The sequence below is a fragment of the Dermacentor variabilis genome, chromosome 10 (genome assembly GCF_050947875.1).
Source record: "Dermacentor variabilis isolate Ectoservices chromosome 10, ASM5094787v1, whole genome shotgun sequence".
NCBI classification, from domain to species: domain Eukaryota; kingdom Metazoa; phylum Arthropoda; class Arachnida; order Ixodida; family Ixodidae; genus Dermacentor; species Dermacentor variabilis.
In genome coordinates this window covers 68,065,911-68,137,999 of record NC_134577.1, presented here as the reverse complement: position 1 = coordinate 68,137,999, position 72,089 = coordinate 68,065,911, and the positions used below count along the sequence as shown (strand labels likewise).

Sequence of the window (72,089 nt, the reverse complement as noted above, 5' to 3'; positions counted from 1 at the left end):
CAGCCTAGGGTTTCACACAGTAATTACCAGATGGAATGCCGGCGCTAATGTCTACGGGAACGGCAAGCAGGGCGGTTCCGCCAAGGAAGTTAAAAAAAAAAAGCTGAAGTGGCAGTCCCCGTAGTTTCTTACCAGCACAGGTGGAGCCAGTGTTCGCCTGTACTCCTACTCTGAAATGGGGCCGCGACAGCTGAAACTTCTGACAGCTCACGTGTCCTTTGGTCAGTTATTTCAAACGCCAGAGGCATGTGAAAATAAAAGCTCGAAGTTATTTCCTAAAGATCTTATCTTTGGCTGTGTAAAAATGTCACGACATGCCAGAAAATTAAAGAAAAATCTTTTAGCTTCCTTCCGAAACCAGTGACATAAAGAGAGACGTCCTACGATATTTGTCCGGCTAAATTGAGCACCTAAGTAGCATGGAATCGGAAGTAAGCTTTTGGTAAAATCTCCGCTATTTGCTAATGTTACTTTTTGCCTATGGTACGATGGCGGCGGTTCGGCTTCCCTTTTGAGACGGCATATACCCTCCATCAAAGAAGTCGTAGGTGCCGGAGGATTGCAGTATCTGCAACGTCACGGCAGCAACAAGTTCTTGGCAGCTGTCCGCTCGGCGGCTCAGGCAGCCTAGATGGCGGCAAAAGGCTCCCTGCTGCTCGCCACTGCGCTCTACTGACGAAGAGAGCAACGAGACGCCACCGGCCACAATGGCGTCGTCTGCCACGGAAGACGACGAGGAGCCTACGTTAGACGCCCAGTCCACGCTATCACAGCGGGAACGGCTCCTTGCATGTGCTACAACACCGAACGCTAGCGAGGACGCGGATGGACGCCATCGCGGCCTCCCCGAAGTCTCGGCCGGTCCGTCGAGGCATAGAGTTTCTCACTATAATACCTAGAGGGAAATCTGGCGCCACCGTCTATGGGAGTTTCTTAAGGGGGCACCGTGCCGTCATGGGAATGACGGTATATGTGTCTGCGAGGCTCGTGTTGGCTGGTGTTGTAAGAGGCTTCGTCTAAAACGTGGATATGGCTACATAAATAACGCGTTCTCAAAGTAAAATCTTAATGAAATGTTTCCATTCACGCATATTACATCTTTACTCACCCGCACTGCATCACCAAGCGAAGAAAAGCAAGAACAGACGACGAACTGTTTCAGAGCGAGCGCGAACCTTGTCGTCTGTCCTCCAACTTTAGCGGCCCGCTGATATTTTTTTACGTAACGTATAGTCGTACACGCAATAACAAGTTTTCATAGTTAAACAAAACATGTTTTCGCGTAATAATAAAGCTAAAACAGCTTTTTACGCGCTGTTTTAGTAGGAAATGAATCATTGTGACAGACTGAACGGTACTTGCCAGGCGCGTCTTCAAGGTGTCCTGTCTCTCCGAGAACGATGTCAATCCGAAGTCACAATATACCGGCATTCCCATGCATACCACAGCGCAGCAGCGCCAGATTTCCCTCTAGGTAATAGTGAGAAACTCTATGCGTCGAGGATCACGCCGGTTGCCAAGACGACCGCGCTTGCGAGTGGTATTAGTACAGCGGTGAATGAAAGACGCACGCGCTCGCAAACAGCGTCTGAAGAAGCCAAGAGACTGCTCTCTTCAGAGAGCTCTACCTCATCAGAACGAATCGCGACAACCTCCAAGAAATACAAGAAAATGCCACGAGACACCACTACCATGGACGTTGTCTCCGATTCGGAGACGTACTAACAATGGCGCCTTACACTGCTTCTTCTGCCCGTAAGGGCTGCTTTTCCTCTACTCCCTGCTACGAAGCTCAGGCAGCGTTGGCGGAACGGTGTTTGGCGCAGACATCGGTATTTTAGTAATCAGCTTGCTTCCGGCTAACTTGTGTGAAGAACATGAGCAGTGCCCGTTTCGCGTTCGCTGCTGTGATACTCCTATGTCATTGCTGACATTGCCGTGTTCTGGCTGTTGCACTGACGTAGGACGCCGATTCAGTTCGCAACTAGTTTGTGGTAAGCCATTTGCTTTGGTCTATTTCTGCACGCAACTAACTCACTATGTATTTGCACATAATGACACTTAACGCACAAGGATTTCGTAGCAGAGATAAGCAGAGAGAAGTAATTCCTTTCGCCCGCGAGAAAGAAGTCGACCTCCTCTTTCTTAAGGAGTGTAACTTGAGAAACAAGCAGGAAGTTAAAAGATTTTGTGATAAATTTTCTGTTAAAGCTTATTTTACATATAGCCCCGGGAGATGTCGTGGTGTAGGAGTGGTGGTTTTTCGTAGGGTGCTTCTACATGGAAGTCACCGCCTTTTTGACTTGGAAGGTCGTGTAATAGCTTTTGATTTTTTCTGGGGTGAGAGGAAAGTTCGGGCATTGAATGTCTATGGACCCGCCGTATGGTCAGACCGCAATGACTTCTTTGCGAGACTTTCCCCTTTTTTTGTTAGACAACCAACAATTCTTTATTGTTGGCGATTTTAACTGTGTGCTCGACCCCATGCGCGACTCGCGAGGGCCAAGACAAAACGCTTTCAATACGCACGCAACTGAATGATCTCGTATAGTGAAAGAATACAATTTATCGGATGCCTGGGTCCGTATGCATGGCGGAAGTTTTGGCGCCACATGGCAGCAAAGGCAATCGCAATGCCGTCTAGATCGAATGTATTTCCCCCATGAATTAACAACGCAAATTGTGCAGTGCAGCATCCTCGATCTCCCCGCGGACGCCGGGTACATTTCAGATCATCGCCCTTTCGCTGTCATACTGAACCTCGAAGGAAGGCCAGGTGAACACACTGATATGTGGAGACTGGACATTGCTTCTTTGCGTGACCAGGCGACTCTAACCGAACTAAAAGCGTCAGTAGCTACAACAGTTTGCGATTATGAATGCAATATCGAAGAGTGGGATACATTAAAGGAAAGGTGGAGGTCAGTATGCATTGCAGCTAGCAGGAAACGAAAAAGAAAAGAGACCGAACAGCTTTGTGAGTGCCTGAGAAGGATAAGAATAGTACGAGACGGTGACTCACAAACACAGTTAATGCGCGAATACCTAGATGATCAGCGTGAACGCTACCCTAGACTGATGAGCTGGTATTCTCGCACCTCTGCCAAGGCGTGGATGACGAACAGGCCAATTTCTGACCCTGAGGTACTGCGGCTGGCTCGTGCGTCCAGCAGGAGTCAAAATGGCAGCTCTTTCATTGAAAAGGTTATAATAGAAGATGGCACAGAGAGTGGTGCGAGGCGAGATATCGAAAGAATTTTTTGGGACTGGTTCTCAGACGCATATTCATCGGAAAAGATTTACAATGCAGAGCTATTGAGTGAAGAAATTTCGGACTTTTGCGCTAACCTACCTCAAGTGGAACATACAGAAGGCCAGAATTTATTGTCTCCAACAAATCTGCAAGAAGCTTTTGATGTTATACGATCTATGAACAGCGGATCAACACCCGGTCCAGATGGCTTACCAGTCGAATTTTACCGGTCTTGCTGGGAGGAAGTAGGCACTACCTTAGTAACGTTCCTTAACGGCATTCTTGCACGGGAAGGTATTCCTAAATCGTTTAATCCGGGCTTCGTAATGCTCTTGCCAAAGCCAGACTCCAACCTTGCAGAACCCTGATCCTGGAGGCCTATAACGCTGCTCAACACAGACTATAAAATATTGACAACCCTTCTTGTAAATCGCATGAAGCTATTATTGCCGAAAATAGTCAGTGTACATCAATCATGTTCCGTGCAGGGTCGGAGTATATTTTCGTCTCTCAACTTAACACGTGATATCATACAATACACAACAGCGCGTGAAGCTTCAGGAGTATTAGTAACCGTGGACCAAGCCAAAGCGTTAGACCGCTTAGAACACCAGCACTTATTTGAGGTTTTACGATGCTATAGCTTCCCTGAAGAGTTTGTAGACATCCTGCGGATGTTGTGTTCGCGAACAACAGCTGAGCTACTGCTTAACAGCATTTTAACTGCTACATTTGATGTGACAAGGGGAGTGCGGCAGGGTTGTCCTTTGTCACCGATATTGTTTGTGCTTGCAATTGACCCGTTGTTAAGGCGGTTTAGCGAGAGCCCGCTCGTAAGAGGTCTTCCTATGCCGGGAACCGGGTGCATAAAAGTATCAGCGTATGCGGATGACATCACTGTTTTTACGAGATGGGGACAGTCTTGTAGAGGTATTTTGTATTTATAATCAATATGCTTCAATGTCAGCGGGCAAAATAAATATGAGAAAATGTGAAGCATTAAATTTAAGTTGAGCCTAAATAACGCTACCAGGGGACATTAAACAGACCGAGCATATGCAAATGCTAGGTATCAAATTTTGTACAAGTGGTGTTTCACCTCACACGTGGCGAGACATTGTCAGCTCCATTAAAGAACAGTCGGAAGCAGTGACTACGTCGCCACTGCCGCTGGCAGAAAGGGCTTTCTTCATTAAGAACGTATTGTGCAGTAAACTGTGGTTTGCTGCTCGGGTAGCTCTCCCGCCGTCACCAACAGTACGAGTAGTAAACTCACTTATTTTCTCATGGTTCTGGCTAAATAAGTCTCAATACGTAGCGCAGCAATTTTTGCGTCTGCCGAAATCAAGCGGAGGATGGAGCTTGCCGTGCATAGTTACATTCGGTAGGCTTTTGTGCACTAAGAGTGCATGTGATCTACTTGATGATGATGAGTACCTCGTAGGCCACTGCTCCTTTATTGGCTGGGCCATTACCGCCGAACGCTTATGGCGCAGAGTACAGGCAACTTGCTTCCAACGGTGGTAACGCCAGCACCGCAGTATGCGGCGGCTGCGCGCTTGCAAAGCCAGCTTGTACAACTAAGAATTACAAAGTGGCGCGCGACACCAGTTTCCAGGCTTTGTGAAACGTTCTGAGAGACAGCTGTACCTCCACGGGCAGCTACTACAGAAACATGGACAGCCGTGCTTTTACCTGATTTGCCCTCTCAAGTGAAGGATTTTCACTGGTAATATCAGTGGGGCATTCTACCTACAAGAGACAGGCTTGAACGCTGGCATATGGTAGCCAATGATAAGTGCATATATTGCGCACAAACAGAGACCAGCGCGCATGTAGTAAAGGACTGCGTTGTAGCACGCACCTTCTGGAAGCTAGTTGCAAGAATGTTTGGAATATCCATCGTGCGGCCACCACAGTACCGAGATCGGTTTGCGAGTCTCGTCTACTACAGCGCTAGCTATGTTTTGTGGTGCTTCCGCAACATCGCAGAACGATCTCGGCAGTCAAATAAAGCAATGTACCCCAGAATGCGAAAACTACGGGTGATAGTATGGGGTCATCTTGAAGAACAGTTGTTCTTTTCGCCGAGTTTCTTCGCCGCTGGTCTACGCGGTACATAACCGTCTCCCGAGGCAAAGTCTTTCTACAGCCAGAATAATGCTCAAATGTGTTGCCTGAGTTGACACTGTATCTGTATGTGCCCCGGGTACCTTTCATAAATTCGAGGCTGAAAATAATGATTTAGCGTGGACGCTGTAATGAGTTTCGTTTTTGTTGTTGTTGTTGTTATTGTGTGTGGCAAAGCCAGTGTCAAGCAGACACCATTTATTATTTCATTTGCTAATCTGTTTTGTTTACATCAACTATGACGTATTACATGCGATGTACCTTATGTTGTACTTTTCGTTCATACCACAGTTGTAAGCGCGCCTACGGGTGAATAAATTTCCTTGTCAGCTATTTGCTAATGTTACTTTCTTTGCCTATGGTAAGATGGCGGCGGTTCGGCTTCCCTTTTGAGACGGCATATACCATCCCGCACATTTTCTGTTAAAGTTCCTTGGGTTTAGCCAACACGGAAATGACGGGAAAGTATATGGACTTGCCTAATACTTCGTCCTTCTTGCTTTAAACGGCATCGTGACTTTGTAAACTCGTCATTCTCAACAATTATTAAAAGTGTACGATGGCAGGATTCGAACACAGGACCTACTACAGGCACAGATGCCTAACATTGAAACCATTTCACCGTGGACGCGTGCGTCGACTAGGCGGCATAGACCGCCCTTATGAATTTCTCGGCGAGGCACGCCAGCGCACTGAGACGCTTGGCGCGTTTCGATTGGACCTCCTGGAACCGCTGCAATTACCAGCGATTGTGTGCGTTCGCCGAGTATTCTGCACTTTGAAAAAGAATTAGATTGCTCCGAAATTTAGGACAGCGAAGGCAGACAAGGTACGTTATAAACAAAGCCGCAAGAACCTCTCAATCCACAAGCATGAAGATCAGACAAATCCATAGACTATACCCATCATTCTTTTGGTGGCTGAACGATTGCAGCGCCAGGGTTCCCTCTTGTAGTCATTATATCAGTAAACTATGGTTTGCAATGCCTGTCCTTTTGCCCTCCATTGTTGGTGTGCGCATAGAGTTTTTCCCTGTAACATTTAGAGGGAAATCTGGCGCCACCGTCTATGGTATTTTCTAAGGGGCGCTGTGCTTTCATGGGAATGACGGTGTGTGTGTCTGCGAGGCTTGTGTTGGCTGGTATTGTAAGAGGCTCCGTCTAAACCCGCCTAGATGGCGGCTCAAGGGCTTCTGGCCGCCTAGATTTGCGGCCAGAAGCCCTTGCGCTCTAGCGACATCCTCGGCCTGCTGGACAGCCAAAAGTTGGTCTTCAGGGGCCGAGCTGAGCAACACGGTCTCCCACTGCTTCCGATCCTGAATTTTTTGGCCCTGTCGGGGCACCCGAGGGCAGGCCCAGATAATGTGATCCAGGTCCGCCCTTTCTTGACAAAATTTATAATTGGCCGAATATTGGTCTGGGTAATAATGATTATAAGTCACCGGATTTGGATATGCATTTATTTGAAGGAGGCGCCATACCACCGCCTGCTGCTTATTAAGTGATGGGTGTGCGGGAGGGAAACGCACCCTCCCCAATCTGTAATGATTAGTTATCTCCCTGTAGCCAACCATCCGGTCCCCTGTCCGCCCCAGCCGCGGCGCCCCGGTGGCTCGGCTTGTGAGTCCTCGAGCCACGCTGTCGGCCGCCTCATTGCCGGGGAGGGAGGAGTGCGCAGGCGCCCAGATGATATGGACAACCCGCTCACCGCGGAAGTTTGCCAGGATACGTTGTGATTCCGGCGAAATTCGCCCCTTTGCGTAATTTAAAATGGCGGCTTTAGAATCACTGACTATTACCGTGGCGAATGTGGAAGCCATTGCGAGAGCAATGGCCGATTCCTCAGCCACCTCGGCTCTGTTGGCTTTAATAGATCCGCTGACCTTACGCTCACCTTCCGAGTTCACTGCAACGATACACATATTCTGATTAGTCGTGTACTCTGCCGCGTCGACGTACACCACGTCCTGAGAGCGTTGGAATCTCCTCTGTATAGGCCTTGCCCTTTCCTCCCGCCTTTCCCTGTGGTGTTCGGGATGCATGTTTTTGGGTAGCGGTGGGATATTAAGCTGCTTCCTTATGTCGTGGGGAATGTCTACTTTAGTGTCATACTGTGATGCGCATGTTACTCTAAGCTTGTTAAGCATGTGTCTGCCGATAGGTGTTTGTGAAAGTCTTTCATATTGGGCTATCGTATCGGCTTCTATGAGTTCTTCGAGCGTGTTGTGGACACCTAAGGCTAGGAGCCTCTCATTCGATGTGTTTATCGGTAAACCTATGGCTTGTTTGAATGATCGTCTAATGATGCCTTCGATTTTTGTCTTTTCTGCTACTTGGAGATTTAGGTAAGGGGTTACATATACTATGCGGCTGATGACAAAAGCCTGCACTAGTCGTACCAGATTGTTCTCTTTCATCCCATAATGACGATTAGCTATTCTCTTAATTAGTCTCATTGTTTGTTGTGCGCTGTTTTCTAGTATTCTGATTGTTTCCCCGTTGTGACCGTTCACTGATACGTGGAGTCCGAGGACTCTAATGCTGTCGACAATAGGTATTTGGTTGCCATTTACAAAAAGCGTGATGTTTGGTTTATCCGTAGAACTCTTACGGCCCCTGCGTGTCGGTCGGTAAAGAAGTAATTCTGATTTTTGCGGCGAGCATCTCAATCCTTTATGCACGACATATTTTTCAACCGTATGTATGGCTGTTTGGAGGATTTCTTCAATCTGCCCATCACTTCCACCTGTTACCCAAAGGGGGATATCATCGGCGTACAGGCTATGCTGTAATCCTTCTATATTTCCTAATTCTGCTGGCAGGACAATCATAGCTGCATTGAAAAGAAAGGGAGATAAGACTGATCCTTGTGGTGTGCCCCGGCTTCAGAGTTTTATCTCTTTGGATTTCACTTCGCCGATTGTGATTTGCGCAATACGGTCAGAGAGAAAGTCTTTAACATACGCGTGGGTTCGTTGCCCCACTCGTAGGCCTTGTAAGTTTTCTAAAATAGCCCTGTGGGTGATATTATCAAAGGCCTTCGTAAGATCAAGACCAAGGATAGCTTTTGTATCTAATGTTTGAGGTCCCGCGTCTATTATTTGGTGTTTGATTTGCAACATAATGTCTTGTGTAGACAGTTTTGGTCTAAACCCAATCATGGTGTGCGGGAAAAGGCCATTATCTTCCATGTAATTAATTAGACGTGTGAGGATGACGTGCTCCATGAGCTTGCCAGCACACGAAGTTAACGATATAGGCCTGAGATTCTCAAGTTTAAGTTTCTTTGCCGGCTTTGGAATCATTATAACTTGGGCGGTTTTCCATTGACGTGGAATATTACCCTGTTGCCAGCAGTTGTTAATATACTTGGTGTGGGCCGAGATAGATTCATCATCGAGATTTCTCAGGATCTTGTTGGTGATTCCATCCGGGCCTGGCGTGGACCTCGTGTTGAGCCTGATGAGTTCCGCTCGAACTTCAGCCTCGGTTATGGGGCTGTCAAGATACGGGTTTTCCTTACCAGTATACGGATGTTGTTGTTCTTTGGTTGTATTTCCTACGTAAAGCCTTTGTAGTGCCTGTAAAAGTTCTTCTTCCGTGCCTTTGTATCTGTGAATTATTTTGTGCAGGCAGTGTCGCTGTGTGGACTTGCTGTTTTCCGGGTCTAAAAGATAGCGCAGAAGATTCCAGGTTTTAGGTAGTCCTATCTGTCTTTCCATGGCGTTGCACGTGGCCTCCCAATTTTGACGGCTTAATCTATTCGCATAGTCCTCTATTTCCTTATTGAGCATAGCGATTTTCCTTCTCAGCTTTCTATTAAATTTTTGCTGTTTCCAGCGTTTCTGCATGCTGCTTTTTGCCTCCCACATATGTAGGAGTTTGCTGTCCGCCTCCTCTATCTCCACTTTTTCCGGAATAGTGTTAGTGGCTCGTATCACACTTTGATGAAGTTTTTTAGTCCAAATCTCGATGTCATGTATGACTTCATCAGCTTCCTCCTCCCGGATTTTGCGGAAGGATTCGCATTCCACAATCGTTATCTTCCTGCCTTTCTTTCTTGATGGGCCTGCGTGTACAGTTGTTGCTACAATGAAGTGATCACTACAAAGATTTTCTTGTGTGTTTATCCATTTTGCATCAGGTGTATTCTTTGTAAAAGTTAGGTCTGGTGTGGTGTCATTGCTCACACTGTTACCCATTCTAGTGGGCGCCTGTGGATCCGTTACGAGAGTGAGACCCTCCTGCTGAGCGTCTAACCATAGATTACGGCCCTTGACGTTCTCCAAACGGTATCCCCAAGCCGCGTGGGGTGCATTTAAGTCCCCTACAATTACCATTGCATGTCTTTCTGCTAAATTTAAGGATTTACGAAAAAGCGGGCCGAATCTCATCTTGTGTCGAGGGCTACTGTATACATTTAAGATGAAAAGGCTTCCTGCTCCCTTGCGCGTGGGAATGATTTCAATCAGGACGTGGTCTACACCGGTCATGCCAGTGTTGTGTTCTATGGCCGTAAGGTTTCTATGTACGAGAGTTGTAACGGACGCCTTCTCGTCGGAAGCACCGTATGCTTTGTAACCGGATAATTTAGCCAGTCTCCCTGTTTCTTGCAGGGCAATGACATCTGGGGCCTCCTTGCTACTTATGAACTGCTGTAGGTGTCCCCGTTTCCGGCGATACCCGCGGCAGTTCCATTGCCATATTATGTATTTATTACGCGGAGCCATGTTTAACTGTTTGATTGTCCCCGGTGACATTACTGGTTTCTGTCACTACGGGTCGATGATATGGTTTGGTGGTCGCTTTTACCGGTCTCACTCCCGCAGGCCTCAAGTCTTTTTGCGCGTTTTCAACAACTGTTATTCGGGTTTCAATGCCTTCTATTCTTTGTATAATTTCCACGAACTGTACTTGTAACCCGGCGAATTGTTGTTGTAGCGTCTTAGTTAACTCCACAAACATTCCCTCTACTTGCTTTTCTAACTGCGTTGAGACGCTGCTTTGCGCGTCTGGCGCGTCTTCAGCTTTTTTTGTGGGGCGGCGTCCCTGTCATTTGCGCGAAAGCGGGCGTTGACTCGCGGCTAGGCGTCTGTGCCGTACTGGCGGTAGGCGTGTGACTTGGCTCGTGTGTCCTATTCTGCTGAAGCCTAGCGTTTTCTTGCTTTAATTGTTGAATTTCCTCCCTCTGCTTAGCATTTTCACGAGTAATTTGCGCTAGTAATTTTGTAATTTGGATCAATTCCTGCTCCAGGGCGGACCCTTCTTTTTTAGGTGTTGTATTAGACGGAGAAGCAGCGCCGGAGACCGTGTCTGCCCAGATCACCTGCGTTTTGTTGCCGTCGTCCCCGCCAGAGCCCTCCGGGGTTCCGTGTAGTGGGGATCCTCTCGATCTCGATTCAGACCTGGGCCGGGACCTGGACCGGGACCGGCCGCCACCGTCTCCACCGGGGAGTCTTGGGAAGGAGCTAGAGCGGCTCCTGTCGCGGCGTCTGCTGCCGTGGCTGTTGGTCCATGTCGATCCCTTGTGCGATTCGGTGCTGCCCGACCGCTCCCTGGACCGACTTGGGCGATTGTCCGCCATAGCTTTCTGCGGTTGATGTTCATTTTGTTGTTGTTGTTGTTGTTGTTTCCACTGCCTCTTTCTGAGACGATATGAGGTCTTGAATCGCTCACGGCACTTTTTGTCTCCTGTGAGGTGTCCCTGCCCACACATGAAGCATCTTGGCTCGCACTGATGATCTTCGGGTGGATTGAGAGTTACGCACCCGCGACATTTCTTGCTGTTCGGTGTCGGGCAGACATCCGCTCGGTGGCCGAGGCGGCCACAGGTGGTACTTGTTTCGTACTGCTTACGATATAGTAGGCATCGGTATTCAGCTCCGCGGTAGTACACGTAGTGTGGTACGTATGTACCTTCAAACACTATCACCACCGAATCGGTGCGTCCCATGCGTCTTACGTGTAGTATAGTCGGGTTTTTGCAGTTCACCAGGCTTTCTTCAACGTCTTCAGGCGTGTCGTAATCTGGTATACCGTGTATGACTCCCTTGGAGGTGTTCTCCGGCGCAGTAATGTAAGCGGCCGTACTGTAGGTGTTCGATCCAAGTTGGATTTCTCGTATCTGGCTGTAGCGTTTCGCATTCTCCAGTTTCGGCGTGCTCATGATCATGGTGCTTTGTCTTGGATTGATTCGTAGCGTATCTTCTCCGGCATTTTTTGGTGTCAATGCGGCTGCCGGCAGAACGCCATCCTTTATGTACGCAACGCGTTGTTGCACCATGTCGAGCCCACCTCTCGGGCGAATCACGACCTTGTAGTCATCCTCCGGTAGCTGCGGTTGCCTCGGGGCCATTGGCCGTTGTAGAATTCGTGCGTTCGTGGTTTTCCACGCCGTTGAAACCGGCGAGTCTCCGATGTTCTTGGATCGTTCATCGAGGTCTGGGCGTCTGTTGGCGTTATTACGGCGTTCGTGAGCCGCAATCCAGCCCTGGTCGTCATATTCTTCCGGGGAAATTGTCTCCCCTTCCACCTCTACGACGTCAATCCTCGCGTCTCGTGGCGAAGCGGGGGCCCGACCGCACCCGAGTCAGGCGTCGTTCCTGCCGCAGTGGTGGGAACAGGGGCGTCGTAGACCCAGCTAGTTAGGGTTAGCCAGGCCGCCGGCGTGGCAGTGTATTAAAACTGCCTTTGTGGCTCAAAAAATCGCCCACCTGGTATAATCCCGATGTCTTCGCAGTCCGTCGACCTTCCGGTGTCAGGTGTGGTAGTTCTAGACTCGAGAACTGCCTGTTTCCGCCACAATCATGGAAAGTTTTCGGAGCCCATGTGTATCCCGTCTGGTCGGCTCGGCCCCCTAGAGTCTTTTTGTTTTCTCTTCTTTGGAAGAGTTCGTTTGCGTGACCGCTTCGAGCTTTGTACGAGTGACGCTACGAACATATTCACTGCCCTTATATGCCTTAACATGCCTTTATATGCAAATGTGCTGCGGTATTCTCACTGTTGCCGTTTTGCGTTTTGTTTGTCGTCGCAGTGCCTCCATGACAGCGACTGCTGCGACGACTTGCCATGCATCAACAACCGATGTTCCCTTTGGAGACATGGATGAAAAATCCGGGGTTAACCGCCGAGGGCAGCTCAGGAAGTGGGGCTCCCGCTGGGCGAAAAACAATTTGGGCTACCTTCCCAACGCACAGGAAAATGTCTTACACCATATGCCACTTGTTCTTTCTTCATGCCCGATGGTTATATGCTACAGTGGGTACGCCCGGAATAAAATATCTTAACGTGTCGCCAATATCGTAGCTTCGTATTGCCACGGTGCGTTTCGTAGTTGCGCAGTCTATATCGAGTTCAGCGACGAAGATGATTGCACGGCACGCTCTCTGAGTGGGTGTGGCGACAGAAAGTCTCAAAGCTAGCTTAGCAGCGCGACCGTGTATACTCTTGATGCTGATTCATTAACATCACCTTCGAAACCTGGCAGTGGCGAATAGTCGCCTGGCATGCCTGTACCAACGAAGTAATGTATAGATACTTATCAGCCTAGTATTTAATGTCTCGTCAACCCTTTTCTATCTTCCTTAAAATATATATATCTAGTGTATATAACTATGTCTGTAACTTATGCCTGACAGGATGGACGGCCGGATGGATCCTAGGAGCGCCTCCTTTGAAATGGGGTGGTGGGTGGCGCCACCAAGCTTCTTCTTACTTCGCCGAATGTCTTGCCTATCTTATATTTTACAGAAAAAATTCAGTGCCCTTCCACTTTGTGAAGAAGGAGGACCAGTGAAGCTGTGTATCTGGGCCCCTAACGGCGAACTGCACCTCCGCCGGCTTCGGCTCGGCATTGCACTATATTCGTGATTTTTTTTTGTACGCGCGGACATGATAGTGGGGAAAGAAGCCCTTAACACATTCTCTGTAAAAAAAAAAGAATACCCAACGATCTTTCTTGGCTATTATTGGGAACTTCGTTTTTGTACGCCCCCGTTATTCTTAGTCTCCCTAATTTCTGCCATCAGACCGCCATCCGCCGTTTACTATTCTTTATTGCGGACATGTTTATGTTGAACCCAAGGGCTTCAAGGAGATCAGCGGAGCCTAAACAGACAGCTGTGTAGATATCGTCACGTTATAATGCAACATGTTCCATGTATTCGCTTGCTTTACTGCAGCAAACACATGCTCCTTCCTTCGTGTATACCTCGCTCTAAAGTACACGTTCTAAGGCATATACTGATATTGCTTCAAATAGCAGATAACTTGTCCTTGAGTTGTCATGAATTGCTTATTTCCTGATTTCGTTTCTACTTCATAGGCAGTTACTCGCTGCCGTTTTTTTTCCATTGCCGCCACACACGGTAGTTTCTGAGCCTTTCTGACTTTGTGCCTAGCGTTCTTGGTGGCCATGTTGCTTACTATACCGGCCACAAGCTAGCTGGTAGGCTACTCAATTACTTTCCTTCACTGTGAGTCATTATTGTTCCTGTGCGTATACTTGACCACTGTTGAAACCACCTTACTTTCTTTCATATTTCAATGTAGTTCTTTAATATCCATTTCCTACTGAGTTTCCCTCAATTCAAACGTTGTCTAGCCCCATAACGCTGTACAGCTTCATTTCTAGTTTTGCCGTTAACGCCGGTGAGATGACGACGACGGTGATGATTACTCGATTCCCGGTGAAACCGGGTGTCCACAAATAGTACCTTAATGAGGTTTTCCTACAGCTATCGCTGTCTAGCCTTTTGCCTATCTGATCTCAGTCGTAACTCTCGTATTTAAAACATCTGTCTATATACTATGCCATCACTTATATTTGCAATGACTCCGGTTCGATCAATCTCTTCCATGCTTTTCTTCCACCAATGCTCTGATCGTCTCTAACCTATCTCGAGTGCTGACCTGTTAATCCTTCCGTCTTCTTTGAATGCCAACGCTTGCGGAAGGTGTACACTCCATACTGGCATCGCTGGTTCAGTATCTTGGCATTCCATTACGATGTGCCGAGGCGTATGGTATGGTATGAAGAATTTTATTTAGGTCCTGAGGGATCAGTCTGGTACGGATGCGGGCGGCTCCCACGTCGGGACACAGAGATCGAGCCCCTCTGCCGTCACACGGGCGCTCTGGACAGCCCTGAGTTGGTCCGCCATCACTTCACTGTGCAGCCTCCAGCTTTTTTTTTGTTTTGCAGCACACATATGCCGCATCCTGTAAAGAATATTTGCTCCGGCCGAGATTCTTTTTGTCCTCAGAGAACCCGCTTGGGCCTCAAACAGTAAGGCACTCCCTATTGCGTGATTATACAGATTTTGCTTCTCGATTTCTTTGTTGTCGTTTTTTAAGTACCCACGGTATTTTTTTGTTTGTTTCCATTCTTTGCATCCAATTCACTGCCTCTGCTTCTCTTGCTTTCTTTCTGATGCATCCTCCGTTGTCTAACTACACTTTCAACTACCCCGTTCTTGGTTTCCAACTTTCTTCCCCTCTTCTTCCATTCCATGTGCACGCTTTCCAATCCACGCATTCCGTTCTCGTCACTTCGCGACTCACCGTCGTTGTGGTCACTTCCTGGGAGAAGCAATCGTAAGTTGTCGTGTGCTTTCCTAAAGGAGCCCATGGCACACGAATAACATTGCCTACACTGAGCGGCTTGTCGTATCTAATTGGCTGACAAGAGTCGAGGAGAACGCTCAAGTGGAGAGGGATTCGATAGGGGCGAGCGACTGCACTTAAAGTCGATAAATGGATAAAGAGGGTTGTGCCGGCGTCTGCGATTGGTCCGCTTTCCCTTACTTAGCTTGCAGTGGCTGTTCGAAAATCGCGGCCGCATGCTACGGAAGCTTAAGAATGACGCTAAAACGGATCCTCAGCAAAGAAGAGTTGGAAGAATGAGGTCGTAAACGTGCCGAATGTGCTCGAAATTGTTACATGGCTATGAAAGCAGTTTTATTATACTCAAATAAACTCATGCGCTCCGGCAGGGGCAAGTAGCCAGTGCCGAAGCGATCGGCGTCAGCCATCTTTTATTCCTTTCGGAACGGGGCAGCCTGCGGCTATTCAGAAGAAAATTCAGTTTTGTTCGGCATATGAATGCCTCTTTAATGCGTACACGTCAGTTTGGCGCGGTGAGTTTTTCCAGATTTGGGACGTCGTGTGAGGAAGGTGAAGTGGGTGCAGTCTGAAAACTTTTGACCAATAGCCGGGGACTAATGGCGAAAAGGCGTCGAATCAGAAATAACTATTTTTCTTCTTTCGGTGAAATTATGCATAACGAGTGTATACACGTCATATCAGATGGGGTGCTATCGCGGCTTTTGTGACGTCGCGTGACAGACAGGCGGATGGGGGGAGGTCCAAAAAGTGTTTGACCAATCGCGGAGGGCTGATTACAGAATTGGAATAGAAAAGTTTGCAACAGTTTTACGTCATCGCGCCCATGGTTAGACACTTTTTAAGAACAATGACAGCGATCTCGATTACACCTCGCTTGAGTGGGACTTCGTCGTAGCTATGCCTTGAGAAATTTACTAATTTGATCTTCATCACATAATCCGCCTTGCAGTGCGTTTTGCTTCCATTGGACGCCATTCTAGCATCCCTTTCGACGTGGGCATTCAAGTTCTGGGCAAAATACGCTCGTCTCTCGATTTGAGAGAAATACTGTTTTGTATGCGACTGCATTTCGATGCCAACCCTGGCGAAGAAATTCTCAGAAAATAGTGCTGCTTCTGGAATTTGTACTAAGGCTAATTGCTAATGCAATTTATCGCTTTTTATCTAAATAAAAAAAGATTACGTGTTTAAAGCCCTGACTTAATTCAGCTCTGCAATTGTAAAGTGTGCCATCACATAATCTGAAAGAAGCAAATTAAATAGATTCAGGTAAGTAAACTGATTATACTGCTCACCGTTGCACACTGTCTGACGTCCATCACTGCTGTGTAGATCTCGGCCAGTGAAAATAACAGTACTTCCTCGAAAATAAAATTTTTTGATGGCTGGAGATATAAGCGCAGCCAACACATCCTTGATGTTAAATTATGGGATTAAATTACGGGTTAGTGGAGGAGTCCGGAAATTTCGACCACCTGGGGTTCTTTAACGTGCACCTAAATCTAAGTACACGGGTGTTTTCGCATTTCGCCCCCACCGAAATGCGGCCGCCGTGGACGGGATTCGATCCCGCGACCTCGTGCTCAACAGCCCAACACCATAGCCACTGACAACCACGGTGGGTATCCTTGATGTCTATTGTGTCGCAACAGGCATGCACGCGGCGCTCCTACCCCAGCCAGACTGTGCGTCAGCGAGAGTAACTGACAAACAGCACGGCATACGTCTTTCTGCTTTCTTTCGATAACTTATGTTCGGCTAATGAGCAGTCATTTTGTATGCGGCGACAGAGTTTTGACAGCAGTCCATCTCACTACACGTCCTTTTTTGAGGAATGCACTTGAACTCAAGGTCCTTTTTCCTGACGTCGGCGCCTAAACAGCAAATTCTAGACTTTTTCAGCGCGACAGAATGTGCACATGCACATTGATAACAGCTGCGCTCGTGCCTGAAACGCGAAGGAAATGCGTAATCACGTACAGGGGGCTCGCTTGACCGGTGACGAAAGCTGGCGGGCCTACGTGCGGATGTTTGCCACCCGCGGTGACATTTGGTAGCTTAAGAAAGTGGCTGGTAGCGAGAAATGTCACGGTCCGGTGAACGTCAGACGAGAGCATTTGTCAAATAGATTGTTCTAATGTAGACAACAGACCGATGTTGCTGAAATGGGGGTTTGAGTAAATGGCGGAGACGAAATACGAACAGGTCCAAACCTCTTCAGACGTTAATAAGGGTGTCCAAACGCAAAGCACCGCCAGAAGGACCCACGTGGAAGCTGCCATTGCACGGGCATTTCCAGCCTGACAGCAGTCGATCCAAAGAATAAGTAAATTAAGAATAAAAAAACATACTATCTATATGTATATATTTCGCATTTTCATGCAGAAAGCGAAGTGTGGTGATGTTCATGCGTTTCCTTTTCCATAGTGGTTGGCGCATCATAGCCTCAGTTACTTTTGCACCATAACTAACTAACTAACTAACTAACTAACTAACTAACTAACTAACTAACTAACTAACTAACTAACTAACTAACTAACTAACTAACTAACTAACTAACTAACTAACTAATTAACTAACTAATTAACTAGCTAACTAACTAGCCAACTAACTAGCCAACTAACTAGCCAACTAACTAGCCAACTAACCAACCAACCAACCAACCAACCAACCAAACAAACATTTCCTCATTTCCTCTCAGGCTCTTACAGGACAGGCAAGTGCATGTAGCGAAAATGGCGTTAAATCAGCTGTACCGAGCGAATACCTTTTGCTTGTTGTACGGAAGAGCACACATTTTCTATTCACACAGGTGTCATTTATTAACCCAGTAAATATTTGTAGCAATGTACTCAGTGAATGTCGGTTGTCCTAAACATTTTTCGGCTTGAAGAGGGAGGACGTGGTTGCCGTAACTAATCATATGTTGCTTTCAGCGCAGTCCCCTCGATTATCCACACACTTGGCCAAGCAATGTTCCAGTACTTGAATCCCCGCAAAAAAGAAAAGTTCCGTGATTAAGATTTGTCACAGCGCTAACCTTCTCACCCTTAAAGGGCCCCGGGTCGAGTGACGTCACTGTCAGTGAAAAAGCGAACCCCGGAGAGTGTTGTTCGTGTCTTACGTGGCGAGCTACAAACATGGGTATCACATATATATATATATATATATATATATATATATATATATATATATATATATATATATATATATATAAAAGCTATGGGCAGGAAATGTAATGAGGAGGGAAGATGGTGACCGATGGTCATTAAGGGTTACGGGCTGGATTCCAAGGGAAGGGACGCGTAGCAGGGGGCGGCAGAAAGTTAGGTGGGCGGATGAGATTAGGAAGTTTGCAGGGACAACATGGCCGCAATGAGTACATGACCGGGGTAGTTGGAGAAGCACGGGAGAGGCCTTCGCCATGCAGTGGACGTAACCAAGCTGAATATATATATATATATATACATATATATATATATATATATATATATATATATATATATATATATATATATATATATATAACGCCGCCACAATGGATTGCAACGGTCGCCGTTCGCCCTAGCAGCCCGGTGGGAAGGTTCTCCCACTTCGTGGAAGACCTCCACATTTCGAAGCATATAGCGTCATTCAGCGTTGACGTCCCACAGGCAATGACGAATCAGGACAGCGTAGTATTCTACAATGATGTTCTGTTCTGCCACTTCTAAAAAAGAAAGCCCACAAGCAGTAGGCCCCCTGAAATCAATAAAAGAATAGCCAAGTCTCTGCGTGCTCACCCAACGAACCGGCCATTTTTTAATATTTCTTTTCGTCGCTGGAGAGGAAGGCTCTTTCCACTGCTTTGACTGCAATGCGCTTTCAGAATTGACGCGGTGCAATCAAGTGTCATCAACGATTAGCAGCTGCAGTGAAAGTGGCCCGAAAAGCGCAGATTGTTCTGGAAGTCGGGTACACCGTACGCTTTTGCTAAACGACAAAATAATTTAATCATATTTTACTCCGAATTGTCTGCCTATCGTGAAAGACAGGGAACAGTGCATACTAAAAGTCAGCACCGTTTTGTCCATTCCGACTAGCCCAATATTTTTCCTTACAGCGAGAGGGGATAACTAGAGATTTGAGATGACTAACAACACTTCCAGATGGCGTGCTCGTAGCATAATATCATGACACGGACGTAGCCTTGAAGCATTCTAATGAAAAAAAAAAAGAATATTATTGGGCAAGTCGCGCAATCGAGGATGGCTCTTCGGCTGCAAGCTTGCCAATAGATGCACTTCTCATTCTTTTCCTATTGGGACATAACCCAAGCATTACCATCATATTGTACGGCATGAGTTGGTGGCGAGCTTATAAAGCCGTATTTTAGCCACTGCTCCTAGGAAATTATAATGCGCACAACTGCTGTTCCGAGGCTGCACACTGCTTTTCGACTCTTCGAAGTCACCCCTGCGTGCGTGTGTGGTTGCGAAGGACACAGACTCCGATTATGTTGGGATATTGCTGCAGTATAGGAGCAATTCACCTAAAATAAAGTACTGAACACTGCGAACAGATATAGGACTCGACGTAGAATTTATGCGAAAACCCGCAAGGTGGAGAGAAGTAATTAATAAAGTGAAAATCAGACATCTACCCAATGGTAGCAGTAGCTACAATGGAAACCCATATGAGTTCCGTGAAAGAAAAGCCTCGCAGATGAAGAAAAATTTGTCCCGGACCAAGACGAATTTTCCAACTGCGAGGCTTTTCTTTCAAGGAAGCCGTACGGGTTTTTATTGTAGTAACTGCTACCATTGGGTGGATGTCTGATTTTCCCTTTATTTTAGATGTAGGACTCTTAGCATTCGAAAACGTTCTCTTAGGAAGAAACACTGTGGGCCACGCAAGGTACACTAACCAAGCGCGTGAAATAGATCATTCAGGTTGTATCGATACTCATTGGGAAAAGGCAATAATGTTTGAGCAATTTTGACGATAGAGTCAGTCTACGGGAAGATACTTTCTTCAAGGCACCAATACTTTTGTTGTTGTCCAATTCTACTACATTAGAATAAAAGAAATGTATTGAATCAATCTGTAAGAGATGGAACATGTATGTGTATTCAAGGCGTACAAACGAATCTCGCTCGTAAAGGAGAGACGAGTGGATTTACTCTTTCTGCCGAGTCAGCAGGCGGTGGCTGCAACGTTCGCGCGCGAACACGCACGAACAGTCTGCACAATATAATACAACGCGGCAACAAAGCATGCACGCGAAACGAGGCGCTGAGAGAAACGTCGTGCAGACCTTTTTGTTCGATGCAATAACGTTTGCTCGTAAACGAGGCGCCATGTATTGCGCTAGTATCGTTAGAGGTGGTTTAATTTTCCACTCGCTTTTCATACGCCCCTTTGAGGGTCAGTTTCAGTTTTTCTTAACCCCGCAGCAGTGTCGAAAACACGTGGTTGGGCCAGGATAGTGACCACGTCAAGCACATTCGCACTTGAGCACTTCTACAGGACACTGGGCAGTTTTGAGCGTAACGGGCTCGAAGGAAAGGTCAGTCGTGAGAACGCAACGCTACGTACGTGTTCCTTGCGAGGCTAATAGTTTCAACTTTAACATATGACCTAGACTTGTAGCTTTAATATTGGCGGTGGTGCTCATAGAGTTTAATACAATTAGAAGAGGGAACTGTGTCGTTAGTGTCTGCGGGAGCTGCGAGCAGATCAGTTCTGTCAGGATGGGAATGATGCGTGGCGCACGATTTTGCCTAAACTTGGTCCTTCGGGCATTCGATGGCTTCGCGATATTGCAAAGTGATCATTTCTTTCAAAAAGAAAGTACGGCATCGCAAATAATTAAACAAACATTATAAATATCGTCTGAATGCAGGATTCGAACACAGAAGCCTGATATACAAAGCAATACGTTACGAATTATGTTAAAAAAATTCGTATTCATATTCGTAAATTCGAATTCGTAAAAAATTTCTCGATTCGATTTCGATTTCTCGTAGAAGTAGCGGCCACCTCATCGACAAATTTAGCTGAAAGGTTAGAAGTGTTCTGTGTGCCAGGGGCAATTTAAAAAGAATCAGTGCAGCTAAAGAAAAAAACCCTTGTAGCCCAAGGACGTCGCATAGTGACTTTTCCAACACTTCAACGAGTTCGACAAATGGCGCGGCAGCTGCTCGTTTCAGACGTCGTCAGTATAGCGAAAACCCTAATAAACAACATCATCGTTTAACTCGAAACAATCGCAGATAATATTTGACGATTCACAATATTTCGAGTAGGCACGTCAAGAATTGCTGAAGTCGATCGGAGTATGAAAATGTTAAATGTTAGTGTTGCGTAATAAATGTTGGTGTTGTTTAAGTTCAACTTTGATTATGTAATGGAGTTGAAGAGGAAATACGAGCCTGATGTATATGTACAAGGACTATACAAATACCTACTTTTTCTACGTATGCAAATGAGGAGTGTATTTAAAATTCAGATCAGTTTTTGACTATTTTCTCATGTGTGCACAGAATATCCTTGTGATATAAAAGGCCTGAAAATGATAGTGCTGCTGTGGGCTTTTGTGGGAAGCCTCTTCTTCGTTTGCGCATCGAACAAAATGGTTGAAGAGGTATGAACCCGACTTTTCCTTTGATCTCACCTATTTGTGCGCATTTGGGGGCTGAACTTACCAATTTTCGAAAAGTACTATATTTGCGAATTGCCATTTGCAATTGGCACCAAGCCAGACGTAATGTCGAAAACATGATGGCTAGCAATGCTTGTTTTTTCGTGTACACGTGCCTTGTTTCCCCCATAATGTTTAATTCTGTGAACTTTCGATATATATATATATATATATTCTACCAATTAATTTTCAGGTCTTTTAAATGAAGTATGTACGTTAGTGGTATTTACACCGAAGATGCGCAGCTTCTATGGATTTCACGCAGGCTCCCGCCGCAATTATTACTTAGAACCCTGGTCTGTGGCGCTCTACCGCCGTCGATCTTTACAGTGGAGCCTCTCTGAAAAAAATTAAATTCTGGGCTGTTCACGTGCAAGAACTGCACTGTGATTATGAGGCGCGCCATAATGAGGGGGAAGCGGGAATAAGTGTTAGCACGCTGGCGTTGTTTATCTTGCAGATAATATGAGTACACACCCGAGCTTTATTGGATTCCACCCCCGTCAGAATGTGAGCCACCACGGCTGGAATCGAACCGTGGACCTTAAGCTCAACAGGGCAACTCCACAGCCGCTGGGCTGCAGTGGTGCATAGTACGGCGTCTTTAGAAACAGTCATATCAATGCTTACGCGCCCCTATACTTTGCCTACAAGATGAGCAAAATTATTTTTGGTTCTCATATAAAGCCGTAATTTGTCACAAGGAATAAGGATAAATCGAGCTCAAGAGTGTGGCCCAGTCAAGCGCGCCGCTTCGCAATGTATAAAACGTTGTAATAGTTTACCAGCAAGAATGCTTAGGGCTATCAGTGACAACATTCAGGCAGGCTTCTTGCGAGCAAACGGGAATATAGACAAGCCAATGATGATGATGATGATTTGGGATTTTTATGGCGCAGCAGCCTGCACGGATGCTGCGCCATAAAAGAACTTAGAAGAACTTAGAAGGGCAAGTGTTTCACATACAAGTGCTAACTTCACACTATAGGACTGCCACACACATTGATGAATGTAAAAAAAAGGCTGAAAGATATAGTAAATGTATAGGGAAAGCTACTAGTAAGAGGTCGAACAGGCGGAACACCGTTGCCTACCCTGCGTGGAAAAAGAAAAAAAAAACGGATACAAGGAGAAGAAGGCCAGACGAAAAGTGAATAAGCCCGCGTACGCAAATAACACGCACGCCCACACGCGCACAATCTAGCGTTCGTTTCGTCTATCAACTGCACTACAACTTCACTGCAAATCACCATTTCTGACCGTCAGCGTAGCTCGGTGCAAATGAAAACATGACTGACGGTAGCGTGATATGTCGGTAGCATCTTAACGGAAGTACGGCCTGCGCGAGAAATTATTTCCATCATGGTAAATACGATGAAGAAACCACTAAATGATAGGGACCTTCCAGAATAAATTCTGGCAGTAATTGATGGTTTTTTTCATTTTCAGTGAAACCATCCGCAGTTCTATATATTCTCTCTCCACAAAGTACACCGATGCATGACGACGAATACGCTTGAAACGATAGTCACGTTTTGAAACATGATTTATTTCGTGTTTTGCTTTCTAAATCACACGAATCGAAACGTCGTGCACAAACCTCGGTAGTACAATTGTGCACCAGCTATACACGCGGAAATGTGGAAGGCAGGGTTCGGTGATGAACTATAACAGAAGACAAGACGAAGAGGCTGACTAAAGCGTAGCGGTGAGAATACGCCGATTCGCGTGCAAGCCGTTCCTCGATTTTATCGATGTATTTCAATTTTAACGCAGAACTGCCACACTTTGTGCAATAGGAGGACTCTGTCTTGCACTGACAGCTTGCACAAGCGTCCAGCGGATGCTTTAGGCAGCTTCGAAAGAGTGTCGCTGCGCCCTATAGATATATTTGCGTCACAATATTCTGAAGCAGCATGACAGCCTCGCGGGAATAAAGGGGGCCTCTGCAACATTTACTATATTTATTTGTATGTTATTAAGAGATATCGTTAGTTTTTACAGGACACTGCATGAGCAGTTAGATAATTAGAAAATTGTGTATACGCGGTGGCGAAAGCACAACAATCGCGTTGGCGACGAAGCCAACGCTTAGGAGGTAATTGCTGCGTGAGCCACGTGCATTGTGAGATGCGCATTTTGTAACTGCGACTAGACTTCCTGCGGTGATCGTTTCTTAAAAGCATCTGCGTACTGGATTCTTTTCTTAAGGAAAGGATGTCAACTCCAATTTCGTCATTGCAAAGAATGCGGAGGACAGAGGGCAGCACTGACTCCGATATTTGGCAATGCAAGATGGATGGAGAACCGGTAAGCACGACGTATATGTGCGCCTCCACCTGAGGTGCGCCCATCCTGTCCCCCAACTTCCACAAGTTTCTCTCCACTGACGAGGAAGTTCCAGCGACTTGACGCACTGCAGGATTTAGTTTAGTGATTTGTTTAATTCCAAAAGTGGGCCGTCAACTCGACGCGAGGCATACAAAGCTGTACTTCAATTCTTTTAAACTACAGAAATTGAGTTTCATCTCCAGTGCTTTGTGTAGTTCACGATGTCTTGTGGCTTTGGATTTTTGTTCAATGTCCTCCTCGTCCTTCTCCCTTTACTTCCTCCTCCAATTGCCCCCCCTTTTTTCTTCTCTTTGCGGGCGGACATGATGCTCCTTGAGGAAACCGTTCCTAACCTTCCTCTCTTTCGGTTCAACTGGTCTTCATATATGTTTAAATGATAAATGACATTATTGAACAATAAAGTAACATGTGTGTATACTGGGACAACTGCACCCTGTAATCTTGCCTTCTCTTCGATCGGTTCTCGATGTCACGTGATAGACAGCATCAATATAATACCTATGGAAGATCCGAACGAACAGGAACGCTTCAATGATGGTGTCACAATAAAGTCAAGCGATGTCGTTGTGGCTTGAGGCGATTTCATAGGAGCCAGGCAGCAATCCGAGAAAAGATAATATTGCGGTGGGAAATGCATGTTCGAGATAATAACGGCAGGATTATCACTGCTGGCTACGGCCGTAGTGAACGGCGATTCCATGACTGCTGGAGTAAAATGGAGAGTATAAGGATGAATATGACTTCAACAGACGCGAGAATTAATTCATGACCACAAAGTGGTGCAGGCATGTCCATGCAGATTCTTCATGCAACGCACGGCACGCAGCATGCATTAGGAATGCATCATGTAACCACGCAAGCAAAAAAGCACAAAAAAGGAAACACACAAGACAGGTGCGAACACACTGAGGACCCACTGAACACATTGAATGACAAAAATTCAAATATTTACATGCCAATTTATGCCACTCACGCCCGCATGCCAACGTCAAGTGATGGTGATCTCATGATTAGCAAGTGTGATTATGATACATGTGTAAATGTGGGACTTCCAGGAGTAAATCTCAGTTGAAGTTCCGCGCCTGTCCTGTGTGTTTCCTTCTATGTCCGTTGTTGCTTGCACGGTTACATGATGCATCCTGATATCGACCATCAACTAGCCCGCCTATCCCTGTTGAGCATGCATTTGCACCCTCATGCGATAAGAGCCGCATGCCCAGATACCTACACCAGGCATAACGCCCTGTCGATGGTCAGTCTCGTTGCAACCAACTTTGTTCATCCACCGCACGCTTGAGAGCAGCAGAATAAGAATGCGCAAGCGCCCTGTCACGTGTTATTTTTTTTAATATTTCGCAGGCTTTCTTTGGAAAGCGAAAGGAATGACCACGCGAGATATATCGTGTTGCAAAGAGTTTATTCAGAGGTTTCTCAAGGTGTTCTACAACTCTGCGTATCACACTTGGGGTCTGCAGCCAATACGTAAAAAGTTGATTAATTAAACTTAACTAATAATTTAGTTAAAAGTAAAATAAAATATAGCCTGAGTAACTCTAGGCCACTGCCAGCATTATGCGTTTGCTTCAATTAGCGTCCGGTGTGCGCCGAAGATGAGTGAGCGTCCGGAGATGATCATCGTTTATTTTCCCTTCTTCTTGGGTGTTTGCGGAATTGTTCAGGAGGAGTACGACCCTGCTGGACAGACTGTCATTGACCAATTTTACTTGGAATTATGAAGGCGATTAAGAAATAGTTTGCGAAATAACGCGCAATATTGTGCAACGTGGCAAGCTGGTTTCTCCATTTCGACAGCGGTCCAACTCCAGCTGCTTTGGTAGTGCCGTGGTATTTAGCCTCTCAGGGAAGGGCCGGTGCTTCCCGCGCATGCTATTCATCAAACCGAGCTACCGGTGGATTATAGTTTATTTTCAAAGCAAATTCAAAGAAATGAAGATAATTTATCACTGTGCACGAGGTGAGGACGACATCGCAAGGGGCCCTCAACAGCGTCATGAGGAGCACCATAGTTGCTTCTAAAGGGGATGAAAGGAAATTCGCCGACACAAGTTGAAAACAGTTGACGCAGGCCAGAGGTAATTGGAGATCGCAGGGAGAGGCCTTCGTCCTGCAGTGGACCTAAAATAGGATTGTGATGATAATGATGACGACATCACGTGGAAAAACTTGGACACCAATTAAGGACAGTTTCTAAACTTCCTCGAGCTTGTGAGTGGAAACCACAATGGAGACATGATCTCGACCTGAACGCGAAGTACCAGTGAATGCCTTACAAATATGCACTACAGCGTTAATTTCTGCTTCCGCGTTTACGGCACTTCCTCGGGAAGCGTGACTTTGTGTGTCCTGCGAAAAACACTGTTCACCTGCGCTTGTTCCACTGACGTTTCTTTTTTGTTTTTATTTTCTTTGTCTTCGCAGTGCTTCGAATCATTGGAGTGCTGTGAGAGGTACTGTGAGGACCACAAGTGCTCCGATAACTACAGGTAGAGCTAACCACTCGGAGCCTGGGTGGAGGGCCGATGACCACGTGACTTGAGAACGCTGAAACGAGGCCAGATCTCCACCACACAGAGCAGGGACGACTGACGGCTCGCTTCATGTGAAACCACATTTTTCCTGGGGCCCAATACAAATCGGCAACAGTATGCGCGTTCGAATAAATTAAATTGATCTCTGAATTTGTTGGTCAGTCTTGGCAACATGTAAACTGTTAACTTGTTGCCATCGCACCGGAGTGCTTATTTCACCTCCTTGATCCCACGCACCATGTCGATAATGGAACCACCCCTTTATCTCCGTCGCTGCTATCACCGACAGTACTAGCTTCAGGTGTGTCAAATAGATATGTCAAACCGCTCCACTCTGTAATGTGTTGTGGACCTTGAGAGTGTCGACAATCATCATCATCATCATCAGCCTGGTTACGCCCACTGCAGGGCAAAGGCCTCTCCCATACTTCTCCAACAACCCCGGTCATGTACTCATTGTGGCCATGCCGTCCCTGCAAACTTCTTAATCTCATCCGCCCACCGAACTTTCTGCCGCCCCCTGCTACGCTTCCCTTCCCTTGGGATCCAGTCCGTAACCCTTAATGACCATCGGTTATCTTCCCTCCTCATTACATGTCCTGCCCATGCCCATTTCTTTTTCTTGATTTCAACTAAGATGTCATTAACTCGCGTTTGTTCCCTCACCCAATCTGCTCTTTTCTTATCCCTTAACGTTACACCTATCATTCTTCTTTCCATAGCTCGTTGTGTCATCCTCAATTTGAGTAGAACCCTTTTCGTAAGCCTCCAGGTTTCTGCCCCGTAGGTGAGTACTGGTAAGACACAGCTATTATATACTTTTCTCTTGAGGGATAACGGCAACCTGCTGTTCATCATTTGGGAATGCCTGCCAAACGCACTCCAGCCCATTCTTATTCTTCTGATTATTTCCGTCTCATGATCCGGATCCGCCGTCACTACCTGCCCTAAGTAGATGTATTCCCTTACGACTTCAGTGCCTCGCTGCCTATTGTAAATTGCTGTTCTCTCCCGAGACTGTTAAGCATTACTTTAGTTTTCTGCATATTAATTTTTAGACCCACTCTTCTGCTTTGCCTCTCCAGGTCAGTGAGCATGCATTGCAATTGGTCCCCTAAGTTACTAAGCAAGGCAATATCATCAGCGAATCGCAAGTTACTAAAATCAACAAAATGTGCGGGCAAACGACGGAGCCACAGAAATGAACCCTAATTCCTTCGCTTTCTCTGTGCTCGTCCTTTGCTCGCCTCGATTAATTTGTTACCATCCCGATAAAACAATCGCCAAGTGTCGGCAGCACCCTGTGACCTCGAAAGTACGGCTGTGTTGATGCCCGCTTTAGCCGTCAAGTAGGCGCTGTAGTTCGCGCCTGTTTGCTTCTCGTTCCTTTATCTGCTGAGATGGTTCGGTGGCTACGCTGGTAGCTGCAGCGCAACGTCGGTTCTGTCTCCATGGGCACTGATCTGTAAGTGTTATGGTTTTCATGACTAGCGGTGGTCGCGGGTTTGGCATCCCTGCTTCTTCGGAGGCCGCATTTCGCAAGATTTAGAGCGCCGAAAACGGTAGGGTACCTACAGATGCAGGGGCAACCCATGTAGCTCCCGCAACTCCGGTATCGACTGATGTAATGCGATACAGGAACAGTGCTTAGCGAGCCAAACCTGGTACTCGGAAAGCAAACGGCAACCGGCGTTTCTCTTTCTTTCTTTATTTCCTTCTTTCTTTCTTTCTTTTTGCTGCGATTGGTGTATCAGGAAAGCGAGAGCCCTTCCTAGTATACACCACTATGGATTCCACATGAAAAAAGAAGTATGCGTATATCTCTCTTCTATCATAATAGGGGCGTTAAGAACGCCTGGTGAACAATACTCGCACCGCTCCCCCCTCCCGTCCATCCTTTACTGCGTGAGTCATAGTCCCAGTATCCGTTTTAAAGCGATGGCTTTCTTTGAGTCTTCGTCCGTTGCCTGTTCGCTTCGCGTGTGTAACAGCACTGTTTTAATCGTCTGTTGTTTGATAATGCATGGCAGTGGTGCGCTTAATGGCATCACTTTGTAGGCGCACATGCAGGGCTATAATTAGGTAGTCCGGTGGAACCAGGCTCACGTGCCCACGAGGCGAGAGACGAACGACTAACCAGCAACCAACGTCATTACGGTACGCAAATAAAGTTTTGTTTTGAACAAAAAATATTTCACTGAAATATTCCAGAGAAATATTTCACTGAAGTATAGGCGGGTGGTGTGAGGCAAATATTTGCTTCAATTGACGAGCTTTTACTTATGCATGCACGCGACGGACATGAATGCGGATAAATCAGTCCCCTGACGATGTGCTGCGGATAACTTGGCAGTGAGTATACAGACGACCGCTGAGAAAAGCAGACGACAACGCGTGCAACCTAACCCTAATCAAGTAGAACTATACTGACAGCTGGGCAAGTTGGTGCTGATTCTTATGAACTGCGGAGCAGTTCTTATTCGCCGTATTCGTTGTGCAGTTAATATGTATGTAACCCTAACATAGCTTAACTAAATATATGGGCGACAGCATAAACACGTCCGAACACTGTACGCGCATTATATCGCCGACCGAGCTAACAGCGCCTCTGATGCGCTCGCTGAAATTTATAGAGCAACTTCGACTGGATTGAAAATGGTGGCTGCCAGACGTTACACAATCAGTATACAACTCCCGCCGAAAATTGCAATGGTTTTTTCACTTTTTGATGCCTTATCGTGAATAGCTTCATCACATCATTTTCGACAGGAGAAACGAGTGGCGTTTGCAGTGACTCACGCGACGGCACATAAACTTTCTCAGGAAGCTGGCCTTCGTTTTGCTGCGACAGGAGCTGTGCGTAACTCATTCAATTGTTACTCCATAATAGCTCGCTGGATAACTTAATGCACCAAGTGTTACTGCGTGGAAACAGATAGGAGACATAACGAAGAAACGATTCAATAGAAAGTGAAAGGAGCCGGGACTATATAGTGCGCAGAAAATGCAACCCACACACGTTATGTTGTTCCCTGTCATGCATGTTGTCCACTTCAATGGACGTTTTAGAAAATGTCTTCCGCAGTAAGAACTTGGCTTCAACTCTGCAACCATATTTACACGTCTTGCCTCCGAAGGCCTCTTCTGTCCCATGTAGGAAATTAGATATACCAAAACTCCGTGTCACGAGCGTTGTAAGCCAAAGTATGGTGACGTGCGTCACATACCCGTTGGAACAAACAGGACGCAATCTTTGAAGCAGAGTTGGGTAAAAACGGCGATGGGTGGCGCCTTCTAGAGCAGCTATAGAAAACTACTATGTTCGCTGACAGGAGAGAGAGAGAGAGAGCAAATGATAAACGGAAGTCAGGGAGGTTAACCAGGACTGAGACCGGTTGGCTACCCTACACTTGGAAAAGTGGAGCATAGTGTCCACTGTAGTTGACACTATGCATAATAGCCTCTCGGAAGCACTTACTTTACTCCAAACATCGCTGAAATTTGTCCACTCTAGCGGACAATATGCGACGAAGGATTAAGGCTCATTCTGCCGTAGCTAAGCAGCCACCACCAGAAATTATTTCATAATACCGCTATGAAAATTTTTCTGCCAGTTATTACGTATCAAAACTAACAGAAATTTTGTTCACTTCGAAGGCTTCATGAGCACCTCCCTTATGAGGACAAGGCAATATATTCGATTAGTCGCCAGTCTCCCCTGTCCCAACCTTTCTGAGTAACTAAGCCAGCGCTGTACATCTCGTCGAAAAGTCCGACCATGTGCTGTTAAAAGCATCGCGATATCACGATGAGCTAACAGACTAGTATATAAGTGCTTCCCTTGGCTATTTATACTGGCTTTCGATTCATACGGTGGGATTCGCTACTGTGGCATTCGCTTTCAAAAGGGAGCATATATGAAAAACGCTTGCATACATTGAACGTGAACGTATGAGAAGCCTAGGTGGTAAAACCTGCACCTATATATTATTACGGAGTAACAACAACCTTGGGTTGGCGCTGGCCCTCCTTGATAATGGCATCGACTGTGGCGCAGTTAATGCACATCAAAAGGTTGATTGCATCGCCCGCTGTTCCTTCGAGCACGTGGCTCCCCATACCCTAGTCAGCCATGTCACCGTCACCTTTGCGACACTGTGCCAGCAAATCTTGAATGTAAAATATGTACGATTCCGTCGACTTAGCGCGGTGGGGGACGTCAATTGTTTAGCAGCTGGGATTTTCGTTTGGCCGAAGTGTTTGGTTAGCAGGTGCCCCCGGAGCTGCTGCTGCTTAGACGTGTCCAAGCTGCAAAGTTCGTGGCTCCTGGTTGTCAGACTAACCATTCGTTCTTCCATTCAGATAGAAGATGACCTTCGCCAATATTGGTGACATATGTTCCCAACGATTATGACCACTCACTCATTCTTACAACGTAAGCCAGCCACCGTCATCGGTCCCACTGAACATTCCGAGGGTAACAGGAGTGGAACACCACTAAAGTTGATGCTTCCGGAGCCACAGGAGGGGCTGGCTGTCCCGTGACGGTGGTCATGCCGCAGCAACGATAGCTTCGTAGCTCCAACGCTCTATTCCGGAGTGACAATTGGATCACTCTAGAAGAAGGTTTATATATTTATATACCAAGGCGATATACACTCCGAAGAAGCCAAATGCACGAAGCGAGACATGTTGTCACCTTGAATTTATGGCACGTAGCCACGAGGTGGTCAGTGGCCGTGGTTCGCAATGTAAACGGAATGTTAAGTCCTTGCTTCCTGCTAACTTATTACTCCCCCCAGTACCATCTATGTTTAAATAATGGTGATTATAAGTTTTGCTGTTCTTGAGAAGTGGTCATGCCAATCTTGATGAAAATTCTAGATTATTAAAATAATGTGATCTGATGTTAATAATGAGGAAAAAGGCGTTTAGCATGTCAGCCTCTCTTTAGCAATGACCTGCTCATGGACAATCTGACAAACTTCCTTCCTGGCTCGACCAAGGGTATATACCTCAAAAGATAAAATATTATTCACTGAGAGAGGGAAGCCCATACGTAATAGGCAGCTGCTGTAAATAGGCCTTTCCTTCTGAATTATATTTTCGCCAATATAGTAGAAAATGGTCCAATGATTCTATAACCCCACATGACGCACGAAGGTTCGATGGTAGCGAACCCACACCTGCTCATGTGCAAATTTGATTGGGGTATTCGACATCGTAATAGGATAATAAAAAATTCGCATTGCCAGGAGGGACCCGTCCGGACATTCTAGGCGAACGCTGAATGTATGCAATGCCCGGCCGATTATCGCCTTCATATCCTTCATGGAAACAACTGGCACAACATTTACATCGGATGTTTTTTTTTTAGGGGAATTCTGCCCAAACTAAAAAAATAAAAGTTGGAAGGCGAATAAACCTGCAGTTGAAGTTGATGACAGACAGACTTCCTAATCGAGTTGGCGTCGAGATAGGGGCGGAGTCACTGCGCATGGCACTCTATCGCGTTATCACGTCACTCTTCGCCTGAGAAGAGTAGGAGGAGCATCGTACTCATGTTTTCTTTTTTTATGTGTAATGGCGTGTTAATAATTTTCAGTCATTTCCGGGATTTAACATGTCCGACCTTCTGTGTTAGCTGTCTTACGTTGAAATTCGAACAATCTTATTGATTTATTTCGAAAATACGAATGTCGCCAACAGGGAAAAACAATGAGTGCGATAGCAAAATAGAATATTACACGAAGTGGAAGATTCGTGGCTGTAGTGGGAGTATGAATTAAAGTCAACGTAAGCTAAGTAAACACGAGCTGTTGTACTCTGAATCCTGCCATCGGGCAATTTTCTTTATGCGTAACAATCAAAGCCGATGTCTTTTTTAGTTATACTACCACTACTTTTCCGTAGCGGGTATGCTTCACCTCTTTCCTGGGCCGATCCCAGAGGCAGTGTATAGCTGCGCCAATAATATTGCATCATTTTAAAGTTCCAGTTCTGTTACTGCTTTGCACGTTTAGTATCAAAGTCTGCGAATATTTAAGGTAAAACGCATGCGCTGTCGGTGTTTTGACTGGTATGTCTGTAGGCTGCCATTCTCAAAATTCTGAGGAATAATTTTGTCAAGAATGCAAGAGCAGGTGTGAGCAAACCTCATTGACAGAACGGCGTGGCGATACAGCTCGCATATACGGCATGTCGCATGGCATACATATAGCGAAATATATACCGCACATCACGGCGACACCGACGTCGACGGCGAGGACGACGACAATGAAAAGTGTCCTCCGATTACCGTACTCGCTAATGAGAAATTAGAGCACAGGTCGGTGTGCGTGTTCTCGTTTTGCAATACATTTAGGCGAAGAATATGAGACCGGGATGACCGCACCGACTGGCACTGGGCCAGTGCCATTAGCGCCTTCGCAGAGGGAGGAGCAGTGCGGGAACGCCGGCATATGAGCGGCACCGTAGCCAGCTGTGGAAGAAGACGACGACGACGAACGCACGCGCAACGGTACGACAGCGTTCGCGCGGTTACGCCGAGGGACACCGACGAGTGTTGCGGAAAGGAATCGAAGATGCCGCAAAGCGAAATGGCCGTGATGAACGTCCAGATTCATGGCCGATCTCCCGTAGTTGGTTGAGCCATATCCGTGGGCACCAAACAAAACGAAACCAAATCAAAGTATGCAGAACGGTGGCGCTGGGGCAGCGTCAGCAACAGGCGGAAGTGGGCTGGCAATTTTCGTCCCCACGTCGGCGAATGTGGCAAGCGGTGTCGGGTTCAGGGTGGAAGCCGCAGCCGGTATCATTTGGACTCGGGTTGGAAGGCGTTGAAAGAACAGCTGACGTATACGTGAGGGCATTGTCGGTGGTGCGTGAGTGCGTGCGCCAAGAAGGTTGAGCATTCGGCCATAGCAACTGGCTTCGAACGAAGGTTGCCCAGCTGCTAAGATGAGAGTGCAGCTGCTGCATCTTGAGCGTTCCGACGCGGTTGCGCGTTCCAGAACGGCCGGCTCGATTTCGGCGCAAGGCGACACCTGGGTGGTTGTGCGCAAACAAGACTAGACAAGGTAAGCCATCTCGTTGACGACTGCCGCCGGAAGCACGTCCACCACAAAGAGGTATACATGCTTGCGGCTCAGCGATGTTATCCGCGAGAGTTCAAAGATGGCCACAACTTGCAAGAACCAGACGGCGGAGTTCCAGACCCAGAAATCTGGCTGGCAGATGTTGGAAGCAACTGCGGCGGTGGAAGTTGTCCAAGCGGCGTCCGAGGTCGGGGCTTGCTGGCGTTCGGTCTCAGTGTACGGCCTCCACTTCCCGTCTTCGGCCTTTGCGTAGACGTCAAGCACGAGAGGAGGCTCGATCCAGGCGCCCTTGCGGTCGGCCAGCTGTGGAGCTCAGGCGGGACAGAGACACGACAAGGCGTCCGTTCGCAACACGCAATAGATAACTTAAAAACAAATTACTTTAATTTTTCGTTTCGTGGGCTTGTACCGGCCCTCCATGCTCGAAAGCTTCTCGCGCTCGCGGCTTTGCACAGACGGTCCCGGGTGGCCCGCAGACTAAAGAACACCGTTTGTAACTGATAAATTCTGGACTAAATACCTAACGGCATTGTACCTACCAGTCGTAGCCGGTGAGTACGGGCATCCAGTTTGAATTAATTATAAGGCCGGCGCCAGGTTCGAGATAATTAGCGCCAAAGTGCGCGAGGAAATGCACTCGCGTTGCAGTCATTTCTTCTGCTGAAGTGCGTAAAACGTCATTGTTATTACAAAGAAAGAAGAACGACCGCAAATATTTTTTCATATTCTGCCGCCGTTTCACTTCTTTAAGAAAAAATCTAGAATCAAGATTTACACAGCTTGGTTTGAGCTTTTCAATTATAAATATCCTTTCTCTAGGAGCCTCCTCTCTTGGACAGTGCCACAGGGATATTTGCTCAACCGTGGAGGATTTTATAATTGCTACAAAGAGATTGTCTTGAATTCTTAAACATCTTACTTTTGTTCATTTCCTCCAGTTAGCTTTACCATTTTCAGTTTTTAAATAAAGATAGCCTAATTTCATCCAAATCTTGGCCAATCCCCCACAGTGGGTGTGCGCCATCGCATAAGGAATACCATACCATACCATACCATGACGGCGCATATCTCAAAACTGGTTTCGCCTTCGGAATTTGGTCCGCTGAAGTATGCCAGGCACACTCACGTGCTGCATTTAATAAATTACATTACTTGCCGTAATATAATTAAAAACGTGATTAGTCATGTGTCGTCAGTTAGTCGTTGGCACATGTTGATGTGTCGTGATGTGATGTGATGAGAATAACCAGGCGCCCTCACAGTACAAACCACAGTTATTTCCTTAAAGGAGCCCCTTGAATGCTGTTAGCTCCTACGAATACCTTGGCATTAATATTACTAACGACCTATCCTGGAACATGCACGTTGATTACGTAACCCGCGATGCTAACCGCACTCTTGGCTACTTGCGCCGAAACTTATCCAAAGCGCCGTCTTCCTTAAAATTAATTCTTTATAAAACTTTAGTCCGTTCAAAACTAGAATATGCATCCAGCATCTGGGACCCCAGTCAACCCATACTAATCGCTTCTCTGGAATCTGTTCAGAATCGCGCAGCCCGGTTTATTCTGTCAAATTATTCCCGCTACGCTTCTGTATCCACTATAAAGAATACACTAAACCTGCCTGATCTGTCTTTACGTGGTAAATTTCTTCGTCTGTGCCTCTTTCACAAAATCTATCATCAAAATGAAGTGTTAAAAAGCTGTCTTTTTCTTCAACCGACGCACATTTCATCGCGTGTGGACCACAAGTACAAGGTTGGTGTGCCATTTTGCCGAACCAACTTATATAATTATTCTTTCATTCCAAAAACCAGTGCAGAATGGAACCAACTTCCTGCATCCATCGCTGCCATTATCGACACTAAGTTCAGAACTGCCATTGAAGGTTACTTATTTTGTTAACTTGTATTTTCATCAATTGTATTATTGCACACTTGTATATGTATTACCCACTCCTTTCTGTGATGCCCTCGGGCTCTGAAAGTATTTGTAATAAATAAATAAATAAATAAATAAATAAATAAATAAATAAATAAATAAATAAATAAATAAATAAATAAATAAATAAATAAGGAATGTCCAACTATCCGAGTAAGTTGGCTCAGGGACTAGGTTTGCGCTGTGCGCCTCAGGCGATCGCTTAAAATGGGTGGTAGCCTTCGAAAAAGAAAAAAAAAAACTGCATACACGCGTGTTTTTCGCACAGATATACACAGAAATTCAAGTTACCTTAAAAAAAAATATCGCCAAACAAAGAACGCGCTAGATTTTTTGAAGCACTCGCTATCCCCAAGCTGGTGATACCTGCGTCAGTGAAACCTCCAGCATTTTACCCGGGAAAGAGTTATCGAGGTGATTACCGCATGCATCGAGCTCTTCACTACACGAATAAATTGTACGGTTTTCCTCAATACTAACCGGACCAAGTTACCACAGTGTTAACCATCGGCACGCAGCAGGGCATTCTATTGTCAGCGCTATTTAAACTTTTCAAAGCACGTTGTTCTTCGCTTCCCTCCACTTGCCGACAATTGTTAAATAGCAAAGAAAACGCGAACGACGCCACCAAACGCACAATTAATTAATTGCGGTCCATAAACTCTTAACGCAGCTGCTTTCACGCTTCTTTTCGGCGCCAGCAGACCGCAGCTGCAGCGAATTTCTTCAGTCCTTCCGGCGAAGCTCGCTCAACGCAACAGCAGTGCGACACTTCCTACAAGCTTGCTTTCAACGGTGATGTTCTTTCGTATACACTAGTATCTATCATCATAGTTTCATTTGATGACGGTGATATATATATATATGTGTAGTTCATGGAGGTATTTTCAATCATGCTATACTCTTTCTAGTTTATTATTTAGAAACTGCGCAGTGTAATGTCCGGGCTACTCAAATAGTGAAGTCCGCCGTAGTCCGAGCACCCAGAATAATTACGATAGCGCAACGAACCGAGAGCTCATTCGTCTTAAGATGGGCCTGATAAGGGATCAATGAACAAGAGAGCGAAGTATGGGGATATTTTATAGAATATTAGGAGCAAGAAGCGGAGGTGGGGAGGTCATGTCACGCCGAGAATATGTAACAGCTAACCTAGGTAGCGAGAGTAACCGAAAGTCCAAGGAGGCAAAAAACGCTGTCGAAGTCGCTATGGGGAATTCAGGTGTGATTAGACAATTTTTCACGCATAGAATTGACAGTAATCCGATCGATGCAGGACAACCGGCGATCGCTGAAGGAGGCACTGGCCTTAGTGAGGACATGTACTAGATTACCGCAGTGACAGTTGAAAAGGGAGGCAACCTAGCAGCTGCCACTACACATAATTTCCTTATTTAACGAAGTTCTTGGTTATCAAGTTCAGAAACTGCAACGTGGGTTGTGAGGAAGGCCGTAGTGGATTAGTCCGGGTGAGTTTTCACCTCTTGAGGTTATTCAACGAGCACCCAAAGAAGGGTACGTTAGCGTTTCTTTCGACGCGATCGCAGAAGGTGGCGATGGATCTCGCTACCTTGTATTACACAGCGGTACGCCAAAGCTGTTGTGTAACAACGGTGTGTCTCGACATCTTGCTCGCGAAGCTTCTTTTGAATACGCGACAGAGACAGGATAGCTATACGAAGTAATTTTGGTAGATTTATCGGCCGTATAAACTTGTAAATATTCGCTTACGAACCTAAATTAACAAGCATGGTGTCATGCGCGCAGAGGTAAACATGAACATATCTCGCTCGACGACCGCGGGAACTCGCTCTCAAAACACTGGAGTGAGAAATCGCGGCAGCAGCAGCGAGCGAATCGACCTTCGTGCTGCCTCTCGCTTCAACGCGAACGAAATGTCGAAGGGACAGCGCGCGCACGAAGCTGCCGGCTCTATTTGCGCACTCTGCAAACATCGCAGATCGCCTTCGAGTTACAGCGCCCGCACGGCCGCGCCGTAAGCAGCAGTCGCCGGAGAAGAACGGCACCCCGACCCTCGCTTCACGTCCGTGCGTCGCGCGCGACAGAAGAGGGCGCGCTTCTGCCCCGCCTTCCTCGCTTGCTCACTCTCGCACGCTTTCACTCGCGCATATAGCATAGGGCACACGCGACGGTCTTATCGCTCGTGGACTTTATGCGGAACCTCACGACGACGACGACGACGGCAAAAATGCGCCTATAGTATTCATGTGATCGCTATCGCAATTAAAGGAACTGCCGTAGGCCCCCGGCCTAACCGCGGGGGCCTACGGCAAATGGATCGCGCATTCGTTACTGCTTTACTAGTTTAACTTAGTGAACTTGGACTGTTTAAGCAACAGCGTAATGCACATGTAATGAAAGATACGCACGCATGCATGCATATATGCACGCACGCACGCACGCAAATAAATTAGGCACTTCATAGAATCATCTCTTTATCGCTCCTGGGCTGCGTTTAGGGAATCGCTTGGGTCTTTTCTGGAACACATAGCGTAATACTTAAAATTACAGGCAGATCGCATTGATTCATGTCTCTTTTTTGTTTTTTTTTTTGTTTTTCAGAAAAGAAACGCCTCATGAACTTGTCTAAATCCCAGTGCATTCTCATGGGCTGCCTGCTTGTGGTGTGGATACCCTTCGCAACGGGTGCATTGGTATACATACATGAGCTTTCATTTATGGCAGTTATCTTTATTAGCCATTCCTTAAACTGTGCTTGTCGAAAGAACAAAATTGCGAATTGTATACTATCTCCGATTTAGAGCACGCAGCGATGCTCGCCATCAATTAATTTTCAGGTCTTTTAAATGAAGTATCTACTTTAGTGGTATCTACACCGAAGACTCGCAGTTTCTATGCACTTCAAGCAGGCTCCGGAGGCAATGATTACTTACAACCCTGATCTGTAGCGCTCTAACGCCATCGATATTTACTCTAGAGCCTGTTAAAAAAAAGATATTAAATTCTCGGCTTTTCACGTGCAAGAACTGCACTATGATTATGAGGCACGCCATAATGTGGTGCAAGCGGGAATCAGTGTTAGCACCCTGGCGTTGTTTATCTTGCAGATAAATAGGAGCACATACACAAGCGTTATTGCATTCCACCCCAGGCAGAATGTGAGTCACCGCGGCTGGGATCGAACCCCAGACCTTAATCTCAACAGGGCCACTCCACAGCCGCTGAGCTGCCGCGGTGCATAGTACGGCGTCTTTAGAAAGAGTCATATCGATCCGAACGCGCCCCCTAAACTTTGCCTACAAGATGAGTGAAATTATATTTTATTCAAATTAAAGCCGTAATTTGTCACAAGGAATAAGGAAAAATCGAGCTCAAGAGTGTGGCACAGGCGAGCGAGTCGTTTCGCAATGTACAAAGCGTTGTAATAGTTTACCAACAAGAATGTTTAGGGCTAGCAATGACACCATTCAGGCAGGCCTCTTGCGAGCAAACGGGAATATAGACAAGACAATGATGATGATGATGATTTGGGAATCTTATGGCCCAGCAGCCCGCACTGCTGCTGCGTTATAAAAGAACTCAGAAGAACTTAGAAGGGCAAGTGTTTCACATACAAGTGCTACCTTATCACTATAGCACTGCCATGTACACTAATGACAGTATGTGCATACTGGCAGTAATTTTGCCAGTTTTTCGCATTTTCAGTGAAACCATCTGCAGTTCTATGCATTCTCTCTCCACAAAGTACACAAATGCATGACGACGAATACACCTGAAACGATAGTCACGTTCCAAAACATGATTTCTCTCGTGTTTTGCTGTCTAAATCACACGAATCGAAACGTCGTGCACAATTCTCGGTAGTACAATTGTGCACCAGCCATACGCGCGGAAATGTGGAACACAGCGTTCGGTGATGAACTATAGAAGAAGACAATGCGAAGAGGCTGACTAAAGCGCAGCGTTGAGAATACGCCGATTCACGTGCAAGCAGTACCTCGAGTTTAACGAGGTATTTGGCTTATAATGCACAACTGCCACACTTTGTGCAATAGGAGCGGTCTGTCTTGCACTGACAGCTTGCACAAGCGGCCAGCGGATGCTTTAGGCAGCTTAGAAAGCGTGCCGCTGCGCCCTATCGATATTTCTGCGTCAAAATATTCTGAAGCAGCATGACAGCCTTACGGCGACAAAGGGCGCCTCTGCAACATTTATTATATTTATCTGTATGTTGTTAACACATATCGTTACTTCATACAGGACACTGCATGAGCAGTTAGATAACTAGAAAATTGTGTATACGCGGTGGCGAAAGCACAACAGTAGCGTTGGCGACAAAGGCAACGCTTAGACGGCTATATTCTTACCGTTTGCTGCGTGAGACACGTGAATTGTGAGATGTGCCTATTGTGATTGCGATTACATTTCCTGCTGTGACTCAAGGATCGTTTCTTAAAAGCACCTGCGTACTGGATTCTTTTCCCAAGGAAAGGATGTCAACTCCAATTTCGTCATTGCAAAGAATGCGGAGGGCAGAGGGCAGCGGTGGCTTCGATACTCGCCGATGCAAGCACACAGGAGAAATGGTAAGCGTGACGTATATGTACGCCTACCTGAGGTGCGCCCATCCTGTCGCCCAAGTTCCACCAGTTCATTTCTCTCCACTGACGAGCAAGTTACAGCGACTTGACCCACTACAGGATTGAGCTCAGTCATTTGTCTAATTCCAAAAGTGGGCCTTCAGCTTGACGCGAGGCATAAAAATCTGTACGTCAATTCTTTTAAACTACGAATATAGAGTTTCATCTCCAGTGCTATGCGTAGGTCACGATGTCTTGTGGCTTTGCATTTCTGTTCAATGTCCTCCTCGCCCTTCTCCTCCTTTTACTTCCTCCTGCCATTGCCCCCACCACACTTTTTTTTTCTTCTCTTCAAGCGGACGGACATGATGCTCCTTGAGGAAACCGTTCCTAAGCTTCCTCTCTTTCGGTTCAACTGGTCTTCATATAAGTTAAAACGATAAATGAAATTAATAAACAGTAGAAGTAACATCTGTGTATACCGAGACAACAGCACCCTGTAATCTTGCCTTCTCTTCGATCGGCTTGGAATGGCACGCGATAGACAGCATCAATATAATACCTATGGAAGATCTGAACGAACAGGAACGCTTGAATGATGGTGTCACTATAAAGTCAAGCTACGTCTTTGTGGCTTGAGGCTATTGCATAGGAGCAAGGCAGCAATCCGAGAAAAGATAATATTGTGGTGGGAAATGAATGTTCCAAATAATAACGGCAGGATTATCAATGCTGGCTATGGCCGTAGTGCACAGCGATTCCATGACTGCTGCAGTAAAATGAAGAGTATAAGGATGAATATGACTTCAATAGACGCGAGCATTAATTCATGACCGCAAAGTGGTGCAGGCATGTCCATGCAGATTCTTCATGCTACGCACGGCCAGCAGCATGCATTAGGAATGCATCATGTAACTGCGCAACCAACAAAGGACAAAGTTGGAAACATACAGGACAGGTGTGAACACACTGAAGACACACTGAACACACTGAATGACAAAGAGTTCTAATATTTACATTCAAATTTATGCCACTAACGCCCGCATGCCAACGTCAAGTGATGGTGATCTCATGATTAGCAAGTGTCATTATGATACATGTATAAATGTGGGACTTCCCGGAGTAAATCTCAGTTGAAGTTCCGCGCCTGTCCTGTGTGTTTCCGTCTTTGTCCTTTCTTGGTTGCGCGGTTACATGATGCATCCTGATATCGACCATCAACTAGCCCGCTTATCCCTGTTAAGCATGCATTTGCACCGTCATGCGATAACAGCCGCATGCCCAGATACCTAAACCAGGCATAACGCCCTGTCGATGGTCAGTCTCGTTGCAACCAACCTTGTTCACCCATCGCACGCTTGAGAGCAGCAGAATGAAAATGCGCAAGTGCCCCGTCACGTGGTATTTTTTAGAGCGCAGCTCTTTGGCGTCCGTTCCTGGGTTTCGCGTCGTCGTCGGCGTTGTCGTCGGCCTCGTAACCAGCTCCGCCCCCCTTTCATCCCCCCAGCGCTAGCAGCGACCGACTGATACCGCTGGATGCCGCTGACGCCGCTAGAGAGTCAAGATAACGTGACTGCATAGAACACCGTCGCCGCCATGCAGAAAGAGGAGGAAAGGGTCCCCCCCCCCCTGTTCTTGTGTGGCGGATAGGGTGCTCTTCAGTTGCCGACGTGCCGGTTATTTCACGTAAGCCCCGACACGTCGACGAATATGTGACCACCTTCCCATGGCTAGACCTGGTTCTTAGCGCTGCGGAAGCGAGGGTATCATATTGTTTGTGTCGGCATCGGCGGCGTTGTCCCTGAAACCAACTCCGCAGCTGGGGTTGACTCACTATCGGCGTCAGCGGCATCAGTCAGTCGCTGCTATCTCTTCCCTCCTCCCTTTATCGTGTTGTCCGCTTGCTGCGCGCGCTTCTGCCCCCATCGTTTGCCGCTGGGTGTACACGCCGCCCCCCTCCCCCCTCTTCCTGCGAGTCTCCGGTTGTCAAAGCGCCGGCTCGAACTTAATTCCTTTCTTCGCTCCTCCTCCAATGCAACCCCTGTGCGGTGGCAATCAGAGAGCCAGATCGGTGGCGGCGGATCTGTATATGTGCACCGCCCGAGCCGAAATTGCCGCTGCCGTTCGCCACTGCGAAATTATCTGCCAGTTCTTTCTGAGCCATGAGCGAGACGACCGATGGAAGTCCTCCGTCTGCTGCTGCTGCTGCTGCTGCTAAACGAGCTGCCAGAGCAGAGGCCCAGCGCCGTCGCCGTCAGAATCCAGAGGTGCGTGCCGCCGAAGCAGAAGCTTACCGTCGCCGCCGTCGAGATGATCCAGGAGTACGGGAAATATAAAAAAAAAATTCTGTGATAGCGCATACATGTGTTGCTCGATTTCTTTGCCTCAATCTATCGAAAAGGTGAAACAGCTTATTTGCTGCGCTCAAATTTCGCATTAGGAAGTAACGTAATCGTCGGTAATTTTTTTCTTTTTTTCATATTTCGCGGGCTTTCTTTGGAACGCGGAAAGAATGACCATGCGAGATATATCGTGTTGCAAAGAGTTTATTGAGAGGTTTCTCAAGGTGTTCTACAACTCTGCCTATTACACTTGGGGTCTGCAGCCAATACCTAAAAAGTTGATTAATTAAACTTAACTAATCCTTTAGTTAAGAGGAAAATAAAATATAGCCTGAGTAACTCTAGGCCACCGCCAGCATTATGCCTTTGCTTCAATTAGCGTCCGGTATGCTCCGGAGATGAGTGAGCGTCCGGAGATGATCATCGTTTATTTTTCCTTCTTCTTGGGTGTTTGCGGAATTGTTCAGGAGGAGTACGACCCTGCTGAACAGACTGTCAATATCCAATTTTACTTGGAATTATGAAGGCGATTAAGAAATAGTGTGCGAAATAACGCGCAATATTGTGCAACGTGGCAAGCTGGTTTCTCCATCTCGACAGCGCTCCAACTCCAGCTGCTTTGGTCGTTCCGTGGTATTTAGCCTCTCAGGGATGGGCCGGTGCCTCCCGCGCACGCTATTCATCAAACCGAGCTCCCGGTTGATTAGTGTATTTTCAAAGCAAATTCGAAGGAATTAAGATAATTTATCGCTGTTAGCGAGGTGAGGACGACATCGCAAGGCGACCTCAACAGCGCCAAGAGGAGCTCCAGAGTTTCTTCTCAAAGGGATGAAAGGAAATTTGCCGACACAAGTTGAAAACAGTTGACGCAGGCCAGAGGTAATTGGAGATCGCAGGGAGAGGCCTTCGTCCTGCAGTGGACCTAAAATAGCATTGTGATGATAATGATGACGACATCACGTGGAAAAACTTCGATACCAAGTAAGGACACTTTCTAAACTTTCTCAAGCTTGGAGTGGAAACCTTAATGTAGATATGATCTCGAACTGAATGCGAAGTACCAGTGAATGCCTTACAATTATGCACAAAAGCGTTAATTCCTGCTTCCGCGTTAACGGTACTTCCGCGGGAAGCGTGACTTTGTGTGTCCTGCGAAAAACAATGTTCACATGCGCTTGTTCCACTGACGTTTCTTTTTTGTTTTTATTTTCTTTGCCTTCGCAGTGCTCCGAATCATCGGAGTGCTGTGAAGGGTACTGTGAGGACCACAAGTGCTCCAATAACTACAGGTGGAGCTAACCACTCGGAGCCTGCGTGGAGGGCTGATGACCACGTGACTTGAGAACGCTGAAACGAGGCCGGATCTCCACCACATAAAGCAGGGACGACTGACGGCTCGCTTCATGCGAAACTAAATTTTTCCTGGGGCCCAATACGCATCGGCAACAGTATGCGCGTTCGAATAAATCAAATTGAACTCTGAATTTCTTGGTCAGTCATGGCAACATGTTAACTGTTAACGCATCGCACCCGAGTGCTTACTTCACCTGCTCCATCCCAGGCACGATGTACAGAATGGAACCACCCTTTTATCTCCGTCGCTGCTATCACCGACAGTACTAGCTTCAGGCGTGTCAAATAGATATGTCAAACCGCTCCACTCTGTAATGTGTTATGGACCTTGAGAGTGTCGACAATAAAAACAAAATGTGCGGGCAGACGACGGGGCCACAGAAATGAACCCTAATTCTTTCGCTTTCTCTGTGCTCGTCCTTTGCGCGCCTCGATTAATTTGTTACCATCCCGATAAAACAATCGCCAATTGTCGGCTGGATACAGTGACCTCGAAAGTACGGCTGTGTTGCTGCACGCTTTAGCCGTCAAGTAGGCGCTTCAGTTCGCGCCTGTTTGCTGCCTCTCGTTCCTTTCTCTGTTGAGGTGGTTCGCTGGCTACGCTGCTAGCTGAAGCGCAACGTCGGTTCTGTCCCCATGGACACGGACCTGTACGTGTTATGGTTTTCGTGACTAGCGGTGCTCGCGGGTTTGGCATCCCTGCTTCTTCGGTGGGCGCATTTCGCAAGGTTTAGAGCGCCGAAAACGGTAGGGTACCTACAGATTCAGGTGCAACCTTTGTAGCTCCCACAACTCCAGTATCGACTGATGTCATGCGATACAGGAACAGTGCTTATCGAGCCAAACATGGTGCTCGGAGAGCAAACGGATGCCGGCGTTCGCAGCATTCTTTCTTTCTTTCTTTCTTTCTTTTTGCGGCGATTGGTGTATGAGGAAAGCGAGAGCATTCCCTCGCATACACCACTATGAATTCCACATGAAAAAAGAAGTATGCGTATCCCTCTTTCTTTATAATAGGGGCGTTAAGAACGCCTGGTGAACAATACTCGCACCGCTCCCCCCTCCCGTCCATCCTTTACTGCGTGTGTCATAGTCCCAGTATCCGCTTTAAAGCGATGGCTTTCTTTGACTCTTCGTCCCTTGCCTGTTCGCTTCGGGTGTGTAACAGTACTGTTTAAATGGTTTCTTGTTTGATAATGCACAATAGTGGTGCGCTTACTGGCATTACTTTGTAGGCGCACATGCAGGGCTATAATTAGGCAGTCCGGTGGAACCACGCTCACGTGCCCACTAGGAGAGAGACGAACGACTGACCAGCAACCAAGGTCATTATGGTACGCAAATAAAGTTTTGTATTGAACAAAAAATATTTCACTGAAATATTCCAGTGAAACATTTCAATGAAGTACAAGCGGGTGGTGTGATGCAAATATTTGCTTCAATTGACGAGCTTTTACTTACGCATGCACGCGACGGACATGGATGCGGATAAATCAGTCCCCTGACGATGTGCTGCGGATAACTTGGCAGTCAGTATCCAGACGACAGATGAGAAAAACAGACGACAACGCGTGCAACCTAACCCTAATGTAGCAGAAGTATACTGACAGCTGGGCAAGTTGGTACTGATTCATATGAACAGCGGAGCAGTTCTTATTCGCCGTATTCGTTGTGCAGTTAATATGCATGTAACCCTAACATAGCTTAACTAAATATATGGGCGACAGCATAAACACGTCGGAAAACTGTACGCGCGTTATATCGACGACAGAGCTAAAAGCGCCTCTGCTGCGCTCGCTGAAATTTATAGAGCAACTTCGACTGGATTAAAAATGGTGGCTGCCAGACTTTTAACCATCAGTATACAACTCCCGCCGAAAATTGCAGCGTTTGTTTAACTTTTTGTTGCCGCATCGTGAATAGCTTCATCACATCATTTTCGACAGGAGAAACGAGTGGTGTTTGCAGTGACTCACGCGACGGCACATAAACTTTCTCGGGCAGACGGCCTTCGTTTTGCTGCGACAGGAGCTGTGGGTAACTCATTCAATTGTTACTGCTCGCTGGATAACGTAATGCACCAAGTATTACTGCGTGGAAACACATCGGAGACCTAACAAAGAAATGATTCAATAGAAAGTGAAAGGAGCCGGGACTATATAGTGCGCAGAAAATGCAACCCACACACGTTATGTTGTTCCCTCTGATGCATGTTGTCCACTACAATGGACGTTTTAGAAAATGTCTTCCGCAGTAAGAACTTGGCTTCAACTCTGCAACCATATTTATACGTCTTGCCTCCGAAGGCCTCTTCTATGCCGTGTAGGAAATCAGATATACGAAAACGCAGCGTCACGAGCGTTGTAAGTCAAAGTATGGTGACGTGCGTCACATATACCCGTTGGAACAAACAGGACGCAATCTCTGAAGCAGAGTTGGGTAAAAGCGGCGATGGGTGGCGCCTTCTAGAGCAGCTATAGAAAACTACTGCTGTTCGCTGACAGGAGAGAGAGAGAGAGAGAGAGAGAGAGAGAGAGAGAGAGAGAGAGAGCAAATGATAAATGAAAGGCAGGGAGGGTAACCAGGACTGAGCCCGGTTGGCTACCCTACACATGGAAAAGTGGAGCATAGTGTCCACAGAAGTTGACACTACGCACGATAGCCTCCCGGAAGCACTAACTTTACTACAAACATCGCTGAAATTTGTCCACTCTAGTGGACAGCATGCGACGAAGGATTAAGTCTAATTTTTCGTAGCTAAGCAGCCACCACCAGAAATTATTTCATAATACGGCCATAAAAAATTTTCTGCCAGTTATTACGTATCGGAACTAAGAGAAATTTTATTCACTTCGAAGCCTTTATCAGCAACTCCCTTATGACGATAAGGCAGTACATTCAGTCAGTCGACAGTCTTCCCGGTGCCAATCTTTCTGAGTAACTTGACCAACAATGTTTCGTTGTTTTGATTGTGACCTACTCCTGAATGAGCCTGTACATGGCTTACAGTATTGCTAAATAAATAAAATAAATAAATAAATAAATAAGCCAGCGGTGTACATGTCGTCAAAAAGTCCGACCATTTGCTGTTAAAAGCATCGCGATATCACGATGCGCTAACAGACTAGTATATAAGTATTTTCGTTTGGCCGAAGTGCTAAGTGAGCAGGTCCCCCCGGAGCTGCTGCTGCTTACACGTGTCCAAGCTGCAAAGTTCGTGGCTCCTGGTTGTCAGACCAACCATTCGTTCTTCCATTCAGATAGAAGATGACGTTCGCCAATATTGGTGACATAAGTTCCCAACGATTATGACCACTCACTCATTCTTGCAACGGAAGCCAGCCACCGTCATCGGTCCCACTGAACATTCCGAGGGTAACAGGGGTGGAACACCACTACCGTCGATGCTTCCGGAGCCACAGCAGGGCCTGGCTGGCCCGTCACGGTGGTCATGCCGCAGCAACGACAGCTTCGTAGCTCCATCACTCTATTCTGGGGTGACAATTGGATCATTCTAGAAGAAGGTTTATATATTTATATACCAAGGCGATATACACGCTGAAGAACCCAAAAGCACGAAGCGAGACATGTTGTCACCTTGAATTTATGGCACGTAGCCACGAGAGGGTTAGTGGCCATGGTTCGCAATGTAAACGTAATATTAAGTCCTTGCTTCCTGGTAACTTATTAGTCAGTACCATCTGTTTTAATAATAGTGATTATAAGTTTTGTTTTTCTTGAGAATTGGTCATGCCAATATTGGCGAAGATTCTAGATTATGAAAATAATGTGATCTGGTGGTAATAATGAGGAAAAAGGCGTTTAACATGTCAGCCTCCCTGTAGCAATGACCTGCTCATGCGCAATCTGACACACTTCATTCCGGGCTCGGCCAAGGGTATTTGCCTCAAAAGATAAAATATTAATCACTGAGAGAGGGAGGCCCATACGCAATAGGGAACTGCTCTAAATAGGCCTTTCATTCTGAAATATATTTTCGGCAATATAAAAGCAAATGGTCCAATGAACGTGCAGATTCATGGCCGATCTCCCGTAGTTGGTTAAGCCATATCCGTGGGCACCAAATCAAACCAAACCAAACTATGCAGAACGGTGGCGCTGGAGCAGCGTCAGCAACAGGCAGAAGTGGGCTGGCAATTTTCGTCCCCACGTCGGCGAATGTGGCAAGCGGTGTCGGGTTCAGGGTGGAAGCCGCAGCCGGTATCATTTGGACTCGGGTTGGAAGGCGTTGAAAGAACAACTGACGTATACGTGAGGGCACTGTCGGTGGTGCCTGAGTGCGTGTGCCAAGAAGGTTGAGCATTCGGCCATAGCAACTGGCTTCGAAAGAAGGTTGCCCAGCTGCTCCTATGAGAGTGCGGCTGCTGCATCTTGAGCGTTCCGACGCGGTTGTGCGTTCCAGAACGGCCGCCTCGATTTCCGCGCAAGGCGACACCTGGGTGGTCGTGCGCAAACAAGACTAGACAAGGTAAGCCATCTCGTTGACGACTGCCGCCGGAAGCGCGCAGACCGCTAAGAGGTATACATACTGGCGGTTCAGCGATGTTATCCGCGAGAGTTCAAAGATGGCCTCAACTTGCAGGGACCAGACAGCGGAAATCCAGACCCTGAAATCTGGCTGGCAGATGTTGAAAGCAACTGTGGCGGTGGAAGTGGACCAAGCGACGTACGAGGTCGGGGCTTGCTGGCGTTCGGTCTTAGTGTTCGGCCTCCACTTCCCGTCTTCGCCCTTCGCGTAGACGTCAAGCACGAGAGGAGGCTCGATCCAGGCGTCCTCGCGGTCGCCCAGCTGTGGAGCTCAAGCAGGACAGAGACGCGACAAGGCATCAGTTAGGAACACGCAATAAATAACATTAAAAATTTTAGTTTACTTTTATTTTTCAATTCCTGGGCTCGTGCCAGCGCTCCAAGATCGAGAGCTGCTTGCGCTCGTGGCATTGCCCGGATGGTCTCGGGTCGCCCGGTCGTGCTGATGGTGCTGCCACCGCAGACTAAAGAACAACATTTGTAACTGATAAATTCGGGACTAAATACCTAACGGCATTGTACCTACCAGTTGTAGCCGGCGAGTACAGGCATGCAGTTTTAATGAATCATAAGGACGGTGCCAGGTTCGAGATATTTAGTGCCAAAGTGCGCGAGGAAATGCACTGGCGTTCCAGTCATTTCTTCTGCTGAAGTGCGTAAAAGGTCATTGTTATCACAAAGCAAGAAGAACGACCGCAAATATGACGGCGCATATCTCAAAACTGGTTTCGCCTTCGGAATTTGGTCCACTAAACTATGCCAGGCACACTCACGTGCTGCATTTAATAAATTACATTACGTGCCGTAAAGTAATATCAAACGTGATTAGTCATATGTGGTCACTTAGTCGTTTACGCATTTTGATGTGTCGTCAAGGAATGTCCAACTATTCGAGTAAGTTGACTCAAGGAGCGAGAGAGAGCAAGTAGAGAAAAGGCAGGGAGGTCAACCAGACGAGCACCCCGTTTGCTACCCTGCACTGGGGGTGAGGGAAAGGGGAATAGAAAGAGGGAAAGGGGGAGAGTATGTAGGCAGTGAGTGCGCGTGGGGGCATGCATAGGGACAGTGGCTCAGGAAATAGGATTGCGCTATGCGCCTCAGGCGATCATGTAAAATGTGTAGTAGTGTTCGAAAAAGAAAAAAAACTGCATACACGCGTGTTTTTCGCACAGATGTATGCAGAAATACAAGTTACCTTCAAAAAAGATATAGCCAAACAAAGAACGCGCTAGATTTTTTGAAGCTCTCGCTATCCACAAGCGCGGTGATACCTCCGTCAGTGAACCCTCCAGCTTTTTACCCGGGAAAGAGTTAACGATGTTTTGATGGAGAAATGTAAACCTGTCATGCTCTTGCGCACATGGTGATTACCGCATGCATCTAGCCCTTTACCACACCAATAAATTCTACGGCTTTCATCAGTGATGATGATGATGATGTGTGAAGTTTTACGGCGCAAGGGTCAGGTTTGGCCAAAGAGCGCCAAGCAAATGGTAATTATATCAAAGTCAAGCAATATATTAAGAAACTGTGAACGTTATGGGGCTGTAAAGGGGCCTAAAAGATGGCCACTGTAAGGTGTGTGAGAGCTACATGTAATAAAACTATGACAATGACTATGAAGTGTGCCAAGGACGCGAAAGGTGCATTGTAAAAGAGTTACGATGTAAGATTGGTCATTTGGATAAAAATTCGAAAAGCACTACTGCCCTAACAGGTTCCTTGAAGCGCAAGGACCTGAAGGCGTGCGCTGTACAAAGGCTAATATCACAGCACCATCCTCTGAAAGGAGGATGTGCTACGCAACATTTTGACTGTTAACATGCAAGACCACGTCTTTCAAGAAATCCAGGACAGCTTTGGTGGTAAAAAGGGGTTCTTCGCCTATAAACATAGCAGGATGGAAAGGGAGGCGATAACGGTATGCTAGAGGAAAATGTTTCCTTCTTTCTCTTTCAGCTTCTCGACACTCGACGAGGACGTGGAGGACGGTGAGCCTTCCACCACATCTACCACAGGTAGGAGGGTCGTTGCCAGTAAGCAGAAAATTGTGAGTACCATATGTGTGTCCTATTCTGAGTCTACAGAACAGGACATCAGTCCGTCTTGTTTTTGTAACGGGGGGCCAGAAACCTATCCTTTACCTAATCAAATGGAGCTTATTATTTGTTTCATTGTCCCACAAGCGTTTCCAGCGGCTTCGCAGATTCTTCCGTAAGAGAGTCTTCAGATCTATGACGGGGACAGCATCCGTAGGAATAATAGCTTGCGAGGTGATTGATGTAGCCATTTCGTCAGCTAGTACATTCCCCTCGACGCCTGTATGGCCAGGTACCTAGCATATAATGACAGGCTGGTTAGACATATACGCTCTACAGAGAATAGAATAGAGCTCAGTAAGTACGGGGTTTCTGTGTTTACAGAGTGACTTCAAGCCTTTTACGACGCTTAAGGAGTCTGTAAATATAATTGTTTTTAGAAGATTTGATTTTCTGATAGGTTTCACAGCCGACAATAGTGCATGGACCTCAGCCGTAAATATACTCGTTTCAGGGTGCAGTGCACCGGATTCCGAGAAGGATGGACCAATGGCTGCGTAGGACACCCCGGCATGCGACTTAGAAGCGTCTGTGTAAAACTCTGTGCACGAGTACTTGTACTGGAGCTCCAAGAAATGCATTTTGATATGTGTCTCTGGCGCATGTTTAGTGACCTCTACAAAGGATGCGTCGCACTCTATCAGCTGCCAATGCCATGGCGCCAACAGTTTCGCTGGAGCCATAAGACAATGTTCAAGTACCGGAACACCCATTTCCTCACTGAGGTTCCTTGCAAGCAAAAAAAACGGTCTTCTCGCTTCAGGTCGGTTATTGAAGAGTATGGCATCGGTCATATCGTTTATGCATGAATAAGAGTGGTGTTCGCGGTTTGAATTTACTTTGAGGAAATATGTAAAGCTGCAATATGATCGCTGAAAATGGAGTGACCACACATACGCTTCTGCATAAAGGCTTTGTACGGGGCTTGTCCTGAAGGCTCCGGTCGCGAGGCGGATTCCTAAATGATGGACAGGATCCAACATCTTTAGAGCACTTGGTGTAGCGGACTGATATACTATAGTGCCATAGTCAAGACGTGAGCAGACAAGACACCTGTACAAGTTCAAAAGACATTTCCTGTCACTGCCCCACGTTGTACTTGATAGAAGTTTCAATAAGTTCATTGTTTTGAGGCACTTAGCCTTCAAGTATTTAATATGCGGAATGAATGCCAGTTTCGAATCCAGTATGATGCCGAGAACTTGCGTTCGGCGCTTACAGGTAATCTGCTACCAGAGAGCTCAATAGCAGGACGTGGTACTATTCCTCTCTTACTCGGGAAAAGAACGCAGGTACTTTTCTATGGACTCAACCTGAAACCGTTTTCGTCAGCCCATTTCGCCCCTGGACATGCTGGACATGGCGTTTGCAGATAGTTAAGTTGCATGATTTAAAACCAAGCTGCTCATCATCTATATATACAGAGTATGAGATCGTTCGTGGGATAGCCATGCCCAAAGAATTCATTTTCACAATAAAGAGTGTGCAGCTTAGCACACTACCTTGTGGAACACCAGTTTTCTTGGTGAAAGACGTCAACAAGGCATGGCCCACCCTTACACGAAATGTGCGGTTAGAAAGGTAACTTTCGATGATACTCAGCATACTGCCGCGGATACCCATAGTGGAAAGGTCTCGGATAATACCAAAGCGCCATGTGGTGTCATATGCTTTCTCCAAATCAAGAAATACGGAGAGGAAAAACTGTTTGTGCATGAAGGCATCCCTTATATTTGCCTCAATACGGACCAGGTGGTCTGCGGTCGACCTGCCTTCTCTAAACCACACTGGTAAGGATCTAATTGTCCGTTGCTCTCAAGGAGATATACTAAGCGCCGGTTTATCATCTTTTCAAAAAGCTTGCAAAGACAGCTTGTCAAAGCGATAGGTCTGTAACTACTAGGCAAGGACGGGTCCTTACCTTGTTTGAGTATAGGTATTATTATAGCTTCTTTCCAAGAAGATGGAATATATCCAGCTGCCCACATGACATTATAAAGTGAGAGGAGTGTTTTCTGTGCTTCCGGCTGAAGGGACTTAATCATTTGATATATGATACGGTCACCACCTGGCGCTGAGCTGCTGCAACATGCAAGAGTAGCTTTAAGCTCAGCTAAACTGAACGGGCGGTTGTAATCTTCATAATGGCCATATTTCCTATCAAGAGGCTGTGGCTCCGCACGTTCTTTGAACTTGAGGAATGATTGCGTGTAATGAGATTCACTGGATATATAGGCAAAGTGTTCACCCAGACAGTCTGCCTGGTCTTCCAGGCCATCTCCTTGGGTACTTAATAAGGGCAGGGGGCTCGTCTCCCGGTCTTTTAGTTTATTTACCCTATTCCACACCTTTGTCTCATCTTTGTAAGAATTTATCCCAGATATGTAACGCTCCCAGCTCTCTCTCTTTGCACGTCGACGTGTTCTCCTGTCTTGTGATTTGACCTGTTTAAAATTAATAAGGTTTTCGGATGTTGGAGAATTGCGAAGCAATCCCCAAGCTTTGTTTTGATTTTTGCGTGCTTTTCAACTTTTGTCATTCCACCATGGGATGCGACGGTTCTTTGCCAGTCCGTTAAATTGTTTCATGCATTTCGTTGCAACGTCAATAATAAAAACAGTTAGGTATGCCACAGCATCGTCTTTATTAAAATCAGAAATGTCGTCCTCGCCTAAATATGTGAGTTCTCTAAACAGTTCCCAGTTTGCTGATTCGAGGTTCCATCGAGGGAAATGGGGCGATTATGTATCCAGCTTTTTTTTTATTTAATGTAATTGGGAAGTGGTCACTCCCATAGGGGTTCTTGAGAACAGACCACTCCAGGTGCGGAAATAATGAGCTCGAACCTATGCTCAAGTTTATGGACGAGTATGTTTTATGTGTAACATTGTAGTACGTTGGTTCCTTTTTGTTCAATAAATATGCACCTGAAGAAAACAAAAAATTTTCTATCAGGCGCTCACGCGCATCGGAACGCGTGTCACCCCACAAGGGGCTACGTGCATTTAGATCACCAACGACTATATATGGCGGAGGAAGTTCATCGATGAAGCTTTCGAACTCTGTTTTAGTAAGCTGACAAGAAGGAGCGACGTACATCGAACTAACCGTGATTAGCTTACCGAATAGCACAGCTCGTACTGCAACTGCCTCGAGGGGGGTCCAAAGATTTATTTGCTGACGTGCTACGCCCTTATCGGCTATAATGGCTACACCCCCTGACGAGGTGAGTGCATCATCACGGTCTTTGCGGAAAATGGCATATTGCCTTAGAAAGTTGGTGTGTGTTAATTTTAGGTGCGTCTCTTGAACACACAGCAGCTTGGAATTGTGTTTGTGCAGGAGTTCTCTAATGTCGTCGAGGTTATGGAGAAGTCCTCTCGCATTCCATTGTAGTATTTGTGTATCCATTATGCTATATGTGTTGGGTGCTGTGTGTTGAAGAGACGAGGATTAGCTCACGGGCCTTTTTCAGGCGCCATGACGGGAGTTTTGTCTCTTTTGGAGCGATCGAGAGTGCCTCGCCGCTCCTTAGGCGCTAGTGGCGCCGTCTTGCTGGTGGTTGTGTCCATCGCCTCCAGCGAGGCGCTGGACACGCGCTCTTCCGAGCGCTTTGTTTGGCGTGAAGGCCTCGGTACGTTGGATGAGGCCTTTGAGGTCACCTGCCCGGAGGTAGATGGCCCCGTCTGCTGGGTTGGCGTAGCAGCGCTAGCTGCAGCCGCCGGGGGGGGGGGGGGGGCGGATGGCGTCACTGCCTCCACACTAGCGGTGGGACCGTCAGCCGTGGGAGACCGTTGTGGCGCTGCCCCCTGACGCGCCACTTCGGCAAAGGTGTTTTTTGGCAGGAAGGATACCCACCTGCGTGCTTCCTTGAAACTTATATTTTCCTTTACTTTGATCGTTACAATAACTTTCTCTTTTTTCCAAGATGGGCACGACCGCGAGCACGCGGCCTGCTCCCCATCACAGTTCACACAGTGGAGAGTGTTTTCACACGATTCAGCGGAGTGCTCATGAGCACTGCATTTTGCACAGGTTTGGCGGCCGCGGCAGTTCGATGAGCTGTGGCCAAATCGCTGGCATTTAAAACATCTCAGAGGGTTTGGGACATATGGTCTGACCCGGAGCTTCACATATCCTGTCTCAATACTCTCAGGGAGCACACTTGAACCAAAGGTAAGAATTAGATGTTTTGTTTTAATCTCTTTTCCATCACACCTTAGCAGAATTCTCTTAACATAGATTACGTTTTGATCGCTCCAGCCTTCTAATAGTTAAACGTCCGTAAGCTCCATCAGGTCATCATCCGAAACTACACCACGGGTGGTGTTCATCGTGCGATGCGGGGTAACTGTCACTGGGACATCTCCAAATGATACAAGGTTAGGCAGTTTCTCGTGTTGCTTTTTGTCGCGGAGGTCCAAAAGGAGACCACCGCTAGCCATCTTTGATGCTTTATAACCTGGTCCAAATGCCTGAGTTAGGGTTTTTGAAACAAAAGGTGAGGTTGTTGGTGCTTGTTTTTCCTTGTTTTTCAGAATGGATTACATTCAATCGCGGGAAAGTTTCTTTTTAGCGTCCAAAAAATTCAAAGATTTCTTCGGTGTGTCCCCTCCTTAGGGAGCGATCAGATAGTGGAGGGAAAGAACAAACCATAAGTGGGAGTGTATTTTTCGGCAGTAGCGCCAGCCACCCACCATGGAGCCCAACAGGGGGACGCTGCAGGGCCTGTAAAACAGGGCCTACAAACGTCAGCTGTACGCTACCAGTAAAACCTCCAGCTTTTTACCCGGGAAAGATTTATCGAGGTTTAGACTGAGAAATGTAAACCTGTCATGCTCTTGCGCACATGGTGATTGCCGCATGCATCTAGCTCTTCACTACACGAATAAATTGTACGGTTTTCATAAATACTAACCGGACCAAGTTAGCACAGTGTTAACCATCGGCACGCGGCAGGGCATTCTATTGTCAGAGCTATTTAAGCTTTTGAAAGCACGTTTTTCTTCGCTTCCCTCTCCTTTCCGACAATTGTTAAATAGCAAAGGAAACGCGAAGGACGCCACCAAACGCACAATTAAGTGGAGCCCATTTACTCGCAACGCAGCTGCTTTCACGCTTCTTTTCTCAGACCGCAGCTGCAGCGAATCTCTTCAGTCCTGCCTGCGAAGCTCGCTCAACGCAACAGCAGTGCGAAACTTCCTACAAGCTTGTTTTCAACGGTGATGTTCGTTCGGAAACATTAATATCTATCATGACAGTTTCATTTGATGTCGGTTATATCTATGTATATAGTTCAGGGAGATATTTTCAATCATGCTAGGTTCTTTCTTGTTTAGTATTTAGAAACTGCGCAGTGTAATGTTCGGGCTACTCAAATACTGAAGTCCGCCGTAGTCCGAGCACCTAGAATAATTACGATAGCGCAACGAACCGAGAGCTCAATTGTCTTAAGATGGGCCTCATAAGGCATCAATGAACAAGAGAGCGAAGTATGGGGATAATTTATTGAATATAAGGAGCAAGAAGCGCAGGTGGCGTGGTCAAGTCACGCCGAGAATATGTAATAGCTAGTCAAGATAGCGAGAGTAACCGAACGTGCAAGGAGGCAAACAACGCTGTCGAAGTCGCTATGGGGAATGCAGGTGAGATTAGACAATTTTTGTCGCATAGAATTGACAGTAGTCCGATCGATGCAGCACCACCAGAGATCGCTGAAGGAGGCATTGGCCTTAGTGAGGACATGTAGAAGATTACCGCGGCTAAGGTTCAAAAGGCAGGCAACCTAGCAGCTGCCATTAGAAACAGTTTCCTCATTGAACGAAGTTCTTGGCTTTAAAGTTCAGAAACTGCAACGTGGGTTGTGAGGAAGGCCGTAGTGGAAGAGTTCGGGTGAGTTTTCACCTCTTGAGGTTATTCAACGAGCACCCCAAGAAGGGCACGTTAGCATTTCTTAGGACGCGATCGCAGAAGGCGGGGATGGAACTGGCGACCTTGTATTGCACAGCGCTACGCCAGAGCTGTTGTGTAACATCGGTGGGTCTCCACATACTGCGGGCAAAGCTTCTTTTACATACGCGACAGAGACAGGAGCGGAAAAGAAAGAGGCTGTGCGGCTGAGTGTTGTCAGAGATTGAAAAAAGGAAGTTGCAGTTTCGCCCGAAAGGCGAAGCACCGATTGCGATAGCAAATTAGTGGATAGCTATACGCAGAAAGGATGGTAGTTTTATCGGCCGTATAAGCGTGTAAATATTCGCTTAGAAATTAAATTAACAAGCATGATGTCATGCGAGCACAGGTAACCAGGAACAAATCTCGCTCAATCACCGCCAGAACTCTCTCTCAAAACGCTGGAGGGAGAAATTGCGGCAGCAGCAGCGAGCGAATCGACCTTCGTGCTTGCCTCTCGTTTAAACGCGAACCAAAAGTCAAAAGCACAGCGCGCGCACGAAGCTGCCGGCACTATACGCCAACTCTGCAAACACCGCAGATCGCTTTCGAGTTACAGCGCCCGCTAGGCCGCGCCGTAAGCAGCAGTCTCCGGAGAAGAACGGCTCCCCCCGAACCTCGCCGCACCCCCGTGCGTCGCGCGCGACAGAAGAGGACGCGCTTTCGCCCCGCCTTCCTCACTCGCTCGCGCGCGTAAGATTGAGCCGCCTTCGCCGGCACAGCGTCGGACGCTTTCACTCGTACGTACAGCATACGGCGCGCGCCTTTGTACTTTATGCGGAACCTCACGACGACGACGGCGACGACGGCGACGGCGACGGCGCCGATGGCGACGACAAAAATGCACCTAGAGTATCCATATAATTGCTATCGCAATAAAAGCCCCTGTAGGGAATTGTATCAATACCCCAGGGGCCAACGGCAAATGGATCGCGCATTCGTTACTTGTTTACAAGTTTCGCTCAGTGAGCTTGGACTGTTGAAGCGCTAGCGTAATGCACATGTAATGCAAAATAGACACACGCGCACGAACGAAAGCACGTACGCACGCTAATCACTTATTTATAGGCATCACTGTTTCAATCACTGTTTGTAGAATCATCTCTTTGCGTTCAGGTAATCGCCTGGGTCTTTTCTGGAACACATAGCGTAATATTTAAATTTGAGAGACAGATCATATTGATTCATGTTTTTTTCTTCCGTTTTTCAGAAAAGGAAAGCCTCATGAACGCGTCCAAATCCCAGTGCGTTCTCGTGGGCTGCCTGCTTTTGGCGTGGATACCCTTGGCGACGGGTGCATTGGTATACATACATGCGCTTTCTTTAGGGCTGTCATTTTGCATAGCCCTTCCTTATACAGTGCTTGTCGAAAGAAGAAAATTGCGAACTGTATACTATCTCCGATTTATAGCACGCAGCGATGCTCGCCATCAATTAATTTTCACGTCTTTTAAATGAAGTATGTACGTTAGTGTAATTTACACCGAAGATTCGCAACTTCTATGGACTTCACGCAGGCTCCCGACAAGATCATTACTTATAACCCTGGTCTGTAGAGCTCTGAGACGAGAGCGTCGCTCCTGTCCGAGCATACGTGCCTTCGCATCGCTCCACAGGAAAGACCAGAATGCCAACTTATTCGACAAGGACCGGTCCTAAGACACGGCTCGGCTCCTCTAGAACATCATCCGAACATTTTGGACAACTTCTGCGGTGATCGGACCAACGCACTGTGAGTTTCTGTGCTTTTGTCACGGACCTGGCAGGGCGCTCAGCCAGCCCTAACGGCTAGGGGGGTAGGCCTACCGTCATGTACGCCAAAGGCCCGCACTCCTTCAGCAGCAATGGCCCCAAAATTCGTCACCGACGCTGATGGATGGACCACCCGAGTATCAAAACGTTCCCAAGGTACGCAGCACGTTGCAACGCTCATTTTGCGTCCGCCAACTGGCCTTTTCCTACCTCAGTGGAGCCCACGAATGCTTCACGACGCGCTAAGCGTCTCAGCAGCTCTTACTGCTGCAGAGGCTCGCGCCGCTACAGTAGACATCAAAAAAGAAAAGAACCTGGCTATAATAACCAGTGATGACCCCTCGGCGACAGAAACGCTCCAGCGCATTAACGAAACCACTCTTAATGGCAAAACTTACCCTGTCCACATCTATATCGCTTCGCCCCCTAACTCATGTAGAGGTGTGATTCACAACGTGGAACTGAACACCCCAACCGAAGAATTGATGCGTGAACTTCGAGCCCCAAATTATGAAATTATTGCGGCTCGTATGATGGGTAGAACAGCCACTGCAATCATAACTTTCAAGGGCTCGCATGTACCTCGCCAGGTCATCTTCGGCTGAGGTGTATACCGCTGCGTCCCTCACCGACCCAAGGCGCAATTTTGCTCAACATGCTTTGCTATAGGACACCGATCAGACGTTTGTCGCGACAATGGAAAACAAAGGTGCCGAACATTTGTAAAGTCTGTCGGAGATCCTGTAGGGGATCATGACTGCAAACCAGGCTGCCCTAATTGTGGCAAGGACCACAAGGCCGATGACCCAACTTGTGAAGTGCGACGAGCCGCTGATAAAGCGGTCAGAGAAGCGGCCTACCTGAAGCGTTTGAAACAACGAAAGGACGACAAGCAAACGAAAACAGTCACCATCACAAGCAGAAGCCCATGCCTAAAACGCAACTCCGACAACACATCGAGAGACAGAAGTAGCTCCAGAAGCCGTCAACAGTCCAGGGGCCGCAGCCGCTCCAGAGGCAGGAGCCGATCCAGGGGCCGCAGCCGACCTAGGGAACGTGGCCATTCCGGGGGCCGGGACCATTCCGGGGGCCGGGACCACTTCGGGGACCAAAGCCAGTCCGGCAGCAGTGGCCAGTCCGAGAGCAGTGGCCAGTCCGGGGACTGCAACCGGCTCGGAGGTGGCAGCCAGTCTCCGGATCACAACCATTCCCGAGGTCAACAAGACGAGCAACCCGCAAACCAGCGAAACGTGAGTCAGTCACCCGGCACCTACCCTTTTCCCCCCGTGACCTATGCATCTCAAGTTCAAACACGAGCTCAAAAAGTTGCCAAAGATTATAAGAACGCTCTACTTCAAACCCACAGACCTAACCAAATGTCAACACTATCGTCACAATCACTAGAGCCCACCGAAGGCATGGACACGCAAGCAGAGACACACGCACCTGGAGCTACACCATTGGGTGATATAGAGCAACCCTTAGCACAGGAAGTAGAACCAGCGTCATTGCAACCGGCAATGAAAAAGGCAAGATACCATACAACAGCCCTACAACACCTTGAAGCAGATTCTAAGCAACTAAGGGACGAAATGAAAGAAATACAAACCAGTCTAGAGGCCAAGATAGCTCAACAGGTTGCTGCTCAAGTTGAGGAGGCTCTAAAAATATACACTCAACAAATAATGAGCCAAATGCGCTCCCTGTTCAACGAGCTCCTCAGGAGCCAGGCAGAGGCGATGGTCTTTACACAAGTGCAGGCTGCGATGGCCGCATTACCGCGCCAGGAAGAGCGCGAACGATCCAAAGCACGTCGATCTACCAGCGTAACGCGACCCACTCCTTACCCTACAGCGGGCGCTCCGCAAAATCATCAGTAGAACAATGGCGACTAATCTGGTGGTGTGGCAGTGGAACTGTAGAGGGATTGCTCGAAAACGGGGCCTTCTCACGCAGTACATTGCCGCTCAAGATCGTCGACCCGACATTCTCCTACTCCAGGAAACTAACCAAATACCTCATCTTGCAGGCTATACGGCGTATAGCCATAATTCGACACTGGCCATTCTTATTCGTAAAGATATAGCGGCAAATGTTGTCCACAGCACGGAACAGAGCCTCACTGTACGCGTCTTTCCAACTAAAATTGTCAAGAGCAAGGCACAGCCCCACTTATTCATCACATATGTTTATAGCCCGCCAAAACAGAAAGTAGACTTCTTCAAGGAGGTTGCGAATCAGCGGCCAACGAAGTATTTTGATCATCTAATAGCAGGCGACTTCAACGAGCCACACACTTCATGGGGATACACAAAAAACTCCTCCAAAGGATCCGCCCTACTATAGCATATGCAACAGGCCCAGCTGACTCTCCTTAACGAGGCCGACTCCCCGACGCGGCCCGCAAACTCGGTAGAAAGGGATACCACGCCCGATCTCGCCTTCATTAAAGGACGACTGTCAGCGCAATGGGTTAACATGCACGATATTTTAACGAGTGACCACACTGGCATACAGATGTTTCTGCAAATCAAAGGATTCCCAAAACGCCATCGCAAGCATCGCCTCACGGATTGGAATGAGTTCCGCAAGACACATGTAGGAGACTTCCAAAACATTCACTTGAAAGATTGGGTAGAGATGGTCAGGCAACGAATCCAGTCACATACGAAGGAAATAATAGAGAAGTGGGAGCAACCAAGCACGGACAAGCATCTTCTTCATCTCTGGGAGGCACGACATGGCCTCATTAAGAGATATAAAAGAAATAAGCTCAATCGAAAAGTACGCTCACGCATCAACACGCTCAACGAGCAGATCGTCCACTACACTGAACATCTCACTCGTGAGCAGTGGTACGATACATGCAACAAGTTCAATGACACATTGAATATGAGCTCCACGTGGAATCTCATCCGATCACTCATTGACCCAACCCAGACAAAGACGGAAACGTCCCATAAGCTCCGAAAGCTGCTCGAAACATTTGAGCATACCGATGACCTATTCAACGAGCTTATAACAACACACATTGCGGATCCAGCGCAACCACAGTATGCCGACTACAAAAGCGCAGAGCCAGAATATGAGGGTCTCACCGGCCCAATCACATTAGCGGAACTACAGCGTGCCTTAGCAGAAGCAAAGCCAAATAAAGCGCCAGGACCAGACCAAATAACGACAACACAGCTCTGCAACCTTACAGAAGCCGATCATGCATTCTTACTTCAGCAAATTAACAATGTGTGGGACACGGTCAGCTGGCCAGAAGAGTGGAAGACAGGCCGCATCATTTTCATTCCGAAGCGTGGCAAGCCCCAAGCCATTGCGAATCTGCGTCCAATATCGCTAACATCATGCGTCGGTAAGCTAATGGAGCGCATCGTGCTTAACAGACTTCTTAGTCACCTTGAGCATTCACAACACCTAGCCCATAATTTGATTGGATACAGACATCACTTATCTACTCAAGACGTTCTGCTGCAGCTACACGAAGAAATCACGAAGGAAACAAGCAGCGCTCAACTTAAAGCTATTCTTGCCATAGACCTCAAGAAAGCTTTTGACTATGTTAACCACGATGCTATGCTGCAAGAGCTCGAAGCTACTGGCTGCAGAACCAAGCTTTATAACTATATTAGGGACTTCTTACGGAGTAGCACGTACACGCTACGAGTAGGCGACATCACCTCACAACAGTATCCCCATCCGCTGAGAGGTATCCCGCAGGGTTCCGTGATCTCGCCCACTCTCGTTAATCTTGCCATGTGCGTAGTCCATAGAGCGCTACGAGACATCCCTGACATCAAATATGCGATCTACGCAGATGATATCACCATCTGGATCAACACGGGTTCGCCAGGACATATCCAAGAAACTCTCCAACAGGCTATGAACAGAGTGCACGAGGCTGCTCAAGCTATTGGCCTTAGATGTGCGCCGGAAAAATCTGAGTTACTACTGGTCCATCACAAAAGATGGAGACCGCCCACCATACAAATTGTAAACGAAGGCGTGCTGATTTCGCAACCAAAATGTATTAATGTACTCGGTCTCCATATCCAGAAAATGGAGGTCCCGCTGCGACGGTGCATCACCTGCTCAGGCAAGGAGAACAGGTGCTGCACATGATGCGTAGGGTCTCCAACCGAGTAAATGGAGTGAAAGAGGCGGATATGCTTCAACTAAGAAACGCACTAATTATGTCACGCCTGCGCTATCACCTGCCCTATACCAATCTCCGATAGCAAGATATCAATCGCCTTGATGCGCTCATCAGGAAGGCGACAAAGCTGGCCCATCGCCATCCCGTTTAGTGCCAGCACTAAGCTCCTACTTGACATCGGTTGCCATAACACGGTGGCGGAACTAGTCAGCATTCATCGTCGTCGCCAAGAACTGCGTTTACAGCCCACGTGCCAAGGTACGCACATCCAAGGTACACACAAGACCCAAACACATCCCATATCCTCTGGTCCTGTGGACCACCCCCACCTACCCTTCCTGCCCCCACAAATCTTTCCCCTAAACCCCATGCCGGGTGGCTGACAGAAGCAGCCAGCGCCGACGACCAACGGTACCTTGCGGCGTTTATCAGTGCTGCACTGAAGAATGCCGCAAGCGAGGCTCTGGACTGAGCGCCTTTCCACGTTACCACCGAACATGAAAATAATGTTCTTTCTCTCTCTCTGTAGAGCTCTAACGCCGTCAATCTTTACAGTGGAGCCTTTTTAAAAGTTATGTTCCGGGGTTTTCAGGTGCAAATATTGCACTATGATTATGAGGCGGGCCATAATCTGGGGGAAGCGGCTTTAAGTGCTATCACCCTGGCGTTGCTTATCTTGCAGATAAATATAAATTTACACGCAAGCGTTATTGCATTCCATCCCCGCCAGAACGTGAGCCACCGCGGCTGGGATCGAACCCAGGACCTTAAGGTCAGCAGGGCAACTCCATAGCCGGTCAGCTGCCGCGGTGCATAGTACGGCGTCTTTAGAAACAGTCATATCAATCCGAATGCGCCCCCTAGACTTTGCCTACAAGATGAGCAAAATTATTTTTTATTCAATATAAGGCCGTAATTTGTCAAAGGAATAAGGATAAATCGAGCTCAAGAGTGTGCCACAGACAAGCGCGTCGCTTCGCAATGTATAAAACATTGTAATAGTTTGCCAACAAGAATGTTTAGGGCTAGCAGTGACATCATTCTGGCAGGCCTCTTGCGAGCAAAGGGGAATATAGACGGGACAATGATGATGATGATGATTTGGGATTTTTATGGTGCAGCAGCCGGCACGGATGCTGCGGCATAAAAGAACTTAGAAGAACTTAGAAGGGCAAGTGTTTTACATACAAGTGCTACCTTCTCACTATAGGACTGCCATATGCATTGATGAATGTAAAAAAAAGTCTGAAATAGATATAGTAAAAGTATAGCGAAAGTTACTAGTAAGAGTTAAAACAGGTGGAACATCGTTGCCTACCCTGCGTGGAAAAAGAAAAAAAGGGATACAAGATGAAGAAGGCCAGACGAAAAGTGAATAAGCCCGCGTACGCCAATAACACGCCCGCACACACGCGCACAATCTAGCGTTCATTTCGTCTATCAACTGCACTACAACTTCACTGCAAATCAACATTTCTGACCATCAGCGTAGCTCGGTGCAAATGAAAACATGTCTGACGGTTGCGTGATATGACGGTAGCATCTTAACGGAAGTACGGCCTGCGCGAGAAATTATTTCCATCATGGTAAATACGACGAAGAAACCACGAAATGATAGGGACGTTCCAGAATATATTCTGGCAGTAATTTCAGTTTTTTTTTTGCAGTTTGAGTGAAAGCATCCGCAGTTCTATACTTTCTTTCTCCATGAAGTACACCGATGCATGAAGACGAACACGCCTGAGACGATAGTCACGTTCCAAAACATGATTTCTTTCGTGTTTTGCTTTCTAAATCACTCTGATCAAAACTTGGTGCACAAGCCTCGGTAGTACAATTGTGCACCAGCTATACACGCGGAAATGTGGAATACAGCGTTCGGTGATGAACTATAGAAGAAGACAACTCGAAGAGGCTGACTAAAGCGCAGCGGTGAGAATACGCCGATTCACGCTCAAGCCGTTCCTCGAGCTTATGGATTTATTTCAATTATAATGCAGAACTGCCACACTTTGTGCAATAGGAGCGGTCTGTCTTGCACTGATAGCTTGCACAAGCGTTCAGCGGATGCTTTAGGCAGCTTCGAAAGCGTGTCGCTGCGCCCTATAGATATATCCGCGTCAAAATATTCTGAAGCAGCATGACAGCCTTACGGCAATAGACGGTGCCTCTGCACAATTAATTATGTTTATCTGTATGTTATTAACACATATCGTTACTTTTTACAGAACACTGCATGAGCAGTTAGATAATTAGAAAATTGTGTATACGCAGTGGCGAAAGCACAGCAATAGCGTTGGGGACGAAGGCAACGCTTAGACGGTAATACTCGTCCCGTACGTTTGCTGCGTGAGCCACATAAATTGTGAGATGTGCATTTTGTAATTGCGACTAGATTTCCTGCGGTGAGCTAAGAATCGTTTCTTAAAAGCATCTGCATATTGGATTCTTTTACCAAGGAAAGGATGTCAACTCCAATTTCGTCATTGCAAAGAATGCGGAGGACAGAGGGCAGCGCTGCCTTCGATAGTCCGCCATGCAAGTTGACAGGAGAACCGGTAAGCATGACGTATATGTACGCCCACCAGAGGTGCGCCGATCCTGTCACCCAACTTCCACCAGTTCGTTTCTCTCCACTGACGAGCAAGTTCCAGCGACTTGACTCACTACAGGACTGAGCTTAGTAATTTGTTTAATTTCCAAATTGGGCCTTCAACTCGACGCGTTGCATAGAAAGCTGTACTTCAATTCTTTTAAACTACGGAAATAGAGTTTCATCTCCAGTGCTTTGTGTAGGTTAAAACGTCTTCTGGCTTTGTATTTCTGGTCAGACCCCTCCTCCTCCTCCTCATTTTACTTTCTCCTCCCATTGCCCCCCCCCTTTTTTTTCTTCTCTCCGAGCGGGCCCACGTAATGCTTCTTGATAAGAAAGTTGCTAACCTGCCTCTCTTTCGGCTGAACTGCTCTTCGTATATGTTTAAACGATAAATGACTTTAATCAGGAATACAAGTAACATCTGCCTATACTGAGACAACTGCACCATGTAATCTTGCCTTCTCTTCGATCGGTTCTGGATGTCACGTGATAGACAGCATCAATATAATACCTATAAAAGATCTGAACGAACAGGAACGCTTCAATGATGGTGTCACTATAAAATCAAGCTACGTCTTTGTGGCTTTAGGCGATTACATTGCGGTGAGAAATGCATGTTCCACATAATAACGGCAGGATTATCAATGCTGATTTCGGCCGTAGTGAACGGCGATTCCATGACTGCTGGAGTAAAATGGAGAATACAAGGATAAATATGATTTCAATAGACGCGAGCATTAATTTATGACCGCAAAGTGGTGCAGGCATGTCCATGCAGATTCTTCATGAAACGCACGGCCAGCAGCATGCATTAGGAAAGCGTCATGTAACTGCGCAACCAACAAAAAACAAAGAAGGAAACACACAGGACAGGTGCGAACACACTGAAGACACACTGAACACACTGAATGATAGAGAGTTCAAATATTTACATGCAAATTTATGCCACTCACGCCCGCATGCCAACGTCAAATAATGCTGATCTGATGATTAGCAAGTGTGTTTATGATAAATGTATAAATGTGGGACTGCCCGGAGTAAATATCAGTTGAAGTTCCGGGCCTATCCTGTGTGTTTCCTTCTTTGTCATTTGTTGGTTACACGGTTACATGATGCATGCTAATATCGACCATCAACTATCCCGCCTATCCCTGTTAAGCATGCATTTGCACCGTCTTCCGGTAAGAGCCGCATGCCCAGATACCTGTCGATAGCCAGTCTCGTTGAAACCAACTTTGTTCATGTATCGCAAGCTTGAGAGCAGCAGAATAAAAATGCGCAATCGCCCCGTCACGTGTTATTTTTTTTTCATATTTCGCGGGCGCTCTTTGGAACGCGGAAAAATTGACCACCCTAGATATATCGTGTTGCAAAGAGTTTATTGAGAGCTTCTCAAGGTGCTCTACAACTTTGCTTATCACACTTGGGGTCTGCAGCCAATGCATGAAAAGCTGAATTAAACTTAACGAATCCTTTAGTTACGGGAAAAATAAAAAAATAGCCTGGTTAACTCCAGGCCACTCCTAACATTATGCATTTGGTTCAACTAGCGTCCGGAGTTCCTCTCATTTTTAAAACTTTGGCTCATGTTACGTGGGACAACCTGTGTATGTGTAAGACAGCGACACAAGAGCGCTTGCGGGAAGATGATCATCGTTTATTTTTTATTCTTCTTGGCTGTTTGCGGAATTTGTTCAGGGGGAGTACGCCCCTGCTGGACAGACTGTCAACAACCAATTTTACTTGTAATTATGAAGGCGATTAAGAAATAGCGTACGAAATAACGTGCAAAATTGTGCTACGTGGCGGGGCTCGTTTCTCCATCTCGACAGCGCTCCAACTCCAGCTGCTCTGGTCGTGCCATGGTATTTAGCGTCTCAGGGATGGGTAGGTGCAAATTCAAAAAAATGAAGATGATTTATCACGGTGCACGAGGTGAAGACGACATCACAAGGGGCCCTCAACAGCGTCATTAGGAGCTCCAGAGTTGTTTCGAAAGGGGATGAAAGGAAATTCGCCGACACAAGTTGGAATCAGTTGACGCAGGTCAGAGGTAATAATGATTGCAGGGAGAAGCCTTCGTCCTGCAGTGGACCTAAAATAGGGTAGTGGTGATGATGATGACATCACGTGGCATAACTTGGACACCAAATAAGAACAGTTTCTAAACTTCGTCGAGCTTGTGAGCGGAAACGTTAATGTACATATGATCTGGAACTGAAGATATGATCTCGAACTGAATTATGCACTATATAACGTTAATATTTGTCTCCGCGATGACGTCACTTCCGCGGGAAACTACCTGTAGAAGTAACTTTGTGTGTCCTGCGAAAAACGATGTTCACGTGCGCTTGTTCCACTGACGTTTCTTTTTTGTTTTTATTTTCTCTGTCTTCGCAGTGCATCGATACCGATGATTGCTGTTATCGAAGGGTCTGTCGGTACGGCAAGTGCGCCCATCACTTCAGGTTGCTGATGACCACGTGACTTGAAAACGCTGAGACGAGTCCGGATCTCCACAACGCAAAGCAGGGTTGATTGACGACTCGCTACATGCGAAACTGCAATTTTCCTGGGGTCCAGTAAGAATCGGCAGCAGCATGCGCGCTCGAATAAATCAAATTGATCTCTGGACTTGTTGGTCACTCATGGCAACAAGTTAACAGTTAACTCGTTGCCTTTCGCATCCAAGCGCTCACGTCACCTCCTTCATCCCGCGCACAAGGTACAGAATGGACCACCTCTATCTTCATCGCTGCTGTCATTGACAGTATACTAACTTTAGGTGTGTCAAAAGCATATTTCAAACCGCTCCTCTCCGTAATGTGTTATGGACCTTGAGAGCATTGACAATAACATCAACAAAAAGTGCGAGCAGAAGACGGGGCCACAGAAAAGAACCCTTATTCTCTCGTTTTCTCGGTGTTCGTCCTTTGCTCGCCTCGCTTAATTTGTTACCATCCCCGTAAAACAATCGCCAAGTGTCGGCAGTATGCCGTGACCTGGAAAGTACGGCTCTGTTGCTGCACGCTTTAGCCGTAAAGTAGGCGCTTCAGTTTGCGCCTGTTTGCTGTCTCTAGTTCCTTTATGTGTTCAGGCGGTTCGGTTGCTACGCTTGTAGCCAGCGCAACGTCGGTTCTGTCGGAATGGGCGTTGATCTGTGTTCTGGCTTTCCATTCCATTTTTCTTTCTTGCGTTACTGAAACGACCTAGACCTCGAAACCCTGGTAAAATAAAGAAAAACAATGTTGCCTGCGGTTTAGCTTAGCTAACCCTGGGTATGCACAACGAAAGCTTAGTTTAGTCTGGTTAAGCCTTGGTTTCACTTGGTTAACATTTGACGTATGTGCAATTAATATAATATTTAAACACACAATCACATATATATATATATATATATATATATATATATATATATATATATCGCGACCGCGAGGGAAGAGCTGAATAACATATCGTTGTAGATAGAAGGATCACAAATCTTGCTTTCCCCATTCTTCCTCAACAAACATTTGTGCTGAACTTGACTGCTGCCTTGCGCCCGTATTGCGTTCTTTAATTAATCATTCTTAGTCTCCGTTATACTTATGCCAATCATAATAGGTTGTCGTCTGACACACCTACCAAAGCGCAGCGAAGCAGCGATAGTAGGACTGGCAGGACGCGTTAACATCCGCCATTTCCCTTCTTGCGGAAAATTTACAGGCGGGGGCGGTGGGGCTGACGTCATTGGCGGGACGTAATAAAAGGAGCCTTATAAGAAAGCCGCAAGGGAGCCATTTGACGGCTACGTTATACGAGATTATGCGCATGTTCAAGGAGTCGAGTAATATTTGACGCGCGCGTTCATGGTCCCATTTGTCCAGAGATTGCGACCATGTCGCAGTGACTCTTTAATTCGGCGAGTTGCTTGTTTCGCAGTGTCTGCCCACCTTTTGCATTCCATTCCTGGGGTGTCGTCCGCGAGCGCTGTTTCTAATGGCGGCGAGCTCGACTACTAGAAAAGGTGGCGCCACCGTCGGCGTGACGTGGCATGAGGGATCACCTGGATACAGCGGCCGCGTCGGCTGCTTCGGAAGCGCCGAAGCGACCTGAAAACGAAAGTTTAATGTCCCACCTGCGCCGCGGTTCTGATTAAGTGATGAGGCTTTACCGCGTTGGGTGTCTGCTTGACAACATTTCAAAGTACTATAATTGGTAGTGGCTGCCTTTGGAGGCGTGCAACATGGTAGGTTACTGCTCGGTGCCACAGTGCCGGACGCACGCAACGGAGCCCGGTGTCGGCCTTATTCACACGTAGCCACAGGGCAAGGAGCTGCGTGAAGCTTGGCTGGCGAAAGTTAGGACCGGCAGAAAGCCATCGGCTACAACTCGGGTATGCAGCAAGCACAGACGCGAGGAGCATTTCTGCTACGGCGCCGGGACTGCGATGTTCGGTGAATAGCAGAAAACGCGCACTGAGCCTCTCGCCCGCGCCCGCTGCCCGGCTAATGTCATGACGGCTTGGTGTATGAACTTGTTGATGCTAGATACTGGCAAGTTCACTGGAATGGAAAGGGATCGGTAAGACGCACATTAAAGAAAGACATGGCATATGGTCATGTTTTTGTTATGAAATAATGCGCTGGATTACGAAAATCAAGCAGAGGGAAATAGCATGCTGAGAAAACCGATAAACATACAGCGCGACGCAACTAAAAAAATATTGAACTGTCCAAGAATTTAGAAGACAAAAAAAAGATTGAATCGTCGCGGCGGCACATCACAGTCACCGTAGCTAGGCGTCGAAGTCTGTTTAACGGAATCATTTATGAACAGTTCTGATTGCGTCCACGCAACAATGGTTGTTAGTGTACTGTCAAGTGCTCATATGCTGCGGCTTAAAGGTCAAGGCATGGTGCGAAAACGCGCTCAAAGCGAAAGGAACACATTGTGCACGAACATGCATGCAGACGCGAAGTCGGTCGCTGCGAACCCGTGCGATCCCTGGATTGAGGCTCCATTATGTTATGCCCCATTTGGTTATACAGACAATCCACTATAAGAACCTATTTTACATACTTTACTCTCAGCGCTTGCCTACCTTTCACGCAGTGGCGTTCGCGTCCTGTACGTATTCGGTAAAGAGATAGCGTCTGTAAACGATTCCGTGATTTCATTTTGCCCAAGATTATTATATCGACAGTCAAAAACTTCTCTCGTTTTGAGAGTACCTGCATAAATGTCCAGGAGGGCTGCCGCGTGGTGTTTTTATTGAGCGCCGTAAGCGAACCCTACGAGGAGCGCGCCGCGTGATCCCTCATACTACACAAGTGAGGCGCTTCCAACAGATGGCGACTCCGTAACCCCTCGGCGCCAATAGAGATGCCAAACCTCATTGCGAAACGTCTGCGCTTCTTAGGGGAAAGCATTATACAAGTTGGGAGTTTAGGAAGGCACAAAGTTAAGAGACGAGAAGAGAGCGGCGTGGGTTGGATAGCTTGCGGGCATAGCCGCTTTTTTTCGTCGACGTATGGCCCGCTAATGGCCCAAACGTATTCGCATAAGGTATATTTGAGCAAGTTGTTTAATTTCTAGCAGCAAAGAATGCAGCTGTAAAAACAAGAACAACAAGAACGAACTGTTATGTTCAGCTGTAACATAGCTAGCAGTACAGCAACTATTTAACGTGTAATTTGTTTGCTGAATGATTCGCAAGTGAAAATCCGCTCCGTGTATGCGAAACGCTACTAAAGGCTAAGCAAGCAGATTTCCTTGCCAAAATCAGAATTTTGGGGTAATAACCTGAATCTAGTGGTGCAAGGGCCCAAAAATGATACTAATTTTGTGGGATATAATTCTAATCTAAGTGGTGTGGTCAGTCTGGTAGAGAGAGGGAAAGTAAAAAAGAGAGAGTAAGAATGGTTAGAACGTTTGTTAAAGCATGGCAAATGAAAGGCAACGCCTGTGGTCCTTCTGGTGAAGTTCCTCCGTTTAAGGGTTCCGCAGCCAGAAATCCGGCAGGGGGACGACGCTGGAAGCAGGCCTGGACGTGGAAGTGGACGAATCGGCGTCCGAGGTCGAAGCTTTTGCTGGCATTCGGGTCTCGGTGTCAGGCATGGCTCCACTTCCCGTCTTCGTCCTTCGCGTAGACGTCAAGCACAAGAGGAGGCTCGATCCAGGCGTCCTCGGGGTCGCCCATCTGCGGAGCTCAGGCGGGACAGAGGCGCGACAAGGCGTCCGCTCGGAACACGCAATTAACAACTTTCTTTCTAAAAAAATTTAGTTTCCGTTTATTTTTCATTTCGTGGGCTCGTGCCGACGATGCAAGCTCAAGAGCCGCTCGCGCTCGCGGCTTTGCTGGGACGGTCCCCGGTGGCCCGCCGACTAAAGAACAACATTTATGAATGATCGATTCTGGACAAAATACCTAACAGCACTGTACCTACGAATTGTAGCCGGTGAGTACACGTATCCACTTTGAATGAATTATAAGGATGAGGCCAGGTTCGAGGTGTTTATTCCCAAAGTGTGCGACGAAATCCGATGGCGTTCCAGTCATTTCTCCTGGGGCAGTGCGTAAGAAAAACGTCGTTCTTATTAGAAAGTAAGAAGAACGACAATGAATTTTCTTACTGCAAATTTGACGCCGCATATCTCAAAACTGGTTCGCTCTTCGGAACTCGGTCCACTCAAGTATGCCAGGCAAACACATGTGCTGCATTTACTGATTTGCATTACGTGCCGTAGGCTAAATAGAAGCGTGACTGGTCATATGTCGCCAGTTATTCGTTGGCGCATTTTGATGTGGCGTCAAGGAATGTCCAACTCTTCGAGTAAGTTGACTCAGGAAATAGGATTGCGCTATGCGCCTCAGGCAATCCTTTAAGATGTTAGCAAGTCTTCGAAAAAAAAGCCTGCGTAGACGAGTGTTTTTCACACAGATATACACAGAAATACATCATCATCATCATCATCAGCCTGATTACGCCCACTGCAGGGCAAAGGCCTCGCCCATACTTCTCTAACTACCCCAGTCATGTGCTAATTGTTACTAAATGTTACTAATTACTAATTGTCACTAATTTTTGTCATGCACTAATGTACGGATTGTT

General features: G+C 47.0%; 1 protein-coding gene across 1 annotated transcript; it reads left to right on the top strand.

Moving 5' to 3' along the window:
- The first annotated feature begins 53,738 nt into the window (after positions 1–53,738).
- LOC142559286 (uncharacterized) lies at positions 53,739–67,617 on the top strand. The gene is made up of 5 exons (XM_075670906.1): positions 53,739–53,759; positions 55,665–55,755; positions 57,693–57,784; positions 64,859–64,957; positions 67,396–67,617. The coding sequence occupies exons 1-5, from the start codon at positions 53,739–53,741 to the stop codon at positions 67,480–67,482; spliced, it is 390 nt and encodes a 129-aa protein (XP_075527021.1). The 3' UTR covers positions 67,483–67,617.
- Positions 67,618–72,089: the final 4,472 nt, after the last annotated feature.

Bases quoted from the DNA above. Each gene is read 5' to 3' on its own strand.
- LOC142559286 (XM_075670906.1), top strand. From the start codon at position 53,739: ATGGCTACACCCCCTGACGAG. The intron at 53,760-55,664 runs GTGAGTGCATCA...TTCTTTTCTCAG, and splicing joins TGGCTACACCCCCTGACGAG to ACCGCAGCTGCAGCGAATCT. The intron at 57,785-64,858 runs GTATACATACAT...TCTTTTACCAAG, and splicing joins CCTTGGCGACGGGTGCATTG to GAAAGGATGTCAACTCCAAT.